Source organism: Hordeum vulgare, chromosome 4H (genome assembly GCF_904849725.1).
Source record: "Hordeum vulgare subsp. vulgare chromosome 4H, MorexV3_pseudomolecules_assembly, whole genome shotgun sequence".
Classification (NCBI taxonomy): Eukaryota; Viridiplantae; Streptophyta; class Magnoliopsida; order Poales; family Poaceae; genus Hordeum; species Hordeum vulgare.
Genome location: NC_058521.1, coordinates 179326096 through 179398184, shown reverse-complemented (window position 1 = coordinate 179398184; position 72089 = coordinate 179326096).

Sequence of the window (72089 nt, the reverse complement as noted above, 5' to 3'; positions counted from 1 at the left end):
GATACAGATCAAAGATAGTTCATTCGAACCGCAGGGAAAGACACCTAGCCATTTAGCCTCCGGGGGCTCGAGAGCACTGTGCTAGTTCATCCACCACCTCCAGGAGAGGCAATCCACCAAAAGCAGGAGTGGGGTTTTACGCTTCACAGCGGCCCGAATCTGGGTAAACTATTGTGTTCTGTGTTCCTCTCACCAGCGAGTGAGTCCTTCATAGTTTCCATCGAGTAGAGGGCTAGGTAAGGTCGAGCAGGGAGAGATCTTCGTACACGCCCCAGTGTTCGAATCCTTAGGGTTCCGCGGAGCCCAAAATCTGACATTTGGCGCACCAGGTAGGGGACGTGTGAAGGTTGTTTCCTAACTTCCTCCTTCCCATGTCGCTACACCGATAGCCAACAACCAACGAGCTTCTCCGAGCCTCGTCGAGCTGGTCTCCGACCGCCACGTTATAGTGGCTGGAAGATCACATGCTGGCATCGTGGGACCAGGTGGCTTGTACCAGGTCGACAACATCGTCTCCACCGTGGCGGCCACCTGTGCCACCCAGGCGCCTGGTGGCTGGGCGGCGGCCCAGGCATCCGCAGTGCGCCGCATCAACTTGGGAGACCTTAGCGCACAGGACGCATTGCGGACGGCAAGAGAGATGCTCCGCCAACGACCAACACCAGGGGGCTTCGACGCGTGGCGGACCACATCATGGAGCTGATCGCGATCGCCCAGAAGACCATCCAACCCGGTGCATCCTCAAGACCACAGGCATCGGGCGCCGGGGGCTTGCACCACGTGCCGGTCCCCGAGCCTCCAAGCTTCGGGGCCCTGCCCGCTCTGGGCGGGGCCGAGAGTGACGTGATTCACGCTGCCCTCCATCTTCTCTAGACCCCAGCGGCCGGGCCCAAGGCCCACCACGCCGACAACCACCAAGGAGGCGAGGAGAACGGCGGGACGACCGACGCATATGCTGGCGCGCATCACCGAGACCAGGTCGGCCCTCGACAACCCGGGGCGGCTAGACAGGACCACTCCCTCCGGCGCAGCTAGCATAGGGCGGAGGCGGGACTAGCCGACAGTGGCAACAGGAATAAGAGACTTCGTGCGGTGGCCTTTCGCAGCAAGAATTTCAAGCAATACGGTCGGGGAGACCCCCCTCCACCACGAAGGGGACCGCCAACGTCGCATTGATGACCGGCCGTGGGGCATGGTCAAGCGCCTACATGGAGCCGTACGTGCTGGAGTATCCGGCACCACCTGACCCTCCCGACAAGGAAGAGCTTCAGGCATCTCCCCGGGGCGCCTATCCTCCTCAGGAGTGAGGAGCTTTTGGGGGCTCCTCCTTGAGCCGGGCCCAAGAGCCGCGGATAGGGAGGCGCCCTCAAGCTGCGGGGCGCGGCACCAGCCGCCTTCCCGCGGAAGGACTACGTAAGGCCAAACCCATGGGCCTCAAGAGGATGAGTCGAATGCCGCGACGAGACGCAAGCAGCACGGATCACCCGCAACGACCACGATGCAGGCGTGGGTGTCGATGGACAGGCCTCACAAGGCGCTCCTCAAGCGCAAGGGGCTATTCAAGGTAATTTTTTGGATTTACTGCCTTAAGAAGTGTCTACTGACCAAAGCGACATAAACTTCTTGGGGCATACTTCTGCATGTCGTGTCTTTTAAAATTTCAATTGCATCCACATGGCAACCTGACACGCTGCCTTGCTTGTGTCCTTCAGCGATCCACCTTCCTCGCTCGGGGGCTCCGACCGCTACACATTGCCCCAACGCGGGAATTGGGAGACCCCTGGCTCCTCAGGACCATAATCAATAGGATAAAATCAGAGTCGCTTGAGCGTCAAGGGAGCTCCAGAGCATTGTGCTCCAGGAGCCTTACCGGTCACAAGGCCACATACCGCCCTTGATATCATCCTCGGTATCGAGTCGTTATTAGGGGCGGCAGGGCCTCACCCCATAGCTGAGATCGTTCATTCGGTCGCAAGCAGCAGCGGTCGGGAAATGTGAGGGACCGTGTCCTGGAGACACAGAGCCGCTTGAACGTCAAAAGGGGGCTCCTGAGCATCGCGCCTCAGGAGCCTTACGGGTCACAAGGCCACCTGCCGCCCTCGGTAGCTTCCTCGGTTTCCAGTCATTGTCGGGGTGTAGCAGTGCCTGACCCCCTAGATACATCCATTCACTCGGTCCCATGCAACAACGGTCGCGAAATGTGTGGGACTGGATACTGGCGACATAGAGCCGCTCGAATGTTAAAGGAGTCTCTTGAGCATCGCGCCTCAGGAGCCTGACTGGTCACAAAGCCACTTAACCACCCTGGTGCCGTCTCGATCGGTATCGGGGGATGTCTGGGCCTTGCCTCGTGACACGCCTCACGATGGTCGGGAAATGTGCGGGACTAGGACCTGTCAACGTAGAGTCATAAAAAGCCCTTAATTGGCCTGTCGGGAAGGAGCACGCAAGACCTGCATCAACCCGTCGCACCTTTGCATCGTCCTTCAATCCTTCCGGAACCTACTTCATCCCATGATACTCTTGCACAATAACAAGCCGAGGCTGTATACGCCCAAGGCCCCCTGAGGACGCGGAAGGGGTCCACCCCACACCTAGTGGAAGACCTATCCGCTTCGTTGGGTACAACACAGTCCACCAATGACTCCAGAAGCTCAGGCCCCAATGCATCGAGGGTAGGGACACTCGCGAGGCCAAAGCATCCTCGCGACCACTTTTGACAGGGGAAACATGTTCCCTTGCCCCTCACTAAAACTGGCCGTTGTGGGATCCCTTCCCGCCGAAGCTATGAGGGAAGAGGACCCGGGCCTCCGCTATAAATAGAGAGAGAAGGATACTTGAGAGGGGAGGTTCATTTGGACCAAATCCAGATCAAAGAGAGTTCATTACAACCGTAGGGCAAGACACCTAGCCACTTGGCCTCCAGGGGGCTCGAGAGCACTGTGCTAGTTCATCCATCACCTCCACGAGATGCAATCCACCAAAAGCAGTAGTAGGGTTTTACTCTTCGTAGCAGCCCGAACCTAGGTAAACTGATGTGTTCTGTGTTCCCCTCACCATCGAGTAAGTCCTTCGCCCTTTCCATCGAGTAGCTGGCCAGGTAAGGTCAAGCAGGGAGAGACCTTCCTACACTCCCCAGTGTATGAATACTTAGGGTTTTTGTGGAGCCCGAAATCCGACAGTCTCGATGGTATGCCTCGTAGAGTCACTCTCCTGGTGGGCCTGGCCCAAATCGGTGAGGAGGTTGTGCAGGAAGAGTGAGGCAGGAGGGAGCCCACCGGGTGTGCATGTGGCTCGAGCCGGCCTAGGCCGCGATGCAACGAGGTGTGATACGTCTCCAACGTATCTATAATTTGTTATGGTTCCATGCTATTATCCTGTCAACTTTGGATGTTTTGTATGCATGAATATGCTATTTTATATCTTTTTTGGGACTAACCTATTAACTCAGTGCCAAGTGCATGTCTCTGTTTTTTACCGTGTTTTTGACCTTTTTCAGAGAAGAATATTAAACGGAGTCCGAACAGAATAAAACCTGTGGGGTGATTTTTTCCATAACAGAAGATACGCAGGGGACATGAGAACCAAGGCAAAGGACCTCCGGGGAGGTCACAAGCCCCCTAGCCGCGGCCTAGGGGCGCCTAGCAGGCTTGTGGGCCCCCTTGGCTCCTTTTCCCTACCTCTTCCGCCTATAAATTCTCTAAAAATACAAAACCACCAGAGAGAGCCACGAAAATACTTTTCCGCCACCACAAGCTTCTGTCTCCGCAAGATCCATTCTGGTGCCCTGCCAGAGGGGGATTCACACACGGAGGGCTTCTTCATCAACACCATTGCTTCTCCAATGATGCGTGAGTAGTTCACCACAGACCTTCGGGTCCATAGCTAGTAGCTAGATGGCTTCTTCTCTCTCTTGGATCTTCAATACAAAGTTCTCCATGATCTTCATGGAGATCTATCCGATGTAATCTTATTTTGCGGTGTGTTTGTCGAGATCCAATTAATTGTGGATTTATGATCAGATTATCTACGAATATTATTTGAGTCTCCTCTGATCTCTTGTATGCATGATTTCGTATCCTTGTAATTCTCTTTGAGTTGTGGGTTTCGTTTTGCCAACTTGATCTATAATTCTTGCAATGGGAGAAGTGCTTGGTTTTGGGTTCATACCGTGCGGTGTCCTCACCTAATGACAGAAGGGGTAGCGAGGCACGCATCGTGTTGCTGCCATCAAGGGTAAAAAGATGGGGGTTATATCATATTGCATGAATTTATCCCTCTACATCATGTCAACTTGCTTAAGGCGTTACTTTGTTTGTTATGAACTCAATACACTAGATGCATGCTGGATAGTGGTCAATGTGTGGAGTAATAGTAGTAGATGCAGAAAGTATCGGTCCACTGGTCTCGGACGTGATGCCTATATATATGATCATTGCCTTAGATATCATCATGACTTTGCACGATTCTATCAATTGCTCGACAGTAATTCGTTCACCAACCGTAATACTTGCTATCATGAGAGAAGCCTCTAGTGAACACTATGGCCCCCGGGTCTACTTCACATCATATTTTCAGATCTACACAATCTCTTTGTTGCACTTTTCACATTCAGATCTCACCTTGCAAATAACCGTGAAGGGATTGATAACCCCTTTATAGCGTTTGGTGCAAGTTTGTTTGTTTTTGCGCAGGTACATTGGTGCCTCATCTTGATACTCCTACTGGATTGATACCTTGGTTCTGAAACTGAGGGAAATACTTACTTCTATTGTGCTGCATCACCCTTTCCTCTTCAAGGGAAAAGCCAACACAAGATCAAGAGGTAGCAAGGTGCGCGAGGCCACATGCTCAATGGGAATCGTCCTCCCGAACGGGTACAAGGTGGACGTAGTGGCGTGGCTAACAGCGAGCAAGCAGGGAGCTGTAGCGAGTTGACAACGGTGGGCGGATGGATCCGGCAAGGATATGGCGGATTCGGGCGATGGCGAAGGCACGATAGTGAGCGGATGTGGGGGAGCTCACAGGGAAGCGGTGGAGGCGATCTGCTTGGACAAATAAAAAGTGTGGTGTAGGGGACAGAGAAAGGAAGAGAGGCGGGAAGTGTGGGGGTTGACCTTGTCCGGTTGGGTGCCACAACGAACTGGGCTCCGTTGGCGACCCTGAGAGGTGGCACGGCGGGGCTCCACAAGGCTCGAGAAGAGCGGTTCCCAGGCGACACGAGGCTTTGGATGCAAGCGGAAGGATACTGGTTGGCACGACGAGCGGCAACGGTGGAATCAGGTGTGGCGGGCAAGATCTAGGCTCGAGGTCCCGTGCGGTGGAGGGAGGTGGCTGCGATGACACTTTGTGTGGAAGGGATGGATCGACGCAGAATTCAAGGCGAGGATATAGGTATCCAAATGGGGAAGGGTAGATAGTCCATTTATAGCAAGAGAGGATTGGTTAGGGTGGGTTCTACACTGTTTCAAGTAGTTCGATCACAAACGGACGGCTCTGGTTGCGGGGCTTGGGTAGGTGGGCTAGGTGGTTTTTGTAGGGGTGTTTAGTCTGAGATGAGAAGATGGTTTGACATCCCGGCACAAGTTTTGGAAAGCGAAAAAGTCAGATAATTGACCGGTGGTAGTGCCTCTATAGTTTATCCATTGGGGTAACAAACAAACTTCGAGTGTGACGAAATTTGGTTGGAAATCTACCAATAATAAACCAAGGCTGCACGCCAACTTTCAAACCATTCTGAGAACATTTTATTCCCACTTATAAAAATGATATTTGAATGGTGCTGCAGGCTTGCAAGTGTGTTTGGTCTCAAAACAGCCAATGATAAGAACAAGACGGTGGTAACTACGAATGGATGCAAGTTTTTAAAAATGATGGTGATGGAGTGTCGATGCAAAGTGAATGATGTGAATTACGTGATGATGAATGCGAGAAACAAATAAAATACACGACGAAACTCGAAATAACTTGAAGGCATCTGGAGCAGCGGTTTCGGGTTGTTATAATCCCCAAGCTTAGACGTTTGGGTATTCGTTAAATTTTACCTTGGGGTACCTTCGGCATCCCCAAGCTTAGGGTGTTTCCGCTTCTTATTCCTTCATCCATTGTTGTCTCTCCCAAAACTTGTAAACTTCAGCACACGAAACTCAATAGAAAACTTATGAGATCCATTAGTATAATCGGTAAATTAAACTTTAGGTACTGTTGTAAATTGATTAATATTTCATTGTTCCATAAGGTACTATACTCAAACTTATGCAAGACTTTTACCCACCGATATAATACAGCACCATCAAAACAGGCAAATTCTGCAAGAAAATAAAGAATTTGTCTAAAACAGAACTGTCTACAATGATCATAACTAAAATCATACTTGTGTAACTCCTAAAATTCAAAAAAAATTAGAACAAATTTAGATATTTCTATACCAATACTATATAAAAAGTTAAGATCAAAAAGACGTTCCACTAAAATTATAGAAATTCTGCACTGGAGTAAAACGTTCTCTTTTTACACATTATCAATTCTAGTATTGTCCGATTTGGGGCTGCGAAAAACCCTAATGATTCGAACTCAGGGGCATGTATGAAGATATCTCACTGATTCGCCTCACTAGCTCGTTACTCACTTCGGATTGGTAGAAACTCACTCGATGGCGAGGGAAACACAGAACACGACAGTTTACCCAGGTTCGACTTGCTGCGAAGCGTAAAATCCTACTCCTCCTTAGATGGATTGCCTCTCTTGGAGGTTGGTAGATGAACTAGTACAGTGCTTGGGCGCCTCCGGAGGCTGGATGACCTTGCAGAGTGCTAGTGGGCGAATAGGTGGTTCGGGAATCGGATCCCCCTCTAGGAAGCAACCTATCCTCTATTTATAGTGGCGGCCTCGGTCCTCTTGCCTTATCATTTCGGCGGGAAGGGCTCCCAAAGTGGCTAATTTTGAAGGGGAACAAGGGAACATGCTCCCCTGCCCGAAGGTGGTCTTCGCCTGCAAAGCGGCTGTCCGCGCTACACGGACGGGCCCAGGGATGACGTCTGTCCGGCTGGCGGGGGCGACGGCCTTGTTGCACCAAAAGGGAAACCTTTGCAAGATGCCTTCGTGGCCCCGGTACGTCCTTGCCCCCTTTGCACTAAAGGGGAAACTGCACCACCCTGTTGTCTGCTGCTCTCGTCTCCTTCCCTTGCGTCACCCTTGACTCCTGAGGCCGGGCCTCACCTCGGAATATCCGCCGCCCTAAAGGGGTCCTGAGGAAGCCCCGTGCGGGTCTTTATGTTGTTCCTCCTCGTGAGCTTGACCCCTCACGAGGGCCTTGCCTTGAGTGACGCTGAGCCCGTTGGTTCGCTTGATGAAGTGGACCAGCCCTGGGCCACATGGAGGCAAGTTTGGGTACCTCCGTTCCCAGAAGGCCGACAGTAGCCCTCGGACCCACGGCGCGCACGGGTTGGCTTCTAGGCGAAGCCTTGGGGCGACCTAAGACGCCGCGGGCCCTAAATGCGTGTGGGCCTGACCGGCGTGCGTCACACGGCCGGCGTTGAGTCTTCCTTTCCTTCAGTCTTTGCCCGAGTTATTAGGAACCTTGCTTGTTTCGTTGGTGCATTATTGCTTTCCTTCTCCCATGCTCGCTCTTCCTCCTTGGTCTCCAACTCCAACCGGCATCCCCAGATCTAGCGTCGCGCCACTCCTTCGCCTGTCCACCGTTGGCGCCCAACGACAAGCAGAAGCCAGAGCCGCAAGGTCCAGCCCCGGCTTCTCCGCTGTTGTAGTGCATCCTTTCCAAGGAGGTGGATCTCACTCTCGCGCTTCCCTGGACTGCGGCCGACTCCAACGAGTTCAGGTGGACGCCGATCTTGCCTAGCACCATAACGGAGCAGCCCGCGTCGAAGGCGGTGTACCCCTTCTTCCTCTAGAGCGTCTTTGATGGACTGGTGCCACCTTTCTCCTCGTTCTGCACTACCATCTTGAACCACTACGGGATCCAGGCTCTTAATCTCCAGCCCAACACTGTATTTCTCATGTCCGTCTTCGCTTTTTACTGTGAGGATTTCATAGAGTGCAGCCTTCGATGGCCCTCTTCCGCCACTTCTTCAGCCCGCGTCTGCATGATGGTGCCCATTTGTCGGTGTGTGTCTCCTTCGTGGCAGTCTAGAGCGACAACTTACTCCTAAAGGCCGGGAAGACGGTGGAAAACTTCAGGCAATGCTGGGTTCTTATGGGCCTCAAGGATGTTAACCCCCAGCTGGAGGAGCCGAAGGGATTGCCAGGGAAGACCTCCGCGTGGAGCTCGGCGAAGCTTTCCGACCCCCGGGCTACGCCCGTCCTGGAGCGCTTCTCCCGCGACATCAGCACCAAGAGGCTGACTAGAGGGATGATACTGAAGGAGTTCTTGGTGCAGCACCTGGCACCCCTTCAGGCCCAGTCCAGGCCCATGTGGGGCTACCGCGCTGGTGATGACGAGCTCATGCTCTGGTCCCAAGACCTCCCTAATGATGAGCTGAGCAGGGTCGTGGCGATCTTCCTAGGCGGCGACCCTGGTGAATTGCCTGAGGCTCTGGGTTCGTTGTATCGTCTTGACGAGCGGGCCGACGTGATTGTCAGGCTGCCTGTCTTTGATGAGCGTGGGCTCCTCCCAGCCGCGGTCTCTGGTCCGATAGAGGTGTCATCCGGCGATACCTCTGGTGGGGGGACTCAGAGAAGACCGTCGAGGGCAGCCTGACGAGCGTGCCCCTCCCGTCGCACGCTGTCCTCCTGCACGAGCTCGCAAATGATGATGCCGCCGGTGGGGTCTCCGCGGGGGTTCCCTCGCGCCCGATCCCGACCTCCCGGGGATCCGCGTTGACCCTGCATGCTATGTGGTCTGCGTGCGTGCTCGCCCCCCATAAGTGCGCGGCTGGGTCATCCTTGGTGCATCCCACCTTCGCCGGTGGAAATGCTGAGGCGTCGGGCTCGCCCCCCTCCGTGATGGGTGCTGTTGCTCCGGCGCGGGGGCGGGGAAGAGGAAAAGGTGGATCGACCCTGTCACATCCTGTTTTTGCTATCACCTGTGAGTGCTGTAAAATTCTGAGGTTGTTAAAACTTTTTCAAAAGTAATGTTGTGATTGCCATGATTGACATTGCATGCTTGTATGTTTGATCATGTGAGGGTTAAAACCCTAAAAATCCTTTTTGGTATTTTTCTGATTTTCAGAAACCCTTGATAACCAAAGTAAACCACCTTGAGTTGCACTGCATGTCCTTGATGACCAGCAGTGCTTCCACTCATATTTGGTAATCTAATTCTTACCTATCTTTATATTTCAAAACCACAAAAATAATTATTTTTGTGACTATTTTCCCAATTAAATAACACGTCCAATTCTAAGGTCAGAATTGGTATGCCAACATGGAAAAATACTTTTCTGCTTTGGAAAAATCTAATTATATTTAGAGATCATCAGAAGGACATATATTTCCATGCATAGGATTTTAAACCCCGTTTTATATTATATTCATTGATTAAAACTATAAAAGCTATTTCTGTCTGTTTTGGCATTTTGAAATATTTCCAAAGGAAATAGTCTCAATAAATTCCTAGAAAATTCTAGTGATGCCCCTAAGCCTTGCTTGGTGTCCACATTAAGTTTCACCTTGATCAAAGGTGGGTAAGGACCCCAAATAACCCTAAAACCCTATCTGTCCAGAATCAAGTTAGAGCAACTCTACATAGCAAAGTTTTCCCTATGAAGCTAAAACTTTGTAGGAGTGCCTAATACCTCAAATGAGGGTTCTGCACCAAAAATGGGATTTGTGGGACTTAGTTTGCCCACACTACCTTTCGAAGGAACAGATCTGGTCATATTGGAGTGATTTCAAGTTTACAAAGCTAAACATGTCCAATGGAGCTCAAATTTGGTGGAACTCCATGGTTTATCCCCAAAACCAAACCTGTTAAGTCTCAACACGAGTGGTGGGGTGCAACCCCGTGTGACCACTGCTGAACAGCTTCTGACAGAGAGGAAGAGCCACCGTAGCCACAGTTAAACCAAACCCCTTTGCTTCAAACTCTTAGATCAAGTAGCCAGCACCAGTAGCTAACCCCAGTCAACTGGCCCCTCACTGGTTCAAAGTGGAAAGGTCAAAACCCCCAATTTAGGCATCAGTTCATGATTAACAGCACCAGTATTTTTTGCCTCCTTTGACCAGCCGAAGCTCCCACTAGAACCAAACGGCTAGAGACCCCCAACAAGTGCCAAGACATGCTAGACACGTCCAAAGTGCCTTAGAGCGCACCAACATGCCGTGGCATGCCAAAACTGCGCTCTGAGCGCGCTGCAGGGAGTCTCCGAGCTGGGGGCGACACCCTCGGCTAGTTCCAGCCTCCCCCGAGATGTCCAACCCCTTCCCCGACAATCCCTCTGCGTCGGGCAAGCCTCAGGGCCCCTCCTCTCTCACGCAAGAGCTCGCACGACGCGTGCCCGCGCGCTCCAGATTCGGCCAAGCTTGCACGGCCAGGAATGCAGCTCTCCTATCCCTCTCTCTCTGCAGCAGACGATTCGGGCAGTCCAATACCACATCCTGAGACCGTGGTTGCAACCCCAACGTCTCTCTGCACCCCCATGCGTGCCACAGTGAGTCACCGGCGCACCCGAGTCTGCTCATCGTTGCGGGCTTATAAATATCCCCCCTCGGTCCAGCACCCCTCAGATAGCTTCGCCGCGTCCACTAGCACCTCCCTAGCCATCCCAGCAACCCAGCAGAGCCCCGATGCTTGAGATCGACCGAGGCCCCTCCGCCTTGGAGCTTCGGTCGATCTCTGGTTACACGACGGCTCCTGCGCCACTTGACCCACCAAACTGACCCCCTTGATCCCAGGAAGCTTTCCCCCAACTCGCCCGAGCTTTCTCGTGTCTCTAGCAACCTCCTCGACCACTTCTGGAAACCCCTCCACCACGGCCTCCTCGTCGCCGGCGAACCCCTGCCTCCCCGTCGTTGTTTTCACCACCAGCAGGTAGGCGATGGTTAGGCGAACCCATTCCCGTGCTCATTGGAGCTTGAGCGTGTCGGCAGCCATGTCGGCGTCCTCCTCCTCCTCTCTGGCTGGAGGTAGGAGACGACCTCGACAGGTGTGCCCCACCTGTCGGCGGCCCAGCCTCCTCCCCCGCGCTGGCCTCGGCCACTGGCCCCAGGGCCCCGCGCGTCAGGTTCAAACATGATGGCGTGCGCGCGCCTGGGCAGGCCCTCGGCTGGCCATGGGCCAGCCCAGCTCTAGGACGAGCCAGGCGAGGAGCTGTCCCGTGTTTTCTTTTATTTTTAAAACCAGGACTTCTAAGATTTTTATAAAAACATTTAACCAGTGTAAAAATGTAATTCTTCCACTACTATTTTTCTAAAAATGTGTAGTATTTAATGATATGCTTAGATGGATTTTTGCAGCAACTAATCTATTTTGCAATAATAAAAAGGACTAAAATGGAATAGTTTTGCTTCTATTTGGTTGATTTTAAAATTATTCCTTCAAGGAAAATCAAGGCAATCATTTTTAAAATGATATCTTAGATTTATCAGTAATAGGGAACATTTTTAAAATGACCTTTTGGACTGTTTTTGTGTGAGCTATTTCTTAATATTGCTTTATCGACGATAGAAAACCCGTGTGATGAGGGAATCGGAGCTGAAGACCTCGAAGATCCTGGATACTTAGCTGACCAAGGCAAGTAGCCCTTTGACCATGACCGAGCATATGATTACTTTGCATGTTATATAGCAAGTATTTGTGTTGCATATGATCATAAGTGCCGGTACTCCTTGATGGGATGTTACCGAACGCTCCCCCGGAGCACATGCTTTGAGCGTGTCTACCCCTTAGGGTCATGCTAATACCATGTTGACAAGTAAAGATAGTAGCAGTATCATCATGAGCATGATGTTATCATAAAACAAGAGATTATGAAAACCCCGTCGGGTGCCACTAATGCCCGAGGGTGATGATGAGTTGGTGGTCATTTTTGGTGAAGTGATGCACCCGGTATTTGTGTGAGTAATGTTTCGGAAATGGGATTAGATTTATGATGTGTCGACCGTCCCAACTTTACCAGTATGACCACGTTAGCCCTTATGGGACGGGGCTATGTTAATTACTCTGGTTGGTGCTACTAAGGAGCCACATTACTAGGGGCAGGAGTGATTGTAGTCACTCTCGTGATGGGGTCATGCCGGGTAGGACGACTATGCTATTTTTATGAGTTCCAGTCACACCGTTGGTCCCCGCATGGTCGGTACGGTCCAGAGTAGGTGCTCATAAGACGTACGACATGTGGGTTGGGTACCAATCGAGTGGACCTCTTTGTCTAGTATCGTAAGGGGAAAGGCATTGATCGGGTACTTACCTCGGTTATGTGATATACCGCGAGTCGTGGATGACACGGAAGTTTCCCGGATCTCGTGGGTCCAGCGTACTACCTCTGCAGAGTGTAAACTATTCGAATAGCCGTGTCCACGGTCAAGGATAGTTGGGTAATCCCGCTTAAACTATGTCCTGATATTTCCGCATAAACCAAGCGTGCGTGAGTTGTGTGTGTGGTGTTGAGAAAGATGTTGCTAAGATAGCAATGATATGGCCAAGTTCGGTGACTTGGCATATAGGGTGAACCTGGACGGTTCAGCCCTTAGCAGATATATATTGGTATTTGTAACCTGTTCTTCAAGAGTAATTCTTTATCTTGATGCATATTCATGAATATTCCACCTAGATGAGTTATACTAGAAAATGCATGATATTGTTATCCTTCACTTTCATTGTTCATATCATGGGCTATTTGTGAGTACATTCAACGTACTCATTAGCTTGCCACTGGTTATGTTATTGACCAGACATGGAAGGACCGGAGTTTGGAGATGAGGACATCTTCGGCGATGCCCCTGCAAACTAGGACACTTCCGAGTCAGAATGCCTATTGGTGTAGGCTTGATGGCATGGGCACCCGCTTAGCCCTGTGTTTCCGCTATTAGTATATTTGTGTGATTTGGCCTTAGGACTGTCTTGTGAACTTGACCCTTCGGTCACGTGTTGTAATAATCGATACTTGGATGTAAGACTCTTTATTCAGTATCTGTGGTCGGTGAGCATTGATCTCTGGGATCACTGAGCACGGCGATTCTCGCCTAGTAAGTCGGGGTCCCCACAGACCCCGAGGAATAAGTCACTTATCTTTGGGCGCTATGTCCATTCAAAGGCTGTACTTGGCTTATTTCCTGTTTCGTGTGATGCCGAGGGACGTCGTCTCACCGAAGGCGAGTATGAAGAACTCAGGTGTCAAGCCGAAGGCGGCTCCCAATGCACCACCAGTAATCTACAACATGTCGTCGCCTGCTGATGCAGAGGAGGAGGCTCGCAAGGCAACCTCCCAGGCCCTGAGCATTGGGCCCCCCGAGCCCCCGAGGCTCCCTGAGGCGGCCGTGGTGACGCCGTTGCCTGAGGGTCGGGCTCTGGAGGCCCTGGGCCTGCTAATGCACGAACGCCCGCATTATCCATGCAGCCTTCGTAGCCCCCTATTCTTCATGACGCTACCTCCCTGACGTCACCGTCCGCAATGATATTGGAGGCTCTCCAGGGGGAGGTCGGGAGGACGTCAGTATTTGCCCAGGGTGTCCTGAACACGGCCTTCACTACCTTGGTTAAGGTTGCAGCCGAGATGTGGAAGGCCAAGAGGGAAGCCAAGTTCGCCCGCACTACGCGTGATGAGGCGTTGGAGGGAGCCAAGGCGATGGCCGAACGCTACGAAGAGGTGGAGGCCCTCCTGCAGGCCCTTCGAGGGGACCATGCCAAGCTAGCCGAGCAGCGCCGCTTGCAGGAGGAGGAGCTTAAGGCCCGTGAAGCCAAGCTCGCCGCCCAGGAGGAAGAGCTGTCCCAGGAGGTGAGTTGCTTGGAAGAGAGAGAGAAGGAGGCCACCTTGAGGAAGGCCCTCCTTGATGTCTAGGAGAAAGCCCTCGCCGCGGATGAGGATAAGAAGGCCGCGGAACTGGCGTACTTCCATGACGTTTAGCTCAGGCTTCGCATGGTACTCCGCTCCGTCTGCCGGGACAGGGTCGACGAGTCTCTGGCCACCCCAGGACAAGCTCGTCATGGCGCTAGAGGTCGCCGCCATGCAGGTGGACAAGAACTTGGACAGCGAGTGTCGCGGCCTTTTCTTTGCGACTGCGACTCGTGTCTTGAGCCACCTTCATCTGCGCGAGCCAGGATTTGATCTCGGCTCCATGATCTTGCCGGTCCCCGCCGAGGCCCGCGACCGCGCCGCGGAGGCAGTGAAGGGCTCCGTGGAGCCTTTGGTGAGGAGGTTCGCCTACGTCTCAGCTCCTTCGTCTCGAGGTGCCGCTGATGCCGACGATGGGGAAGACGATACTTCTGACGTCGACGACCAGCCCCCTGCGGAGGGGTCGACCGTTGGCAGGTCCTCCTAATTTCTTGTCCCTGTCTTTTCCCTGCAATGCACATAGTGCCTCGTGGAGCCGTTAAACTTATTTGCGTTTTCATGAACTTGTCAAGGCTTGTAATAACTGAATGCTTGAATGTTTTCTTCGCCTCGTTCCTGTCATGTTTGCCGTGTTACTCTGCATTGGCAGGGCCCGCCCCACGCGTACCTCCGTGCGATTGGACCGACCGGAAACCAAGGACTGCCCAAAGGGGGAAGGGGCTGCGAGCGCAGTTAGGCCCCTGAGTCACGATGCTCAGGAGACCCCATTGATGGGAGAGCTTCCGTTATGAGGAGAACGCGACGAGGATTGTAATACTTTAGAACACTTTCAGCACTCCGTATCGGCAGGGCCCGCCCTGCGCGTACCTCCCCGCGATTGAACCGACTAGAAACCAAGGATGGCCCAAAGGGGGAAGGGGCTACGAGCACAGTTTGCCCCCTCAGTAGCGATGCAAAGGGGTCCCCCTTGACATTCGAGCGATTCCAATGTCCCTCCTAAGTGATCTGAGGTGGCTTGTTGAGCGCACTAGACTCCGCGTTAGCACGGCCCGCCCCGCGCATACATCCCCATGATTGAACCGACGGGAAACAAAGGACGACCCAAAGGGCGAAGGGGCTACGGGCGCAGTTAGGCCCCTGATTCGTGATGCTTAGGGGTCCCTCTGACGTACGAGCGGCTCCGTACCTTCGACTGTTGCCCCATGCACTGGGCGTGGGCGTAGTCGCGTGTGGACTGTGTTGATCTTCGTGCGTGTTGCGGGTGTAGCCATTGACGGGTTGTGTTGGTGCCAGCTGCGGGCACACTCATTGGTAGACTGCGTTGGTTCCAGCTGAGGGCATACTCATTGGCGGACTATGTTGGCGCCAGCTGAGGGCATAGTCATTGGCATACTGTGTTGATTGCCTCCATCTGTACCCAGCACAGAGCAAAGGTCTTCCACTAGGCATGTGGTGGACCCCTCCGCGTCCTCGGGGGGCCCTGGGTGTATACTGCCTCGACTCGTTATTACATGAGAGTGTCACGGTGGGGGTGTATATGGGAGGTCGCGAGAACGCTTTGGCCTCCCGAGTGTCCCTACTCCCTAGTCGTTGGTGGACTGAGCTTCTCCCCAGCGCGGAGCATAGGGCTGCCACTAGGCGTGGGATGGACCCCTCCGCTTCCTCAGGGGGCATTGGGCGTATACAGCCTCGGCTCGTTATTACTTGAGAGTGTCATGGTGGGGGTGTACCTCGGAGGTCGCGAGGATGCTTTTGCCTCGCGAGTGTCCCTACCCCCGAGTCATTGGTGGACTAAGCTTCTTTTGGGTCATTGGTGAACCCTGCTGATTTGTTTTCTCTAGGAGTGAGATTGGGTGTTTGATGTCTCAGGCGGCCTGCAAGGATAAGCTTCGACCGGAGCCCCCATGCGGGGGTCGACCGCCCAAAGACGTAAGCAAGGTAGAAGGTTAGGGTTCAAAGCGGGTTATGTAGAAACAACTGAAAGGCGCTTAAATGAAAGTTGCGGTTGGGAGTGCCCTGAGCTCCTAGAGACCGCATGGCCTTGTGGGCGTCCTCGGACGCGGTGAGCCAACAAGTTACCTTGTAGCAGCCAACAAAAAGTCACCTGGCGTCCATGCCGCTGAAGTGCTGAAAGCGTCGTCGTTGCCCGATCTCCTGTCTCCGCGGTCGCGACCCTCATGGGTCCGCCGTCTCCTCAGGCTCGGGGCCTTCGCTCGGCCCAAGCACCTCCTCCTCCTCCCCGACACGCCCCAGCCGGCCGGGCATGAGCATGGCCCGCTGGAGCTGCTAATAGGTGGCAGCCGCATTTTCCAGCCCGAAGGGCATGTGTGCACCGGCGCGCGGGTACACCCACCGGTGCTCAGTCGGCGCGGGCCAGAAAGGTCCTTGGGCTGCGGCTCTTTCGATTGCGAGCGCGTTGATGGAGATGCGAGATCGGTCAACCGTACAATCGACGCCGATTGCGATTGGTGGGGAAGGGCAGCCCCCGCCTCGCACGGCTTGGGCTTCTCGAAGTTCTTGGATTGCTCTGATGACGGACTCGCGAGAGGTGAGCTGGCGCGCGCTGGTGCTTGCCCTCGAGTTGTGCTCGAGCACCTCCCTTGCCTCACTGGCTTCCCGGGTATCTTCCTGGTGGGAGCCCCCCGGCCCGACCAAAGGGGGGTGCCGAGCACGCCTTCCTATGCAATGGGGGGCAGGGCCTCGTCCCTTGGCACGGAGCCCGTAGCCCCCGAGTGCTACGTGGGGAAGAGTTCCTTCTTCTTGCGCGGGTCCTCATGAGGCAGTTCATCTTCTTCGTCATCCGAGCGCTCTGCTGCCACTATGTAGTAAGCGCGCTCGAGTGCACATACGACATCCTTCTCGTCGCAGGCAATGGTTATGACGCCGCCGCTCCTCGACATCTTGAGGATGTTATATCCATGGTGGGTCACTACCATGAACTTCGCGAGAGCCGGGTATCCAAGGACCGCGTTGTAGGGCAGGTGGATGTGCACGACGTCGAATATGTTGACCTCAGTATTGTAGTTCTGGCGCTCGCCGAAGGTGACTGGCGGTGCACCTTCCCGATAGGCATGGTGGACCTCTCCATGACTCCTGAGAAGGGCTTGGTCGACAGGAGCTGTGCGGATGGTAGCTGGAGTGTCTCGCAGGTCTCGACCGAGAGGACGTTGAGCCTAGCTCCACTGTCGATAAGGGTTTTGGTGACGAGGACGTTTCAGATGGTCGGGGTGCACATCTTGGGGAGCTTGCCAGCCATGAATGAGCACATGAGCTAATCGCTGGAATCGAAGGCGATGGTGGTCTGGGACTAGTTGAGGCGGCGCATCGCTTCAGGCTTCGGGAGAGTGGCATTCAGCTCCCATGCGAAGTTTTTGATAGCACGGTTGGAGGCTGGGGTCTGGGCGCCGCCCAAGATGGAGGCCACCGCCCTGATCTCCTGGAAGCCCCGAGCCCCATCGTCCTGCATGTCTTCATCCCTTCTCCTGCGTGGCGGAGGCGGAGGAGGCAACCCAGCCTCATGAGGGCATACCTCACGAGGTTGGCCGCGTCGTTGCCCCTCCTGAGGGTCGTCGCGCCAGCGGTCCTCCTGAGCCTGGCCGCACCACGGGTCCTCCTGAGGTTGGCCATACCAACGGTCACCATAAGGCTGCTCGCGCCACCCCGGACGCAGCTCTCAGTCATCCCAGTGGCCTCCGCCGCGGGCGGGGCATCTGTCTCCCCGCCCAGGGCCCTTGCTGAAATGCTCTACATGGGTCAGCCAGAGCTCTTGGCACTGAGAGGTGTCATGGCCGCTGGTGCCACAAAAGATGCACATTAGCCCCCATATTGACGGGCGCTCTCCTCCTCGACCGTACTTTGTCTCAGGCTCGGCTGCGATCACCGAAGCGGCTTTGCGCTTCACCTCCTTGGCCCTGGCCTTCATCTCCTCTAGTTTCGTTGCCTGAGGCTCGAGGAGGGACATGCGATTTTCCGCCGCCCTGGCGCACTTGTTTGCCAGGTTGAACATCTCCAGTGCGGTGCTTATTTCGTCACTCATGGCAAGCTCCTCCTTTATCTTGAGGTCGGTGACTCCGTCAGAGAAGGCCGTGATGACGGCCTCGTCCGACACCTTAGGTATCTTGAGGCGCATGACCATGAAGCGCTGTACGAACTTGTGCAGGGTCTCCCCCTCTTGCTCCTTGATGCGCCGCAGGTCGTTCATGGTGGGGGCACGGTCACGTGTGACCTGCAAATTGGCGATGAAGCGCTCACGCAGGCTGTCCCACGAGGTGATGGACGCCTTCGGGAGGTTGAGGAGCCAAGAGAGCGTGCCACACTTGAGATACATGGGGAACCAACACGCCATGACCTTGTCGCCTCCTCCTGCCGCCATGATGCTCAGCGTGTAAAGCTGCAGGAACTCTGCCGGGTCCAGGGTGCCGTCGTAATGCGGGGATAGCTCGGGTTTGAACTTGCAGGGCCACGCAGTTGGGTAGAGTTCAGGGGCGACGGGGAGGCACCCCACTGGCCCGTCGGGTGCGACGCGCGCTCGGGCGGCCGGATCTTGTTGCTCCATCGGGTCTGCTTCGAGCAGGGCGTGCTCACGACATGGGGGTTGCAACGCTGGGGGCGCGCGCGCCAGCGTGGGGCCGAGGGACCACCTGACAGTTGGCCAGGGGGATGCGCTTCCTGTCTGGGCTCAAGGCGCACGTCTCACCGCGGTGGTGGGGGCGGCGCATCTTGTTCCTCGTCGTTTTGTTGGGATGGTTGGGGTCGAAACGAATATGAGAGTGCCATGGAGTTGCCGGCAGCAGCGACGAGCTCCTCAATATGCTAGAGCCAGTTGTGAAGGCGGTCAGGAGCGGGCTGGTAGCGGAGCAGATCGGTGGCCATGGCGAGCGCGCGCCGGCCGTGTGGCATCTCCGGTCGGGCATATGAGGTCGCCTCGGAGCCCCGGACGAGCGACGGAGTGGCAGTGCGGCCGTCGCGGTGCTCAGTGATCGGCTAGGAGGAGCCCTATTGTTCTTTTGCATCGAGGCCCTTGGCGGCATTCATCACGGGCTATGGCGACCGTCGTGCATCGACCGGGCCTGCGGGCGCCGTCTGAGCGACACGGGCGGCACGACATTCGGGGCGAGCCCAGCGAGCGTTAGCCATCGGAGCAATGAAGCTTGGTGGAGACGGAACCTAGAGAAGACCTTGACACGCCCCCTACATGGCATGCCAGATGTCGGATTTCGGGCTCCTCAAGACCCTAAAGATTCGAACTCAACGGCATGTACGAAGATCTCTCACTGATTCTCCTCACCTAGCTCGCTACTCGCTTCGGATGGCTAGAAACTCACTCGATGGCGAGGGAAACACAGAACACAACAGTTTACCCAGGTTCGGCCGTTGCGAAGCGTAAAACCCTACTCCTACTTAGATGGATTTCCTCTCGTGGAGTTTGGTGGATGAACTAGTACAATGCTTGGGCGCCTTCGGAGGCTGGATGACCTTGCGGAGTGCTAGTGGGCGAATAGGTGGTTCAGGAATCGGATCCCCCTCTACGAAGCAACCTATCCTTTATTATAGTGGCGGCCCCGGTCCTCTTCCCTTACCGTTTCGGCGGGAAGGGATCCCACAGTGGCGAATTTCGAAGGGGAACAGGGGAAGATTCTCCCCTGCCCAAAGGTGGTCTTCGTGTGCGAATTGCCTGCCCGCTCTACAGGGACGGACCCGGGGATGACGTCTGTCCGGCTGGCGGGCGGCGACGGCCTTGTTGCACGAGAAGGGAAACCTTTGGAAGATGCCTTCATGGCCCGATACATCCTTGCACCCTTTGCACTAAAGGGGAAACTGCACCACCCTGTTGTCTGCTGCTCGCCTGTCCTTCCCTTGCGTCACCGGTGACTCCTGAGGCCGGGCCTCGCCTCAGAATATCCGATGCCCCAGAGGGGGTCCTAAGGCGGCCCCTTGCGGGTCTTGATGTTGTTCCTCCTCGTTAGGCTTGACCCCTCACGAGGGCCTCGCCTTGAGTGACGCCGAGCCCGTTCGTTCGCTGATGAAGTGGGCCGGCCCTAGGGCACATGCAGGCAGGTCTGGGAACCCGCATTCCCGGAACGCCGATAACTATATTCGAAATCGTCCTAAAGGCTTTACTTAGCACAAATACTAATTAAAATATAAAAACACAATCATTAAAATAGAAATAATCGTTTCAAAATACCAAAAAAGATAGTAAAACAAGAAATTTAAGATAAATATTGGGTTGCTTCCCAAGTAGCGCTATTGTTTTATGTCCTAAGCTAGCTAAAATGCATAGTATCAAGTGTTGTCATCCTTCATGTTCAGTCCATAAGTGGTCTAATTATATCTCTAGGGAAGTATTTCATATCTTTATTTAATGAGAATTGCAATCTTGTATTTCTTTCCTTCATATAAATAATAGCACCTATAGTTCATAAGAAAGGTCTACCAAGTACTATAGGAGAAGACAGATCGCATTCAATATCAAGCATAGTAAAATCCATGGGCACATAATTTCTATTAGAAAGAATAAGAACATAATTTATTCTACCCAATGGTTTCTTAGTAGTGGAGTCCGCTAAATGCAAGTTAAGGGGAGATTCACTTTATATCAGTGAGGCCTAGCATATCACATAGAGATATTGGTATACTAGAAATGCTAGAACAAACATCACACAAATCATTACATTCATAATTTTAAGCTTAATTTTAATAGTAGGTTACCATTCATCATGGAACTTTATAGGTATTGAAACCTCTAACTCAAGTTTCTTCACATTAGCTTTTGTCACAGCTTCTACAATATGTTTAGTAAAAGCTTTACTTTGTTCATAGGCATTAGGTGACCTAATCATGTATAATAACAAGGAAATACATTCAACTAAAGAAATGCATTAGTAATGAAATTATTTGTAATCCAATATAGCGGGTGCATCACTATGTAAAGTGTTGACCTCTCCAAACCCACTTTTTCATTTTTATCAATAAGATTTCCACTCTCCGAACAAGTGGAACGCCTTCTAGCTAAAGTTGACTTATCTCTAGTCCCTTGTTCATTAAGTTTCAGATTAGTAAACAAAATTCAATAGTATAAACACCAATGTTTTTAATATCTTCATCATGATTATGAATATGGTGTGATACTGGCTTAGTGGCTATCCTATTCACTAGTATGGTTTGCTTGTCAGAAATCGGTCCTATCAAGTCTTTGGGTTGAGGGAATTGCAATTGGCGATTGGTTGCTTCTTGGTTGAGTTCATCAAGTTGTTTACTAATGGCGTGTAGCAAAGTGGAGTGTTCCTTAATCTCCTCAGCATAAAATTTGTTATGCTCAAATTGGGTAGTCGTGAAGTTTTTCATAGAGCTTTCAGTTTCAGTCATCCTTTCATTATAAGAAATATTATAGAATCTATCTTGAGACATAGAGACACATGAGCAAGGGTAAATATTTTCTTTGTTTTGATAATTTTGAGCAAGCAATTAAAAAAGCAAATAAAAAGTAGAACAAGTGAATGACAATTTGTGTGGAGCAAGATGATGAGAATTTCATGATGTCTCCCGCGGAATTGCTCCACAACTTCTTCCTCCTACTTCTAAACTGAGATGGAATTTTCCCCGAAGAAGAGGGGTGAAGCAGTATAGTGGAGAGAAGTATTTCTCTCAGTAAGAACAAGTTATCGAACCAATAGGAGAATCATGCAAACTGCCACCGTCATCACCTATGCACACACAAAACCAAACACTTGCACCAAACACGGGCAAGAGGGTTGTCAAGCCCCTTGAACTCGTTCCTTCCAAGGATTAATTATGATAGATAGAGATAATATAAAATAAAAAATTAAATAAAATGTAAACACAGTGTTAACAAGGTATTTTTGCTGTTTAGCAATATGTTTAAATAGGACTGGGTGCATAATTTTAACTAGTGGCTTCTCTCTCGAACATAGAACACGGTGGCTAAACAAACTAATATTGGGCAACTGCTAGAATAGAGCATAGTTATGACATGTTATTCAGGGCAATGATTATGTGTATATGGGCATAACGTCCATAAACAAGTAGACCGAAATGATCATGCAACTACTACTAGTACTCCACCTTGAGTGTGCTTCTATGCTTGCCTCTCTAGGTATTAAGTTAATGAAAAATAGACTAACTCTTGGAGCAAGATGACGTGATGTACACAAAGTAAGGCAAGCAATATGTTTAGAACCCATCGTTTTACCACTTTGTCATTGGGATATATAGCACCACAAGATTTAACCCACCATGACGCACCACTCCCATTGAAGATAAATCAGTCTAGTTGGCCGAACCAAACATGTAGATCAGAGAGAAATACAAAAATATGATAATCATGCAGAATAGAATTCAGAGGAGACTCAATTGCTTCCAATGAACAATCTAATCATAAACCCACAATTCATTGGATCCAAACAAACACACTACAAAAGAGGATTACATTCGATCACTACGGGCATCACGAAAAATATTGTATTGAAGATCAAAGAGAGAGAACAAGCAAACTAGGTACCACCTATGGACCCGTAGGTATGTGGTGGACTACTTACAAATCATCACGGAGGCTGCAAGGGTGATGTCCATGGCCTTCGTGATAAATTCCCTCTTCGGTAGGGCACCATAAAAGGTCTCTAGACGAGATCACGACAAAAAACTAAGTTGTGGCAGCCGAAAAAACGTTGCTGGTTGCTCTCCCGGGTTTTTTGGAAATTTCAGAATAGGCGTGCAATTAGGTCAGGATGCATTGCAAGGGACCCACAAGCTTAGGAGGCTCGCCCTACCACATAGGGCGTGCCCTATGAGCTTGTTGTTCCCCGTGTAGTGAATGTCCTCCTCCCGAAGCTTCTTTTTCCCAAAATCCTCTAGAAAAAAATCACCAAAAAGTTTCATTGTGTTTGGACTCCGTTTAGTATTGATTTTCTACAAAAGTCAAAAACACGCAAAAAATAGGAACTCGCACTGGGCACTGGGTTAATAAGTTAGTCCCAATATATATGAAAATTAGCAAATAATTGCATATAAAATATCCAAGATTGGTAATATAATAGAATGGAACAATCAAAAATTATTGATACGTTGGAGACGTATCAATGCTCTATATCTAGTGACAGAAGGGGACAAAACATGTATTTGTATTGTTGCTACTAAGGATAAAACGACGGGGTATGAATATATTTCTTCTCTTACTTTGTGTACATCATGTCATCTTGCTCCAAGCATTCCTCTATTTGTCATGAAATTAATACCTAGACAGGCAACCATAGAAGCGCTCTCGCAGTGGAGTAATAGTAATAGATGGAGGATCATTTCGGTCTACTTGTTTATGGACATGATGCCTATATACACATAAGCATTGCCATAAATAACATGTCCTAACAATGCGCTATTCTATCAATTAACCAAAAGTAAAGAATTTACCCACCATGTGGGTCGGTGTAATAAAATATGGGGGCTTTAGTACCATACTTGTACACAGCAGCCACGGCCCCCGGCGAGGAAAGACCCTGCTGATCAGCACTAGCCTTCGTAGTACAATGAGAAAAGACCAAAAACTAGGCCCCGGCAAGCCACATTGCAAGGAGGAGGAAAGCCAGGTAGCAACCGTGCCTGGCAAAACCCCTTTAGATCTTTGCCGCTCCACCTGATCAGGTTGATTGTCAGCATCAGCAAGGTGTCTAGAAGGAAGGCGGTTAGGTGGGCGTAATCAAAGGCATGATTTAGATTTACGGACACCCGTCCCGCGGCGTTTCAACCAAATAGAAGGTAGCTAGGTCAATACATATGAGGAGAGGCAGTTCTTTCCGAGGAGCATCGCTAGCGCGCCACCTCACGACACATTAAATGAGTTTGTCTCTGTCCATCAGAGTTAGGTATTTCCCCCTGTTGCTTTTGTCAGCAGTTTTGGCAATTAGCCAGTGTACTATTTTCCATTGAAAAGACCAATTTAGCCATTGCGGTAACCCCTTAAACTATAAAAGGAGGACCATGGCTACCTTTAGAAAGGTTAAAACCCCGTTCATTACACACGCGTAGCTTCTTCCCACGAGCATCCTTGCTGGGCGAACGCGTTTGTATTGACATCATCCAGATAATCCACCAAAACACATGAAGTAGGGTTTTACGCTCCGAGCGGTCCGGACCTACCTAAACCACCTGTGTATGCTGATATTGGTGATGCTCTTTGTGCATCCCTAATCTCCGCAAAACTGTAGCAAAGGGTCCTCACTGGTCCCATAGATTGTCGGTTAAGCAACCCGAACATTTTTAGTGCGCCAGGTAGGGGGATTTGGTGCGTGAATCTTCTCCAACATCTTCATCAAGATCCCATGGCCCCGAAGAAGGCTAGGGGAGCATCAGCAGCTGTTACATCTTCGTAGGGGTTGCCCACACGCGACATAGTTGGGGACGGGCATCACACTCTTGTAGCTAAAGAGCACATTTATAAAACTATGAGAACCTCCGCGAACCATGACCCGGACTCAGTCATGGCGACGTCCTAGAACGCACCTACGAGGTCTAGAGGAGGAACTGCGTTTGAGGCGGACGACAAGGATAACGCCACGACCAACACCATGGAACGTATGGCGGTGCCTCCACCATGAAATTTGCAATACCACCGGAACCAGTGCCCTGGGGGAGGCAACCCCGACCTACGTGCGGGCAACACCCCTGCACACCAACCTCAGGGTGCGTAGAGCTAGCATCACCAACAACCTCCTGGTGAGAATTGGTAGTGGACTAAGATGCTCGGATTTGCTTCTTCTGGCATTGCGAGGAGTCGGAGCACCACCCATGCTTCGCATCTCTCCATGCCCAAAACCACGGGAAGCCTAGGCGCAGGAGCTGCTGCTGAACTTCTCGCCCATGCCAGAAAATATACAAAGTGGAGGCCAACCATCAAGAGTATGCTCAGTTCAGCAAATCGCGACTGTCCAGATGAGACGGAAACCTCACACACGCGTTAGGTGGCCCTGACGAGGCCTGCCACCGACTATGGCACTAGCGGAGCAAGTACGGTGCAGTCGCCCTCACAACATCAATCAGCCGCAGGACCGATGCATAGGACGAGCTGTCCCACACCTCGATAGACCCATGGCTGAAGAAGGATTAACGCCAGGTCTTGGAGGACAGGCACAAGGAGGACACACATACCACCATCAAGAGGTGACGAGAGACACATCACCAATTGAACGGTCGTGCAGATCTAGTCGTGGACGAGCGAGCGCCGGGAGCACCCGACGGCCATCCTTTCTAGGTTGGGTGTCTGCCGTTCACTCGCGTACAATGGAAAGTCCACTGGCCTTCTAGCAGAGCCTTCACGTCGGAGCTGCTGGACAAGTACGATGGCGAGATCTGACTATCACAGTTCCTTGGCATCTACGCCGTTGATGTGCGGGCTAGTGGGCAACGCAACGAAACGGTTCTCGCCAACTACTTCTCGTTGGCGCTCAAGCCTAATGTAAGGAGTTAGCTGATGAACTTGCCGAAGGGATCTATTTCCTCCTCGGCAGATATAGGTAATCAATTCGTTGGTGCCTACCACGAGGGTCACAAACCCCTGGGGCAGCCCAGTGATTTGCATGTGATTCCTTAGAGAGAGGGCGACACCCTCCGCAAGTACACCTAGAGATTCAGCCGTGTACACCACAATATCCCGGACATCCATCCTACCGCGGTGATTTCTTCGTTTCCATATAAACGTACACAATCTCTGAATGAGCGAGGTGATGAGTATCAATAACATATGAGACGTCGCCGAGCTCTAAGCTCTCATCGACACGTGTGCGCGGGCTGAAGAAGTAAGAAGCCTTCTTGGGGAGGATGCACGCGTGGAAGTCGATTCAGACGACATCAACAACGCATCTGCCCCCAAGGGAAAGGGTCAGAAGTGCAACGAGAAGCTCAAGGGCAATGCAATTAATGTTGTTGAAGGGACCAACTAATCCACTACCGGCAAGAAGGCAAAGTCCATGGAGCCCAGCAAGGACGTTTCCGCCTGACCTAGAGACGACGAGGTCACGACAAGGAATAAAACAGTCACACCTACTACAAGATTCACCTCACCAAGGGTAACGACATTACTGAGTGCCGCCAAGTGGACCAGCTTGCTGACAAATGGAAGCAGGAATACGAGAGGTGCGACAAGGAGAAAGGCCAGAATGGTGCGAGTGGATCCGGCAAGAGGAGCCATGGCAACCACCATCGTAAGGCCAAGCAGTAGAATGAGAAACCTACTCGAGGATGAGACAAGAAGTCTGACAACGAAGAAGGTGATGAAGATCAGTACAAAGAAGGATCTAAAGACCAAGAATTCCAAAAGTCTTTGGATGCTATGTGCATTGACGGAGGCGCATCTTTGCCCTCCTCCCACAGGCTACCGAAATAGTGGGCTCGTGAGGTCCATGCGGCAGAGCCAATAAAATTTGTGTCTCAAAAAGCCCTAAACCACCACTATATATAGGAGGAAGGGGGAGGGGCTAGCCTCGAGGGACAAGGCCCTCAAGGGTGTGTCGACGCTAGGAGGAGGAGGACTCCTCCTCCAATTCGGTTTGGGAAGGAGGAGTCCTCCCCTTCGTTCCCACCTCCCTCTTTCCCTTTTCTTTTTCTTTTGTTTTTGGTATTTTCATATGTGGCGCCATGGGCTCCTTGGGGTGACTCCACCAGCCCACTAAGGACTTGTGGCGCCACTCTAGGGCCTGGGGCTCACTTTCGGGTGGGTGGGCCCCTCCCGGTGAACTCCCGGAACCCATTCGTCACTCCTAGTACACTGCCGGAATTGCCCAAAACTTTTCGGTGACCAAATGAAACCATCCTATATATCAATCTTCGTTTCTGGACGATTCCGGAAACTCTCATGACGTTCGTGATCTCATCCCAGACTCCGAAAAACATTCGGTAACCACACATATAACTCAACTATACTAAAACATCATTGAACCTTAAGTGTGCAGACCCTGCGGGTTCGAGAACTATGTAGTCATGCCACGAGGCACTCCTCGGTCAATATCCAATAGCGGGACCTCAATGCCCATATTGGATCCTACATATTCTCCGAAGAACTTATCAATTGAACCTCAGTGTCAAGGATTCATATAATCCCGTATGTCATTCCCTTTGTCCCTCGGTATATTACGTGCCTGAGATTCGATCGTCGGTATCCGCATACCTATTTCAATCTCGTTACTGGCAAGTATCTTTACTCGTTACGTATTACAAGATCTTTACTCGTTACGTATGAAGACACCTTGACTATCCTTGATCTTGTCTATCTCGTTACTGGCAAGTATCTTTACTCGTTACGTATGAAGACACCGAACACGGCAGTTTACCCAGGTTCGTGCCACTCGGAAGCATAATACCCTACTCCTGCTTTGGTGGATTGCCTCTCGTGGAGGTTGGTGGATGAACTGGTACAGTGTTCAAGGGCCTCGGGAGGCTGGATGGCCTTTGTGTGGTGTCGGTGGGCGAATGTATGGATCCCCCTCCTCTATAAAGTAACCTATCCTCAATATATAGTGGTGGCCCGGGTTCTCTTCCCTTATCCTTCCGGCGGGAAGGGATCCCACAATAGCCAATTTTGAAGGGGAACAGGGGAACATGCTCTCCCTACCCAAAGTGGAATTTGCCTGCAAAGTGACTGTCAGCGCAGCAGGGTCGGGTCCAGTGATTACGTCCCTCCAGCTGGTGGGCGACGACGGCTTGGTTACACCAGAAGGGAAATCTTTGGAAGATGCCTTAGGAACCCCGATACGTCCTTGCCCCCTTTGCACTAAAGGGGAAACTGGTCCGCCCTGCTGCCTGCTGCTCGCCCATCCTTCCTACACATCATCATTGACTCCTGAGGCTGGCCCTTGCATCGGAATATCCGCCGCTCCGAGGGGTCCTGATCAGGCCCTCTACGAGTCCTGATTCTGCTCCTCCCTGCGAGGCTCGGGCCCTCGCGACGGCCTTGCCGTGAGTGGTGCCGTTCCTGGTTTGTTTTTGGTCGATGAAGTGGGCTAGCCCTGGGCCACAAGGAGGAAGGTCTGGGTACCCCTATTCCCAGAAAGCCGACTGTAGCCCCCAGGACCAAGGTGCGCCTGGGCTGGCTTCTCGGCGAAGCCTTGAGGGCGGCCTGAAGCGTCGCGGGACATTAACGCATGTGGGCCAGGCGTCACGCGGCTGATGTCGGCTTCCCATTGACTTTTGTCTTCGCTCGAGTTATTACGGACTTGACTCGTTGCGTTGGTGCATTATTGCGTTCCCTTCTCCCACACTCGCTCTTGCTACTCGGTCTCCAACTCCAACCAGCGTCTCCCAGATCCAGTAGCGCGCCGCTCCCTTCCCAGTTTAGCGATGGCGCCTGTCGGCAAGCAAAAGCCAGAGGCGCAAGGTCCTGTCCCGACTCCTCCGCTCCTAGAATGCGTCCTCTCCAAGGACGTGGATCTCGCCCCGTGCTTCCATGGACTGTGGCCGAGTCCAATGAGCACGAGCGGACCCTGATTTGGCCCTACGCCATAGAGAAGCAGTCCGCGACGAAGGTGGTATACCCCTTCTTCCTACATAGCGTCTTCACCACGTAGGTGCCGCCTTTCTCCTCATTCTTCACCGCCATCCTGACTTATTACGGGATCTAGGCCCTTCACCTCCAGCCCAACTCCATTTTGCCACTGTCCGTCTTTGCTTTCTATTGCGAGGCCTTCGTGGGCGTGCAACATTCAGTAGCCCTCTTCCGTCATTTCTTCATCCTGCGCCTACACAACATAGCCCATTTGTCGGCGTGGGTCTCCTTCGTAGCGGCCCAGAGCGGCAATTTGCTCCTGAAGGCCGGGAGGAAGGTGGAAAACTTCAGGCACCGTTGTGTTCCCATGAGCCTTAGGTACGCCAACCCTCGGCGGGAGGAGACGAAGGGGCTTCTAGAGAAGACTTCTGTGTGGATCTCGGAGAAGCTCTTCGACCCTCGGGCCATGCCCGTACTAGAGCCCTTCTCCTGCAACATCAACGCCAGGAGGCTGACTGCAACATCAACACCAGGAGGCCATGCCCGTCCTGGAGCCCTTCTCTTGTGGGATTACTGGGCTGGTGACGACAAGCTCAGGCTCTGGTCCCAGGACCTTCCCAGTGAGTAGATGAACAAGTTCGTGGCGATCTTGCTAGGTGGTGACCCTGGTGACCTGCCCGAGGTTCTGGATCCACCGTACCATCTCGACGATCGGGCCGATCTGATCGCTGTGCTGCGTATCTTCGATGAGCGGGGGCTCTTCCCGACCAACGGTGCTGCCCCGATGGAGGTATCGTCGGATGACGCCTCAGGCGGGGAGGACTCGGAGAAGACCATCGAAAACTGCCCCGTGAACGCGCCTCCCCCGTTCTAGGCCATCCTTCTGCACTAGCTCGAACATAATGATGCCACCGGCAAGGTCTGCGTGGTGATCTCCTCGCGCCCGACCAGGACCTGCACGGGACCCGCCTCGGCTCCGCGCGCCACGTGGTCCGCGTGCGTGCTCGCTCCTCAAAGGCATGGGGCTGAACCACACTCGGCGCGTCCTGCCTCCGCCAGGCTCGCCCCCCTCCGTGGGGGCCCTGCCGCCCCTGGAATCGCCAGGGCGAAGTGGAGGAAGAGATGGCGCGATGTCGAAGAGTAAGTGGCTCATCTTGGCATGCTCATCGTCCATGCATGGCTGATTCTATTTTTGCCTGATGTCTAGGGACGTTGCTTCACCTGGGGCAAAGAAGAAGAAGGCGGGCGTCAAGCCGAAGGCGACTCCTGACGCACCATCTGCTCTCCCCAACGCTTCGCGGCATGCCTATGAAGAAGGAGAGGCTCGTGGGGCGACTTCTCTGGCCTTGGCCGCTGAACCACCCGACTCCCGAACCGTCCTGAGGCGGTCACGGCGGCGCTGTTGCCCGAGGGGCAGGCTCTTGAGGCCCCTCGGTCTACCGATGCGCCGATGCTCGCAATCTTCGAGCAGCCTCCGGAGCCCCCTATCCTTCGCGACGATGCCTCCCTGACGGCACCGCCCGCAGAAATACTAGGGGCTCCTCAAGAAGAGATCCTGAAGACTTCGATATTCGTCCAGGGCATCCTAAACAATGCATTCACCGCCCTAAGCAAGGTCGCGGTCAAGATGGCGAAAGGCGAGAAGGAGGCCAAGGCCACACGCGTTGCACGCGAGGTGGTGCTAGAGGAAGACACGACAGCTGCCAAACGCTGCAAAGAGGCGGAGGTGCGCTTGAAGGCCTTCCAACCAGAACAAGCCAAGCTAAGGGAGCAACTTTGCCTACGGGAGGAGGAACTCACGGCCCGCAAGGCCAAGCTCGTCGCTCGGGAAGAAGAGCTGTCCTCGGAGGAAGATCGCCTGGGCGCGAAGCAGGCACGCTTGGACGAGCAGGAGAAGGAGATTGCGTCGAGGAAGACCCTTCTTGATGGTAAGGGGGAAGTCCTCGCCGCGGCCGAGAAGTAGAAGGCCGTGGAGCTGGTCGGCTTCCTGGATGTTGAGCTCAGGCTTCGCATGGTGCTCCGCACCCTCTGCCGGGATGGGTTCGACGAGCCTCTGGCCACCCCCGAGAGCGGGTTTCACATGCTTGCGGTGGAGCTCACCATGGCATTGGAGGACGCCGTCGTCTAGATGGACAAGATCTTGGACAGCGAGTGCCGCGACCTCTTCTTTGAGGCTGCGACACGCGTCTTCAGTCACCTCCATCTTCGTGAGTCGGGATTTGACTTCGGCTCCGTGATACCGCCAGTCCCGTGGAGGCGATGGTGAAGAAGGCCCGTGGAGGCGTTGGTGAAGAGGTTCGCCTGTGTCGCAGCTCCTTAATCTCCGAATGCCTATGAAGTAGACGATGGAGAAGATGATGCTTCTGACGCCGACGACAAGCACCCTGAAGATGGGGCGACCACCGGCGGCAGCTCCTCCTGATTTCTTCTCCCTGTTTTTTCCTACAATGCACATCATGCCTCATGGAGGCATCAAACTTATTTGCGTTTGCAAGAACTTGTTGAGGCTTCTAATAACTGGTTGACTGCTTGAATGGTTTCTTCGCCTCGTTTCTTTCATATTTTATGTGATACTCTATGTCGGCAAGGCCCACCCCGCACGTACCTCCGTCGCGAGTGAACCAACCGGAAAGAAGGACGACCTAAAGGGGGGAGGGGCTACGAACGTAGTTAGGCCCCTAAGTCGCGATGCTCAAGGGTCCCCCTTGACGTGCGAGCAGCCCTCATAAGGGGAACGCGACGATATTTTCAAACTTCAGAACATCTTCAGCACTCTGCATCGGCAGGGCAAGCCCCACGCGTACTTCCGCCGCGATTGGACCGATCAGAAACCAAGAGGGCCGAAAGGGGGAAGGGGCTATGGGCGCAGTTCAGGCCCCTGAGTCGCGATGCTCGGGAGTCCCCCTTGACGTACGAGCGACTCCAAAGTCCCTCCTAAGAAAATGAAAATTTGGGATTCCCGAACTCCTTCAGCACTCCGCGTCAGCAGGGCCCGCGCTGCGCGTACCTCTGCCGCGATTGAACCGCCGGTAACCAGGACGGTCCAAAGGGGGAAGGGGCTACGAGCATAGTTCGGGCTCCTGAGTCGCGATGCTCAGGAGCCCCCCTTGATGTACGAGTGACTCCACATTCTCCCTAAGAGATTTTATGTGGTTTGTTGAGCGCACTAGGCTCTGCGTCGGTAGGGCCCGCCCCGCGTGTACCTCCACCGCCGTTGAACCGACCGGAAACCAGGACAGCCCAAAAGGGAAGGGCTACGGGCGTAGTTAGGCTCCTGAGTCGCAATGCTCAGGGGTCTCCCATGACGTACGAGCGGCTTCGTACCTCCAATTGTGTGTCCCCCTCACTGGGCGTGGGCATAGTCGCAGGTGGACTGGGTTGGCTTCCTGGCCAGTTGTCGGCATAGTCATTTGTGGAATGTGCTGATTTGCTTGCCAGCTGTGGGCATAGTCATCGGCGGACTGTGTTGATTTCCTGGCCAGCTACGGGCGTAGTCATTGGCGGATTGAGTTGATTGCCTTCATCTTCTTGCCAGCGCCGAGCGTAGGGCTACCACTAGGCGTGGGATGTACCCCTCCGCGTCCTCGGGGGGCCCTAGGCATATACAACCTCGGCTAGTTATTATGCGAGAGTGTCATGGTCGGGGTCTATCTGGGAGGTCGCAAGGACGCTCTGGCCTCTCGAGTGTCCCTACCCTCGAGGTATTATGGCCTGATTCCTCTGAGTCTTCTCCCCAGCGCGGAGCATAGGGCTTCCACTAGACGTGGGATGGACCCCTCCACATCCTCCGGGGGGGGGGGCCTGGGTGTATACAGCCTTGGCTCATTATTACGTGAGAGTGTCACGGTGGGGGTATATGTAGGAGGTCGCGAGGATTCTTTGGCCTCGCGAGTGTCCCTACCCCCGAGGCATCCGGACCCGATTCCTTTAGGTCATTGGTAAATCATGCAGACTTCATCTTCGGGAGTGATATAGGGTGTCTGCTGCCTCAGGAGACCTGCAAGAATAAGCTTCGACCGGAGCCCCCAAGCGGTGGTCGACCGCCCAAAGACGCAAGCAAGGTAGAATCTTAGGGTTCGAAGTGGGGGCGACAGAAACAACTTAAATGAAAGTGGTGGCCGGGGAGTGCCCTGAAGTCCTGGAGGCCATGCGGCCCTGTGGCGCCCTCGGACGGAGTGATCCAAAAAGTTACCTCGCAGTAGCCAACCAAAAGTCACCTGGCGGCAATGCCACTGAAGTGCCGAAGGCGCCGCCTTCGCCCGATCTCCTGCTTCCACGATCGCGACCCTTACGGGTCTGCCGTCCCCAGAGGCTCGGGACCTTCGCTTGGCCCGAGCACCTCCTCCCCTTCCTCACCATGCGCAGCAGGCAAGGCATGAGCATGGCCTGCTAGAGCCTCCGGTAGGTAGCGGTCGCAGTCCCCAGCCAAAAGGGCATGAGGGTGCCGGAGCGTGGGCACGCCCAACGATGGTCAGCTCGCGCGGGCCTGAAGGGGCCTTGAGCCGCAGCTCTGTCGATTGCGAGAGTGTTGATGTAGATGCGGGGCTGATCGCCCGTGCCGACGACGGTGACTGCGATTGGTAATGTAGGGCAGTCCCCGCCTCGCACAACCTGGGCTTCCTGAAGTTCTTGCATTGCTCTGATGATGGACTCACACGCGCTGGAATGCGCCCTCAGGTTGTGCTCGAGCACCACCCTTGCCTCACTTGTCAGGCTGGTGACCTCCTCGGCAGGAGCCCCCAGCCCTGACCCAAGTGGCACGCCAAGCGCGCCTTCCTATGCGACGGGAGGCATGATTCTGTCCCCGGGAACGGTGCCCGAAGCCCCGGGGTGCTCTGTGGGGAGGAGCTGCATCTTCTTCTTGCAAGGGTCGTCGCGAGGTAGCTCGTCTTCTTCGTCGTCTTAGTGTTCCGCCGCCACTACGTGGTAAGCGTGCTCGAGTGTGCAGACGGCATCCTTCTCGTTGCAGGCGATGGTGATGACGCCCCCGCTCCCTGGCATCTTGAGAACGTTGTTCCAATGGTGGGTCACTGCCATGAACTTGGCGAGAGTCGGGTACCCAAGGATCATTTTGTACGGCATGTGGATGTGCGCGACGTCGAATACGATGATCTTAGGGTGGTAGTTCTTGCGCTTGCCGAAGGTGACTCGCAGATGCACCTGCCCGATGGGCACGGTGGACCCCTCCGTAACACCTGAGAAGGGCTTGGTCGGCATGAGCTGTTCGTACGGCAGCTGGAGTTTCTCAAAGGTCTCGACCGAGAGGACGTTGAGCCCCGCTCCTACGTCAATAAGGGTGTAGGTGATGAGGATGTTGTTGATGGTTGGGGTGCACATCATGGGGAGTTTGCCGGCCATGAACAAGCACCTGAGCTGATCACTTGGGTCGAAGGTGATGGTGTTTTGGGACCAGTTGAGGGGCCGTATTGCTTCTGGCTTCGGGAGAGTGCATTCACCTCCCGTGAAAACAGCTTGAAGGCATGGTTGGAGGCCGGGGTCTAGGCGCCGCCCAGGATGGGGGCCACCACCCTATCCCCATCGTCTTGCGTGGCTTCATCCCTCCTTCTCGGTTGCAGAGGTAGCGGAGGCAGACCGGCCTCACGAGGGCGAGCATCACGAGGCTGACCGCGTTGTTGCCCGTCCCGAGGGTTGTCGCTCCAGCGGTCGTCCCAGGCCAGGTGGCGCCAGCGGTCCTCCTGAGGCTAGCCGCACCGGCGGTCTTCATGAGGCTATTCACGCCACCCCTATCGCGGCTCCCGATTGTCCGAGCGGCCTCAACTACGACCACCGCCATGCACGGGGCCTCTGTCTCCTCGTCCAGGGCGCGTGCTGAAGTGCTCGGCGTGGACGAGTCAGAGCTCTTGGCACTCGGAGGTATCATGGCCACTGGTGCCATGGAAAACGCAAATTGGCCAACCTCCTGACGGACGCTCTCCTCCTCGGTCGTACTTCGTCTCAGGCTCGGCTGAGAGCACCGCATGAGCCTTGCGCTTCGCCTCCTTGGCCTTGGCCTTCTTCTCTTCTGGTTCCGTCATCTGAGGCGTGAGGAGTGACAGGCGACCTTCTTCAGCCCTCGTGCACTTGTTTGCCAGTTTGAACATCTCCAGTGGAGTGCTCATTTCATCACCTAGGGTGATATCAACCTTAATCTTGAGGTCGGTGACTCCGTCGGAGAAAGCCGAGATGACAGCCTCGTCCGACGCCTTGGGGATCTTGAGGTGGATGACCGTGAAGCGCTGTATGAACTTGTGCAGGGTCTCTCCCTCCTACTTCTTGATGTGCCGCAAGTCGTTCACAGTGGGAGCACGGTCACGGGTGCCCTGGAAGTTGACGATGAAGCGTTCGCGCATACCATCCCAGTAGATGATGGACGCCTTTAGGAGGTTGAGGAGCCAAGATAGCGCGTTGCGCTTTAGCGCCATGGGGAAACAACACACCATGATCTTGTTGCCTCCTCCTGGCGCCTTGATGCTCAGCGTGTAGAGTTGAGGGAACTCGGCCGAGTCCAGGGTGTCGTCAGAGCGCGCGGGTAGGTCAGGGTTGAAATTGCACGGCCACACAGTTGGGTAGAGCTTAGGGAGATGGCGGGGCACCACACCGGCCCGACGGGTGCAGCGGGCGCGGGGGCGTCCTGGTCCTGCTGCTCCACTGGGTCTGCTCCGGGCGGGTCACGCTCGCGGCACGGTACTTGTAGCGCCGGGAGCGCGCGCGCATCGGCGCCTGACCGAGGAACCACCTGAGAACTTGCTTCATCTCCCGGCCCCGCCCTGGGTTCACGAGGCCCATCATGGGGACTCGCTTCCTGCCTGGGCTCGGGGTTCGCGCCATGCCGTCGAGGTGGGGGTGGGCGTATTGCTCCTCGTCGTTCGCCAGGGACGGTTGGGGTCGAAGGAAGTAGGAGAACACAGCGGAGTCACCGAAGCGGTGACGAGCTCCTCGATGCACTGGAGCCAATCGTCGTGGCGGTCAAGGGTTGGCCGATAACGGAGCAGCTCGGTGGCCATGGCAAGCGCGTGCCGGCCATGCGGCATCTCCGGCTAGGCGCGTGAGGCCGACCCGGCATCCTGGACGAGCAATGGAGTGGCGACCCGGCCGTCGGCCTGCTCGGTTGCTGGCTGGGAGGAACCTTGCTGGTCTTGAGCGTCGAGGCCCGTGGCGGCGTTCACCGCCAATGATGGTGACCGGCGCACCGGTGGAGCCTGTGGGAACTGTCTGAGCAATGCGGATTGCGCGGCGCTCGGCGCGACCCCGACAAGCGTCAGCCATCGGAGCGGCGAAGATTGGAGAAAGCGTAGATTGGACGAAACCTTGACACGCCCCTACCTGGCGGGCCAAATGTCCGATTTTCGGCTCCACAAAACCCTAAACATTCGAACTCAGGGGCGTGTACAAACATCTCTCGTGGGCTCGCCTTACCAAACTCACTACTCGTCGGGGATGGCGAAGAACTCACTCGATGGTGAGAAAGACACAGAACACGACAGTTTACCCAGGTTCGGGCCGCTCGGAAGCGTAATACCCTGATCCTCCTTTGGTAGATTGCCTCTCGTGGAGGTTGGTGGATGAACTAGTACAATGTTCGAGGGCCTCCGGAGGCTGGATGGCCTTTCTGTGGTGACGGTGGGTCAATTTATGGACCCCCCTCCTCTATGAAGTAACATATCCTCTATATATAGTGGTGGCACGGGTCATCTTCCCTTATCATTTCGGCGGGAAGTGATCCCATAATGGACAATTTTTAAGGGGAACAGGGGAACATACTCCCCCTGCCCAAAGGTAGTCTTTGCCTGCAAAGTGACTGTCAGCGGAGCAGGGTCGGGTCCAGGGATGACGTCTATCCTGCTGGCGGGCGGTGACGGCTTCGTTACACCAGAAGGGAAACCTTTGGAAGATGCCTTGGGAACCCCGGTACATCCTTGCCCCCTTTGCACTAAGGGGGAAACTGCTCCATGCTGCAGCCTGCTGCTCACCCGTCCTTCCTACACGTCATCCTTGATTCCTGAGGTTGGGCCTTGCCTCGGAATATCCACCGCTCCGGAGGGGTCCTAATGAGGTCCTCTGCGGTTCTTGATGCTGCTCCTCCCCGCGAGGCTCGGCCCCTCGCGAGGGCCTTGCCCTGAGTGGTGTCATGCCTCGTCGGTTTTGGTCGATGAAGTGGGCCAGCCCTGGGCCATAGGCAGGTAGGTCTGGGTACCCCCATTCCCAGAATGCCGACACTACATGGATGAAATTGTGGTCAAGACCCAGGACGAAGCCATGCTAGTTCAAGATCTTGAATAAGCCTTTGCTAATCTGCGCAAGATCAACTTGAAGCTCAACCCCGAAAAATGTGTGTTTCGAGTGCCATCTGGCAAGGTCCTCGGTTTTTTTGTGTCTCAGGGCGGGATAGGAGCAAACCCTGCCAAGATTTAAGCCATTGAGCAGTTGGAAGCTCTAAAGCTTGTTAAGGATGTACGCTGACTGGCGGGCTGCATCTCCGACTTTAGCAGGTTCATATCCATGTCTGTGGAACACGCCCTGCCGTTTTACTTAAGAACTTGAAAAAGGCAGGTCCTATGACATGGACTTGTAAGGCGGGGTCTGCGTTGCAAGGCTTGAAGAAGCACGTGTCGTCTCTGCCAATCCTAGTTGCACCCAAACACAAGGAACTGTTGCTGCTATATCTGGCTGCAACAAACCAAGGGGTTAGCACTGCGCTAGTGGCGGAGAGGGAAGATGGGGAAGACATGGCAACATCCCCTAAGTTGGTGAACGGAAAGAGATGGCCACCCCCGGCGAGCCAAGAAGTGAAAGGCAAGGATGCGGTGAGGAGGCAGAGCGGAAAATTGTGCAAAAGAAGAAGATGGTGCACCAAAGAGTGTACTTTGTCAATCCTCTTCTACACGGGGCTAGATGAAGGTATTCTGGGATACAGAAACTACTCTTCGGCCTCCGCATGTCCCCCCGAAAGCTGCACCACTACTTCCAACCGCACCACATCACCATCGTCACCCGCTTCCTACTGTAGCACATGCTTAGAAACCCGGAGGCAAGAGACATCATTGTCGAGTGGACCCTAGAGCTAGCGAGTTTCGATCTGAGTTTTGAGAGTACAACAACCACTCACAAGAGATCCTTGGCAGAATTCATTGCTGAATGGATGCCAATGCCATATGAAGAAATCCCAGAACCGACTCTTCATGGCAAGGAGGAGCCTTAGGAGTGGGTCATGTACTTTGAAGGGGCTTTCCCGTTGCAAGGCGTCGGTGGTGGTGTGTTGCTTGTCGCACCCACTGGAAAGCACCTCAAGTACATGATCCAAATGCAATTTCCACGGGAAATATCGACGAACAATATAGCAGAGTATGAAGGTCTGCGTACCGGACTACGGATAGCGGTCGACCATGGTATGAAGAGGATGATAGTCCTAGGGTATTCTCAAATGGTTGTGTGTAAAGTGAATAAATATTACCAGACTCCTTTGATTGAAGTGTGCATTGATGAAGTGAAGAAGTTGGAGGAACGTTTTGATGGTCTACAAATGGAGCATGTCCCACGTGGAGAGAATGACATTGCTGACGACATGTCAAAATGGGCAGCTCATAAGTTGCCTGTTGTCCCAGGCACTGTTGTACTCTGACTTACTCAGCCATTTGTTGTAGTATCAGATCGGCAAGCCAAGAAAAGGAAAGTTAACTTAGGGGACTATTTTCCGGTAGAGCCACCAGTGGCCGCCAAGAAGGTTGTCGGGGGCGACAGAACACCTGCCATTGAGCAACTGCCTTCGGCAGGCCCAACTGCCCTTGTCGTACTAGAAGAAGACCAAACGGGTTCAAATTGAGGTGGATATGCCGGGAGGAAGGACAACAACTATTGGTAGAGATACATGGAGGGACATGTGGCTCCCACATTGGGTCACAGGCCCTTCTCGGAAAGGCGTTGAGGCAAGGTTTCTATTAGCCGACCGCCCTCCAAGACACCTTGGCGGTGGTGACAACATGTGAAGTATGCCAATACCACGCCAAGAAAACACATCAGCTCGCAAATGCGAAGCATGCCAATAACCAACAGGTTCATCACCGACAACGGCACACAACTCACCCAAAATACCTTCATGCAACATTGCCGAAAAGTCGGCGCCAAGCTCTGTTTTGCGTCGATTTCTCACTCAAGGAGTAATGGCCAAGTAGAGAGGGGGAATGCTCAAGTATTGTGGGGCCTCAAGATGAGGACTTTCGACAAGCTGCACAAGCACGGAAGGCACTCGGTTGACGAGCTCATGGAAGTTCTTTGGTCAATGAGAACGACATCAAATCGAGCTACCGGCGAGACACCCTTCTCCCTCGTCTACGGGGCACAAGCTATGCTCCCCACAAAACTCACATACGGTTCACCTACAGTGCTGTCCTTTGATGACGACCAGCAAGAGCAGATACGGCAAGACAATGCCACGCTCCTCGAGGATGATCATCTACAGGTTGCACTACATGCCACTAGATACCAACAGGCCTTGCACCGCTATCATAGCCACAAAATGCGTTCCGGGAGCATTGAGGAAGGCGACCTTGTTCTTCGACGGATTGAGTCCGCGAAGGTATCCAACAAGTTGACGCCGAAGTGGGAAGGACCTTACAGGATGGGACGAGTCGCCAGGCCTCGTGTTGTCCATTTGGAAACTGAATATGGCACCCCCGATGCTGAACTCGTGGAATATCGAGCATCTTTGCAAGATCTACCTGTGAGGCGCGGTTGTGGGCCCTTCCGCCAACTACTTTTGAACAAGTCTTGTGTCAAATCATGTAATCATTTGTGCAACGCCAGGTGATGACCCTGTGCGTAGTAAATAAAGCTAAGTATTCCCCAACATGTTATCAAAATACATATTTATGTCATGTATTTGTGCATGAACTATTGTGCTCTATCATTACCTATCCAAGGTGTATACGGGAACGGCAGGGATTCCTGACTCATATATTTTTTCTTCTTTATTTTTCTCAAAAGTACACCTATGGACACCACAACAACCACCTCGTGGCAGTGAAACGACGAAAGAAATATCTAAGTTAAAGATGTTCTCAAAAATTTCCCGCGACCCGGTTGACCCTCGTGTAAAAAGACCCGCACGTGGAGGGTCTTCGCCAGAATTGTTCCATGCTTAAGTGTTTTGAGCCTGCTCAACATGTAAAGCAGTCGCGACAAGGGTGACAAAGAGCTCTTGCTGATGGCAGCACCAATGCTATGATACTAAGGACTCGATTCCGCCCACGGTGAATACGCGCCTCGGCGAGCGACGCATAGGAACCTTGTCGGAATTGTTGCATGGTGCTTGGGTGTCTTCGCTAAACACATCGAGTAGTCACGCCAACAACGGCGGGACTAACCTACCGGCGACACATCAGCAAGCATTCCCAAAAACTGTAAGAAATGATTGCACACAAGTGCGGGTTTGCGATAGGAAAAGAGAGAAGATAAAGAAGGAGCAAGTTTTCGTTGAAACACGATGAAAATTTATAATGCCTAACAGGGTAAAAGCCCAGTGTTTTCTTAGCATATTTTCTTCGTGGTGTTACATTAGGCACAATCTAAAAGGAAAGGAACATTTACCACTATGATACAGTTATTGATCCGAAAACGAAATCCCACGGATGGAGCTTCGTTCCCGTGTCAACTACCACATCTCCGGGATCCTGGATTCGGCACCAAGTGTAACACCCCAAAAATTTTACCATATTTTGTTAAAAAATTATGTTGCCGGTAATATTAATTTTAATTTTCTAGATCTTCTATATGTTTCAGAACCAGCCTTTCCTTTATATCTTAAAATGTTTCCCGTCCAATAGAAACTTTTGGAAAAATGTTGTTTGACTTGGATGTTTCCTTTCCATTTTAATAATTGAGTGAGAAATTTTTTTATAGTTAAACCTGCCTCACATAATTCTTTTAAATATATTTCTTATTCTTTAAAGGCCTACATTGCACTACAACCTCTTTAAATATATTTTTTAAAAGTTCTACCAAAATTTGGAGATGTCGTGTGATGCCTAAGGAAAACTTTTATACAAAAAACCACCTTGGTCTTTTGAAATATTTGAGCAAATAATCCTCATTTCCATTCTGGTCCAGTTTGGCATTATGAACTACAACCCTATTTTATTTTTGCCTTATTACCATGATATTTTTCCTGGTTGCAGTAGATCCTACCAAACCCTTAAGCCGAAGAGATTAGAGCCATTGGAGTATTTCTAGCCCATGAGGTACTGCCCTATAGTTTCCATCCAAAAAAGTTTTTCTCCAATACTCGCACTAATAACCTTCTTTTTTTCCCAAACTAACTTGACCATCATTCATATAATCTAAAGAGACTTTGCTTTGTACAATTTGGTGGCCAACAAAGATTTCTAGATGGCCCTCGCATTTTGTCAAACACGTGAAATGCAAGGCCAGCATTGACATGGTATTAAGATTATATTATGGACATGCTCATGTATCCAAACGAGTATGTCTAGCAACCCTCCCTTCCCTCTAACCTAGACGCGTGAAGTTTCAAAGGCATTGGAGCCCCTTGGAGTGCTCTAGCATTTCTACAAGCACCCTGGGTGCCTCTCTGGAGCGTGCCCAAAGCCCGCGTATTGCACGTGCCGCGCCTGAGCCACGGCGTCCACCTACCCCATGCCCCGACCCTTCCCAACTTGTAGAGCCGCGTCGTGCCCCTTCCCACTCTCTAAGCGTCGCCGTCAGAGCTCCCTGGTGATACCTAGAGCCACCGTTGTAACCTTTTGGCTGCACGTTGGTGGCCATGTCTGCCCTCATGCTATAGCAGAGGGTCCCAAGCTTCTGCAGCTCGCTAGCTCGGCCCTAGATCAGTGCCTCCTTCATCCACAAGCCTGTGCAACAGTCACGAGCCTTGACACGTCACCTCTCTGCCTACGTCAGTAGCATTGACGATCTTATCTTTGGGCCGACGTGGAACCGCCATTGCTCGGCTATAAAATGGGACCCATAGCTTGTGCAGCTCATCGGGAGACCTCTTTCCCACTCGCAAGCCCCCTCGAGCAACCAAGCAACCGAGAGAGCCCATCTCCCTTACCGACGACCGAGAGAACCACCGTTTTCTCTTTGTTAACCCCGACCAGCCAGAGCATCCCCCACCTCCTTGGAGCCGCCATTAGTCTCCTGATGCACCATAGAACCCATAACCACCCCAATTTAGCTCGAGACCCATGGTATGCAGAAGCCTCCTTCCCACTGGAGATCCCCTCCTGATGCACCATCTCCTCCCGAGCACTTATATGGCCAGAGCAGCTCGAATGGTGCCATGTGTCGACGGTAATTGCCACCGGAGTACTCCCCTACCCTGCCCAGGCACGCGAGAGGTTGAGGACGAACCCCAGAGGTGGCTCCCACCTGCCGCGCGAGCCAGCCTCCTCCACTGTTGGCGCACCGCGTCGGGTGCATTTCTCTTTCAAGGTCGCGTAATCTTTGGAGTCCGGTTTCGTCGTTTGGAAAGCTCTTTAATCTCAGATACATTTTCTCCTTTGTGGAAACGCATTCTTAGCAAAGCATTTTATTTTCTCTGGTTTATTGAAAAACACAGGTTTGACACTGCTTTGGCTGCCTCTATATTTTTAACCACAACTCCAAATGAGTTGATTCTTTTCCCCATCTTCTTCAAATTTACTGTAGTTTATTTTAGTATTTATTTGAAAAATTTCCAAACAACTTTTCAGTACTGTTTTGGAACTATGTTTTAATTTGAATATTCTGAAAAAATAGGAAATGGAGGGAAGATTAAAACTTTCAATTTTTTGGAGTGCACCCTACCCTTATACATACTCAAGGAAAGCACCTTGAATATTGATATGATTTGGTTGAGTGATTGTCTGTGGTGATGCATGATTTGCATGGTCATGGTGATGAAGTTAGCATAACTATATGATGATATTTCATGCTTATTGTTTGTGCTGTCAACTTCATTTTTGTTAAACATAAAGTGAATGTGATAGTACTCACCTCTTCATGCCACCCATGCCGAGGCTAACCGGATGAAATCGGAGGAAGGTTATGGCTCGGCTAGACACGACCATGGGACGATTGTCCCATTGTGACGGGATTGATCCATGGAGGCATCGTGGGGCATCATAGGAGTGACTCTATGAGATATTTGTGAAGAAAAATCAGTTGTGCGAACCATGCAGGGAATACACATAAGCCTCCCGAGTCGACCGTAGATCGAGTCTTGTTATAGTAACCTCCCATACTTGTTTTGTACTACCACTTGACCCTGTCACAGGCAGGGTATGGTTTAGTAAGTCGTGAACCCCTTTCTTGGCACAAACTGTATAGAGAGGCCACAGTGAAAGATACCAGTGGCCCCTGGTAGGCATGTCACTTGGTCTGGGGGCACGGGCATGCTGGTTGGACCGAGCGCTAGCGCCTGTATTTTGCACGCGTTATAAATATTTCGACCCCATGCTAATAGAGATTGGAGTCTCCCCACTTAGAGTTTTACTTAACGAGTGATGTGGGTGATTCCGGGCATCGGGAAGTTAAACTGATGTGTGCAGGTTAGGTGTGTCTTCAACTAATAAACCGTAATTATAATTAGTTGACATCTCTGGTTGACTAAAGAAATTTGTTACTCGTGGGTAAGGAGTACACCCTATACAATGCTTATATCTATTCGGATAGCCGTGTCCTTGGTTAAGGACTACTGTCTGGGATAGGTCAAGTGTCGGTCTGTGTGTCGATCCTCAGATAAAATTAATTTAACTATGAGGATAATCATAAATCATGATGGATGAATCTTGAACATCCCTGGAATAGTCCTACCTCCTGGATATTCATTGTTATGATTATCTTATAAGCCCTTTATGCAGTGTCGCTCAAATGCCCGGCTGTGGCATGTATGTTATTATTTCATATAAGCCCTTTATGTGGTCTTGCTCAGAAGCACGACTGTGGCATGCATGTTATTATTTCATATAAGCCCATTACGTGATGTTGCTCAGATGTCTGACTGAGGCATGTTTTATATCTCTATTCTTTCGAGGCATCGCTTCACACACCTGATCAGACTATTTTATGGTCTTCTAATTTTTGGGAGGACTACCACCCGATGTTCCATTTTATTTTCGTTCATTGATTGATTTACTCAATATGGATAAACTATATGTTTCCTTGCATTTATGAAGTTATCTTATGACTGGTTGAATTTCGTTGAATAATTTTGAGTGCATATTAATCACCTTTTATTTAATGTTGTTTTCCTGATGTTTGCAAGTACATTCAAACTACTCACAGGCTTGTCCCTTGCTATTGTCTTGGCCAAATTGCTTATTTGGAGAGGAGCATTATGACGATGGCCTTGGAACCAAGGCACCGTAGATAGCCACCGTGCAAGATAGTAATTATCCAGGTTAGTTGTTCATGTAGGAAATGGAGTCCCATAGACACTGGAGATCCGCAAACTGCTTCCGCTACCAACCCCTAGAGACCTTTGTTGTACTCCATAGACCACCATGGTCTTCTAGTACAAAATTTTGTATTTTTCTTGGATATTTGTATCAAGGAAGTGTGCACTAGCTAACAGTATTCCTGGGGCTGGTATGCACAACTGTCATTTGATGGGAAACTAATATCCCATAAATTTCGGCCCTGACACCAAGCACGCCTAGTCGGAGTCCTCTTCCTTGATGTCGAAGACGCTGTCATCGTCACTGCTGTCTCTAGAGGAATTGTAGTCGCTGTCGTTTGAGATCTCCATGCAGCACTCCAGGAGAACACTGGACGGCCCGACGAACTACACAGTGAGAGTGGCGATGCCGTCGAACTGGCACTAGAGGAGGTGTCGGGGGCCGGGGCCTCGGGACTGGGCGAACGACTTCCACCCCCGCGTCAAGAACATGTCAGTCCCATGGGTGAGGTAGACGACAACCCAGACCGACCCGCTGCAGCAGCAACCCCACCTCGCCTATAGCATGCTCGCATGCGGCACGCATCATAAAGGGAATAGTCGTGGACGAGATAATTCACTAGAGGAGGCCGTGCCTACTCATTCGACAAGCCCTCTCCTTCCCAATAATGCCCTCCAAGCGTCACCACGTTCCACCACTCCCACGAATGAAGTAACTGCGCGTCATGGGAAAACAGTAAGAATCATCATTACCACAGGGAATTGCGGCCGCATGTGCATGTGCACTATTTTTGGGCCTAAACTACCAAACATCACGGATGCATGTGTAGCATAGGTCTAAGGGATACTTTCGTTGTACTAAAATATGGGCGCTTTAGTACCAAGACTTGTACACAGGAAGCCGCGTCCCCACGCATGGCAATACCCTGCCGATCAACACGAGCTTTTGTACTACAACAAGCGAAGTCCAGAAACAAGGCCACGACAAGCCACCTTGTTGGGAGGAGGAAAGCTTGGCAGCAATCGCACCAGGTATCGTGGTTTTATCATGAAAAATGTCCTAGTATGAGGACTTAGACATCAGGCCATCACAACTAGGTGATTAACTTGTCTGGGTTGATCGGAATCGAGAGACATGGTTTACCCAGGTTCAACCCCTCATGATCAAGCTAAAACCCTACTCCTTCTTTTTTCTTATTTATTGGGGATCAATTACAAGGGAGCGGATTCGGTTGACCTAGCTATTGATCGATTGTAACTTAAGTCTATTGGCCTCAGGGACTCACCTTCATATATAGGTCGAGGCCTTGGGCTTACAAGGGTTCGAGTCGTGTTACGATTTGTTGACCTAGTATGCCTTTAACTTTCCTTGCTTCCTGAGTAAGGAAACTTTGGGTGACCTTCCAACTCTTGTTCCTTGAGTCTCCGTCTTTGGATAATGTGCCACCAAGCGGTTTACTCGGTAAGGCACCTTGCCGGTCTTAGCCCACCTTGCATTTTGTTTAAGATCTGCCATCGGGATGACCCGGCCCAACAGGGCGGGTTATATTCCCAACATTAGCCCCCAAATTAATTTGAAATTATGCATGTCAATCTCCATCACTTTAACTTGACTGCTTCTTTCCTGATTGCATGTGCATCTTCTCCGGGTTTTGAAATGCTGGTTTTTGATGCTTCCAGACGTATACTTTTCTTTGTTTTATTGTGACATCACTCCTTGGACATCCAGGAAATTAATGATGACATCACAACAGCTATTTGTAGATATTCATTCCACCCGAGAATCGAGGCGCCGCTGGCTCTAGAATTTACTGTACATCCTCAATTCTCGCGCCTACCTTTTACCCTTTGGACTTTAGTTATAAATACCCTTGGGGGCCTCTCATTTACTTTTACCTTGCCCCCTCACTTCTTATTGCTCCTCGAGATCGAGCCTAGGTGCGCCACCACTGTTGCTCGTCCATCGCTGGCCGACCCCTTTCACAACTGCGGCAGCACCCCTTCTTTACGAGGTCCCGACCAAATGTCTCCACCGCTCCCTGCAACCATCAAGTAAATAATATTCCTTCTCCTAGATCCATATTTTTTCACTGTAGTTCGTCGGAGTTTGCCGGAGTTCACCGCCCTCTCATCTTCTTTGCTAGTTCATCCATAACTTTGATGACTTTTCTCATAGGAATAGAGCGGCATAAATAGAGGCACCATTTATGCATAGCACACTTACATCTTCCATAGGAATCCGCGAGCTTAGGTCGTTGCTGCTTCAACACCTTGCCGCTAGGTTTAGCAATTATTTTTCCTTTTCGAACCATTTGTAGATCCATAATTGTAACTACTTTGGTAGAAACTAGTTAGTTCCATACATAGCAAATACGAGAGATCTCCGATTATCATAAGACGCCCTTATGATTACTGGCTCATCTTTATGAATAGAAGTCGCCATGTCTAGAGAATGCTTTACTTAGGTGTCGGCTTATCATGAGACGACTCACTTGCGGTAAATAATTAAACTTTCATCCCTTTGTCCACAGCTGCCAGTATATTGTTGTCTGATCACATGGCTTATTCAAACAAATTGCCATTTAATAAATAACCTGCCATATACACTTCTGCAACTATTTTTACTTTTATTCAGGAGACTCATAATATGCAACTGGGCGCCTTCCCAAGTTTCTCAGCTTATTGTCGGGACCCCGATCCTAAGCCATAGGAATCCAGCCTGTAACACATCGCATCTCTTTGCGGTCTCACGCATGGTTATCCCCACGGCTGCAGCCTTACCTTAGTCGGGACCATTTGCGCCTTTTGACTCGCGTATGCAATTGTGTCGCTAGCAATCCAATGTCAAAGAACCCGGATCGACATGTCTAGTCGTAAACTGAAGTGGCATTTCCATACAGGGACACGCATACATGACCCAGCAAAGCATGTGTCGGTCATCACCGTATGTAGACGAGTCGTAGCAAGCTTCAAGGGCTCCATTACAACGCGTGACATTTCCCAAAGGGATAGGCACAGCAGCTAAGAGGACACATGCCGGTCAACCAATGTGTCCGGAGCAGTAGCGAACTACCATGGCTCGATGGAATCACAAAGGGGCATTTCCCGGTAAGGAGTGCTACTAAGGCATACGACTAGGTATTCGAACCCCATACATATCAAGTACAACACACGTACGCATGGCATACCGATATGTATAGATACATCGATGGCATCACAACATAACCATAAACATACAAACTTTATTTAGAAGGCTCGGAAGAGCCTCGCACATAATATTACAAGGTAGGGGTCTCATGACCCATTATCACAAGTCATACACACAAGTCTTACAAGCCAGCGGAATATTTAAAACATGGCCTGACTATCTACAGACCCATCCTAGGGCCAGATCGTAGCTGGGATACCAGCTACTCATCATCGTCAATGTCTAGGGAGAACCCTCCATTAGGGTCATTAACAACCTCTGCAAAAATTATTAAGCAAATGTGAGTACAAAAGTACTCAGCAAGACTTTAGGAAATCTATCTACTCATGCAATGTATCATCAAGGAGTTGTGGGGTTTCACGCGGAAAGCCAGCATTTGACTCTTTTCTAAACAACTTGCATTATCAAAATAGTTTTGACAACTTTGATTTCTTGCACACGAGTCCACTAACGCCACAACAATACTCCATTGTGGAATAATTCCGTCTCCCTACGGAAATGACGTCCACGACCCTCACAATTATCTTGCCAATTTCATGAGTAGGCATTATAGTTATCTATGAACAACATATGTTTCCAAGTAGTCCATATCCACGAACGCGGCTATTCGAATAGATCATAATCTTGCAGGGGTGTACTTCTTGACACACGCTCTCTCCACTACTAACATGACTATAAACACCAGAAAATACTTGCAACTCCTGGACCGAGTACTAAGCGATTAATAAGTCTAGCGGGGTCATATTTCACGACCCAACATGTGGTAGTATATCGTCTTGGATTACATACACGGAACTCAGTTCGTAAGGACGGTTCCAATGAAACAACCCGCCATGTACTCCTACATAGCCTTTCACCGGTACCTTTACCAAATCAGGTTCAACACACGGCCTTTACCAACTGAACACATTCTCACGATCCTGTTCATCACCCAGATGACAGACCATACATAACTCTAAGCATAGCATGCATAGCAGGATAAGGCACCTCTTGGCTCAAGCATCTACTAGGTATGCTAGGTTGCGAGGTTCAGCTATTTACTGTGACAAAGACATGTCATGCAAAGGAAGTGGGTTCAACTAACGTGATAAAAGCAGTGAAAGCATTTTGACCTAATGCAATAATTAAGAGCAGGAGCGAGAAAATGGGATTTATCGGGATGATCAAAATGGTTGATTGCCTTGTTGCTCATCATAGGGGTGATATCCATCATTCGGATAGTCAGACGTATCCGGAGGGGCGGAGCCTACTAGAATAACAACAATCAATCAATATCAAACATATGCAACAAAATGATGCATGAAATGCAATGTAGCAAGCTTTGCGATGACTAGCAGAACCCTTTGGGTGATCTTGATTTGAAATCATAATTCAATTATCATTTGAATTATAAATTTATCAAATTCTTTTTATTGATTTCACCTGATGTTGTTTCATCACTTTGGTTTTCATGCATGAAGATGGTATTCTAAGGTGTTGATTGTTCTTGATCAATGTTTGGTCATAACTATTGAAGTGGACTTCAAATAGGTATCAAATTCCAACTCCAACCCATTTATTTAATTTGTCCTATTCACCATTTTACCTATTTGGTAATGTTGACTTATTCAAACATTCATGAAAATGCCATAATCAGATTCTTTGGATTTTTCTGATCATTTTTCATATATAATTTATTTTCATTGGACTTACAGATTGTTTTCTACGATTTTTAGAAGTTTTAGGCATTTTCTGGAGTTTATTTATAAAAGGAAATCCCATTATTGCGTCAACTATACATCAGCAGGTCAGCTGACCTGGTCAGGTCAAACCTGACATGTGGGGGCCCCTGGTCAGTGTTATAGTGGCTAATCCCGCGCTGACCAGCCCCTAAGTGGGTTTGACCCACTCCTAGGGCCCACTGTCAGCGGTTGTTAGCGTTAATTAACAGGGGATTAGGGTGGCCACGTCATTCCCCGCCGGAGGCTGACTGGCGGCGAGCAAACCCGCGGCGGTTCCTTGCCGGAGTTGGTCCCAAACTCGCTGTGGTGCTCGGATTAGAGTGCCGAAAGCACTGGGATGAATCCCAGGCTCGGCCTCATCCAACTAGGGCAGGAAGAGAGGCTGAGGGTGGCCGCTGGGCACCGACGATGAACTGTGGTGGCTGCCGGAGCTCGGTTTCGATGGCCACGGTGCTAGAGTGCAGGAGAGAGAGAGAAAAGAGAGGGGAAACACTCGTGAGCTCACGGTGGTGATGATGCGGGGCTCAGACTGCTCCGGGAGGTGGCGTAGCCGGCGATCCAACGACGACTTGCCGGCAGCCGGAGGTTGAAGACGACGGCGATTGATGCGTTGCAGAGCCCCGGGGGTCGATTCCTTTGGCGTATACGACGATCTCAACGAGGCGGAGGTGATGGAACACCCGGGGAGGTTTTCCTGTGGCTAGAGAGCTCGGTTGCCTCGAGCTCAAGCTCCTCCAATGGCGGCAGAAAGAGGAGAGGAAGAAAACGAAGGGGCAGGAGAGATGGAGAGAGGGAGAGGATAAGGGAGTGTGTGGGGGTTTCGTTCCCGCTTTCGTGGTGTCCTGGGTGCGTCGGAGGGTGACACGGCGAAGCAGGAGGTGGAGGAGGCCGCCGCTCGGTCTCTCCTCTGCGAGTAGGCAGAGGTAGAAGACGACCCTGCCCTTGGTGGGCTGGGCCTGGAGGTTGGCGTAGAATAGGTTTTCTTTTATTTCTAATTTCTGTTTCTGTTTTAATCTGCTGGCATTTGTTGCTATTTGTTTTGGCTCCAAAAGTAAATCAAAAGTAGTTTCAAATATCCTGGGGTGTTAGTTGGAATATTTCGAACTACTCATAAAGATTTCGGCATTTTTGAAAACTTGAATATTTTTGAAACCAAAAATAAAGTTAAAATCAGTGACTTCCTGTTTTTAAATAAAATGCCAAAAGTAATAAAAAATAGGTTTCACCCCTGTTAACTTATTTTTAACATATATCAGGAAAGGTGAACTTTTCTTAAGGCCGTTTTGGGTTCATTGATTTGACATCAATTTTGAAATGCTTTTGAATGAGGGGTTGCTAGGTATTTGCTTTGGTTTTCTTTACTTTGCTTTGGATTTCTTTTCCTTTCTTGTATGCAATGAAAGAAAACATGAGCACATCTTACTAAACCTAATAGGGATTAGGGATGTGACACTTATACTCCAAGACTCTGAAGACCAAAGTTTTTTACCGTCAACCTGGCCAAGGAGAAGTAGTAGTGTTCATAGATCACCTTCTCCGGGGCTTTTCTCCTTCGTGTCAAAGTTCTTGTGCGATGTTTAGAACTTTTTCAATCATCATCCTCAAGATCTGGCTCCCAATTGCATATCCAACCTATGTCAGTTCCAAGTGTTCTGTGAGGTGTATCTGTAGATGGATCCCAATGTCCCTCATTTTAGGGAATTCTTCTATCTCAACCGCGACAGATAGTGTGTTGATGGCCCAAGTCTGGAACTTGGACGGTTCTCAACTCAAAGACGAAGAGACTATACTCTTCGTGTAGTTCTTTTGCCAAGCCACCCCTAAGGATGGGTTAAACTTGGTTCTATTGTTGGAACATGCTCCCTGCTCATGAAAATCTTGTGTCGGGTTACAGACCTCACCATCTTCCCATGAACTTTAAAATTCCTGATTGGGCTCCACAAGAAGAACGTTCCCAACTCTCCTCCATATACCCAAAGTTAAGAGCCTTGCTAGCCAATGGTTTGACCGGGGTTGATCTAACCATGTGTTGGGTAGCCTAGAGGATGTTACCATTGATTCACCATGGTGATTTAATGTATAATTGTCTTAGTGATGTGTAAGATCCACAAAGATATAGCAATGAGGATTTGGAAGATGATGCAATAAACCGAACAGTAAAGAAACTGCTCGGAGAAAACAAGAAATTTGCAATCGAATTGGACTGAATCACTTCTGCACCATTAACTCGTCTTCTTCAGTAAGCATCTGTGATAGCTGTTTATCCGACTTACATAATTCTTTAGGCTTCCAGGATTTTAATATTTTATTGATAACCTTACATGCAGAATCTCCATTCTGGAGTAGAAAAATGAAAACTCAGGAAAATAAATCTAAACTCGCATCCAATAAAAGGAACAATAAGACGGTTGCAGAAGAACCATCGGCAAGGGGCGAGTCACCAACAACCGATGCATCATCAGAGGTAAAACTTGACTCCCTTGGTCATGCTTTTCTTGCACTTGTTGACGCATTTGACTCCCAAGGTGATGCTGCAACAAGCCGGTCCAAAGATGTTGAGGTAATTTCCATCTCCTCCAGCTTAGAATCCTTATCTCCAAGGAAAACAACGTGGGTCATTCGGAAAGTAAAATTTTCTCACCCGGATGCATATTCGGAAAGAGAGCCAGCAGAGGCCGGCTAGAAAGTAAGATTGAAAGCGATCAAACCGACCCGAGCCAGCAACCTTCTTTGTAGTCGAACTTTTCATGTAGCCTGTCTTCCCTACCACGGTCTCGTTAGTCGGACATCCGGGAGCCGGAATGTAGCTTGTGTGAGGCGGTAAGTGTTCGACATGGCATACACTATAGGTTCACCTACAACTAAGGAAGTTGTTCGGGCTGGCTAGTGAGCCCCCGAGGCCGTGGAGCCGGATCGGGGAACTCACAAACGAGTGAATAACTCTCGCCATGAATCTGAAAGAGGGTGCCCCAAGCACCAGCTTGAAACACCCATTGCATTCATTAAAAGTCCCGAAAAGGGAAGAAGATACATACGTACATGCTTTTTTCTCTTCCTTTCTAGCATAAGAACGGGCGAAGCAATGCCCGTTCCATGGAAGCTCTATTTACTGGCCGGAGTCATCTCTCTTACGCTTCCTTGGCTTCTGGGCATCTATCATATAGTATGCATTGTTATGCAACGCCCTGTTGATGATGAAAGTTCCCTCCCATGGGGAGGAGAGCTTTTGCTGGCGGTTGTTCGCTCGATTCTTCTGAGCACTAAGTCCCCCTCTCTGAAAGAGAGGGGCCGGATCTTCTTGTTGTGGTAGTACTTAGCTTCTGTTGATATATAACCGTCCGGCTCAAGGCCAGCTCCCGTGCCTCTTCGAGTAGATCGACGATGTCTTCTCTTGCCTCCTTCGCTTCCGTCTCCTAGTACAGGGTTACCTGAGGAGAGTCAAACTTAACATCCATGGGGATGATTGCCTCGGACCCATATACCAGGAAGAATGGTGTGAAGGCGGTTGACCAGTTCAGCATGGTGCGGAGGCTCCACAACACAGCCGGCAGCTCTTCGATCTAGCAGCCGGCTGACCTGACAAGTGGCGGCACCAGTCTTGGCTTGATGCCATCCATGATCAGGCCATTTTCCCTTTCCACCTGACCGTTGGATTGTGGGTGCGCCACCGAGCCAAGTCGAGCCAGATGCCCTCTTTAGCACAGAAGAGCGCCAATGCACCCTTGGCAAAATTGGTGCCGTTGTCGGTGATGATGTTGTGGGGGACACCGTAGCGGACAACAATGTCCTTGATGAACCTGACGACCGTGGGACCGTCAAGCTTCTTGATGGGCCTGGCCTCAATCCACTTGGTGAATTTATCAACAACGACCAGGAGATGCGTCATGCCGCCTCGAGCAGTCCTGAATGGCCCCATGATATCCAACCCCCAGACGGCAAACGGCCATGACAGGGGATTGGTTTTGAGGGCTGAAACCGGCATGTGGCTCCGGGTGCTGAAACACTGGTAGCCTTCGCACTTGTTGACCATGTCTACGGCCTCCTCAAGGGTCGTGGGCCAGTAAAATCCATGGCGGAACGCCTTGACCACGAGGGTTCTAGAGGAGGCATGATGCCCACACTCACCCTGATGTATATCTTTGAGGATTTCCTACCCCCTTTCGGCTCGACGCAGCGTTGGAACCCGATAGTTACGCTACACCGAACCAGCTCGTGGTTGATGATGACGTATGCCGATGATCGGCACTAGATCTGCCTTGCCTCCGCCTGGTCTTGGCAAATCTCACCATGCAGAAGGAAGGCCAGGATGGGTTGTTGCCCACGAGGGGGCCGACACAGGAGCCGGCTCCGTCTCGACCTGAAGATCAGGAGCTTCTGCAGCCCCTGCGCTTTTTGATGTGGTCGCAGGCTCGAGACCTTCTGTCTTTGGTGCTGTCGTGGAAGCTGGCACCCGTCTACCTCCATGACAGCCACCCACTGGGTGTCCAGCCGACATGATTCGAGGCTTAGCGTGGCCAATGTTGTTGTCATAGCCGGCAAGCAGTTCTAGCCGCAACTCCGTTGTAACTAGCACAACAGTTGTAGCCGGAAGAGCTTGTGTAGCCGACAGAGTTGTTGTAGCCGACGGAGGTGGCGTACCCGATGATGTTTGCATGGATGGATCTACCGGCACAAATATCGATGCCGACCCCGGAGACGGCTTGACGGATGTCTTGTGTAGTTTCTCGAGGGAGATGCCGGCTCGGATTGCTTGCCTTGTGGAGCCAATTTTCGCCAAGGTGTCGGCCGCCTGGTTGTCCGCCCTGGGGACATGATGGAACTCGCAGCCCTCGAAAGGGCCACTGATATGCTGAATGAGGAAGACATAGCTCGTCATGTTGGCGTCCCATTCACCAAAGACCTGCTGCACCACAAGGTCCGAGTCGCTGAAGCAAAGGATCCGCCGGATGTCAATCTCTCTGGCAAGCCGGAGGCCATGAGCGAGCGCTTCGTACTCGGCGACGTTGTTGGAGGCGGCGAAGTGTATCTAGAGAGCATACTTGAGTTGGTCTCCTTTAGGAGATGTCAAAACAATGCCGGCTCCCAGACCGGTTCGCATCTTCGAGCCGTCGAAGTGCATCCACCAATGACTGGAGTCTGGAGGCGGTGGCTGAAATTGGGTTTCAGCCCAATCGACGAGGAAGTGGACCACTTGGCAATCCATGGCCGGATGCCACCTGAGATACGATGGTGGTTCGCGGCTCGTAGCGGATGTCGTTGCCGGCCATGGAGATGGACCACTTGGCAATCCGGCCTGTGGCATCATGGTTGCCCATGATTTCTGAGAGTGGAGCAGTGCTCACCACAGTGATGACATGCTCTTGGAAGTATTGCATCAACTTCTTGCCCTCCTCCTTGCGCTCCACTACTAGAACCACACTGACCACGTGGGTGGTTGCCGTGATGTAGATGAGGATGGGCTCTCTTTCAGCCAGCGCCATCAAGATTGGTAGGGTTGAGATGACGCGCTTGAGGTCGCGGAAGGCTTCGTCCGCCTGGTCGTTCCCCTCGAACTTGGTCGTCTTCTTCATCAGTTGGTATAGTGGAAGCGCCTTCTTGCCCAATCAGCTGACGAACCGGCTAAGGGACGCCAGACAGCCAACGAACTTCTGGACGTCAAGTATTCGAGCCGGCTTCACCATCCGCTTGATGGTTCCAATCTTCTCAAGGTTTGCTTCGATGCCACGAGCGGACACAAAGAGACCCAAGAGTTTGCCGCCTGGAACTCCAAAGATGCTCTTCTTCGGGTTGAGCCGGATCTTGTATTCGTGCAGATTAACGAATGTCTCTCGCAAGTCTTCAAGGAGACTAAAATGCTGCTTGGTCTTGATGACGATGTCATCCACATAGACGTGGATGTTCCTACCGGTCTGCGGCAGGAGGTATTATTGCATGCAGCGCTGAAAAGTTGCACCAGGGTTCTTCAGACCGAACGTCGTGGTGGTGTAACAGTAGGCCCCGAAGGGCATGATGAAGGAGGACTTCAGCCAGTTGGCCGGATGCAGCTTGATCTGGTGATAGCCCGAATAGGCGTCTAGAAAGGACAACAATTCGCAGCCCGCTGTGGAGTCGATCACTTTATCTATCCGGGGCAAAGCGAAAGGGTCTTTCAGACACGCCTTATTCAAGCTTGTGTAATCGCTACACATTCTCCATGTCTTGTTCTTCTTCAACATCAGGACTGGATTGGCCAACCAGTCCGGGTGGAAAACCTCCATTATGAAGCCAAGTGCAGGTAGCAGGTTGATTTCTTCTTCTATTGTGCGCTTCTTCCCCTCAGCGAAGCGGCACACGGGTTGTTTCACCGGCTTGGCATCCTACCGCACATGAATCTTGTGCTCGGTGTACTTCCTCGGAACTCCTGGCATGTCCTTTGGAGACCATGCAAAGATGTCCTGATTCTCACGGAGGAAGTCGACGAGCTCGTCTTCCTATTTGGCGCCGAGAATAGCACCAATGGTGACGCATTGCTTGGGGTTCGCAGGGTCGAGTGGCACCCGCTCGGTCTCCTTGGCCGGCTCGAATGAGCCTTCACCGGTGAGTGGGATGGTGGAGTAGGGATGGCCGGCTGGTCGGTAGCCTGAGCCACGAGTCGGTCGATCTACGTCTTCTCCTCAGCGATCACTAGGGCGTCGGCCATACGGCTGCTGTCGTGTGCACACTCGAGCGACTTCTTGTAGTCGCCAGTGATGGTGATGATGCTTTGGTACCCGACATCTTCATCTTGAGGTAGGCATAGTGGGGGATGGCCATGAACTTGTCCAAAGCCGGCCTGCCTAGCTGCGCGTGGTAGGGGATGTTGAGATCCACCACCTCGAACCAAATTGGTTCACGGCGGAAATGCGCCTTGTCGCCAAAGAGGACATCCAGCTGGATTTTGTCTATCGGCGAGAAGGACCATCTTGGCACGATGCCAGAGAACACACTGTTGGTCGGCTGGAGATCCTTCTCCTTCAACCCAAGCTTGAGCAAGGTGTCACGGATAGGATGTTTATGCTGTCGCCGCCGTCGACCAACACCCGGGAGAACCGGCAGGTGAGCCTCTTGGAGGCGAAGGTGGGGTCGGGAACGAGCGCATATGAGCCAAGGTTTGGCATCACTTTAGGATGGTCAGCTCAGCTCCATGTAATTATCTTTTCAGACCAATGCATGAACTGAGGAACCGAGGGGACCGTGGAGTTCACCTCGCGCCATCGTTGTTGCTCGCTGTGCTTGTCACCGCCTTTGCTGGTGAAGACAACGTAAGCCCTGTCTTGCATGGGGTACTCATTATGGAGACGGCCGTCATTAGGAGGCGGCGGTGGTGGAGCCGGAGCCGGCCCTGGAACCGGAGCACGAGGCGCAACAGCAGCTGCCGGGGGAGCCGGCAGACCTTCACCTCGCGACAATCGTTGTGCGAAGCTGCACTACCGGAGTGTATGGGTGGCCTTCTTCACCCAGTGTGCATCTTGCATGGTGCATCGAGCATTTGCTCAAAGGTGAGCTTGGGCTGCCAGGTGTTCTTGCCGGTCCGCTGCAGCTGAGAGCCGGCTTGAGTAGCCGGTGCATCTTCATCCAAGTTTGCCACCTGCTTGCTTGTAGAGCGCGAATCAAGTTGATCCGCCTTGTGCTTGTTTTTCTGGCCGCCTCGGTTATCTCCAGCTGGCTTGGGAGTAGACGGCATGGGGACAATCTTGTCTGAGGCGTGACCTTGACCAGCATGGCAGAGTCGGCTGTGGCGTATTTGTCCGCCTTGGCCATGAGCACCGCCAAAGAGATGGGCTCGGAGCACATGAGCTTGTGCTTGAGTAGGGTGCCGTCTCAGCAGCGGTCAATGAAGTATTGTATGGCTTGTACCTCATGCACTCTATCGCAGGAGTTCCGCAGCTCTGTCCAACGTGGGACGTAGTCGCGAAGGGGTTCTTCGGGCTTCTGGACGCACATGGCTAGCTCGCGAGGCCGACCAGGGCGTTTGTAGGTACCGGTGAAGTTGCAGACGAATGCCTCCTCGAAGTCAACCCAAGAGTTGATGCTCTTGGCTGGCGGGCTATTGAGCCATGTCCTGGCCAATCCGGTCAGCATGAGAGGCACGTAGCGGACTGCTACGTGCTTGTTGCCCCGAGCAATGCCGACTGCAGTGGAGTAGTCGATCAGCCAGTCCTCTGGCTTGGCTGTGCCGCTGTACTTGGGGGTGTCCCGAGGGAGAGTGAAGCTTTTGGGGAACGGCTCCCCTCGGATCCGGGGGTTGAAGCACGCCGGACCAGCGGGACCCTCCTCCTCCAGGAGGGCTGACTACACGAGAAGGTTAATGTGCTTGCGAGCATCGTTGTCATTCTCAGGGACGCGAGGGCCAATCCAGGCTGAGATCAGAAGGGTGCCCCGGGACTCGGTCGCCTTGCCCTTCTCCCGCTGCCTCAGAGGGGGAACCTCTTGCACCGAATCATCGTCCTCACCGGCCTCCCTACGGTGCCGGCTGGAAACCTGCTCGCTCTAGCGCTGGGAACGCCGGTCTTGGCTGCCATTGCCCTTCTGACCATAAGTGTGATGCATGGAGGAGCCCTCGGCGTGATGACGGCCGCTGGGGTTGCGGTGAGCCTCCGGATGAGCTCCCGGATACATCGACTGCGCGATGCTGGGGTCGAAATGAGCCAGCTCCTTGCTAGCGATGTCAAGGAGATCCTTGACCCGCTTCTCTTGAAGGACGCGCTCCTCGCCCTCCAAACCCCGCATGTTGGCCACTGGAGTATCATAGATGGGCTGCGTGCCACCTAAGATTTCGGGGATGACCCGGGCGTGGCCGCGGACCTCGCCGCGCCGACTGTGGCCATATGCAGCCGGACTGAGGCCGTAAGAAGAGTTATACTAGCGCTGCACGGCCTCCATCCGACGCTTGGCAGCGGCGATGTCAATGGCCTCTTCCAGGATCTGCTCGCGGACCTCCTCAAGTGAAGCCCTAGTATCAGCTGGGTTTGTCGTGGTAGCGATGGGCATCTTCAGGCCGGCAAGGGCGGCGTGAAGCTGGTCTGCACAGCCTGCAGCAGGTTCTGCTTCCTCCGCTGAAGCCTTGCCATGAGACTTACTAGTGCCGGCACCAATAAACATCACCTCCATGAGGTTGGAGATGACATCGACGTGGTGCGGGGAAAGACACCCCGCAGATGACAGTGGATCGTCGCAGACGAGCACCTCGCTAGGGTACTCATCAGGCGCACGCACATCCTCAAGGGAGAGCCTACTGAAGGTTGCGCATAGCGTGTTGATGTCGATACCCTCCCCAAGGTGGCGAGGCTATTCGTCGAACCGCAGGTCGCTGCAGAGAACGCCGAGGTTTGCAACAGCAGCGATGACGTCGCTGGACAGCGACTCGCTGGCAAACTATTCTTCAGAGTCCGTGAGACGGCCTGGAACTTCCGTCAAGATCGCATAAACCTCCGCAAGGGCAGGCTCCATGGGCATGCTGAACGATCCGGACGCGAGGCATCTAGCGGTGTTGGCGAAGGGTCCCGCCCGGAGCGTAACTCCCGCTGGTGCCACGGAAGGCCCCACGGCGGGCGCCAAATGTCGGTGTTTACTCACGACATCAGCCATGGGTAGGCTAAACATGAGTGGTGGGAATCGTAAGGACACTGGTAGGCTCCGGGAACGGGATTGGTACAAGCGAGAGAGACGCACGATGTATCCAGGTTCAGGGCTCTCCATAGAGATAAAACACCTAGTGCTACCGGAATGGTTGATGCACCAAAGGGATTACAGTGTGCTCCTTGAGTTGTTCGACGGAGGAGGAAGAAGTAGTTGTCGGCTCGCGTCTACCTCTCATGTATGGGTGTGTGTAGGAGCAGTTGGCCGACCCTCTGCATGGAGGGTGATCGGGGGGTTTTGTAGACGAACCCACCGACCTACAATATGGATAAAAGTACTAAAGAGGGGCCCGCGTGGAAGCCTCGACGGCTAGTGATACGTCTCCAACGTATCTATAGTTTTTGATGGTTTCATGCTATTATCTTGTCAGACTTTGGATGTTTTGCATGCCTTTTATATATTTTTTGGGACTAACTTATTAACTCAGTGCCAAGAGCCAGTTCCTGTTTTTCCCATGTTCTTGACCCCTTTCAGAGGAGACTTTGGAATGGAGTCCAAACGGAATAAAATCCCTGAAAATATTTTTCCCGTAACACAAGAAGATCGGGAGACTTGAGAGCCAAGGCAGGGGGTCCCGAGGGGCCTCACAAGCCCCCTAGCCGCGGCCAGGGGGGAGGCCGCAGCCCCCAGGCTTGTGGGCCCCCTGGACCTCCTCTGCCCTAGGTTTTGCGCCTATATATTCCCTAAAAATCCATAAAAAATCAGGAGATCATCGAAAGTACTTTTCCGCCGCCGCAAGCTTCTGTCTCCGCAAGATCCCATCTCGGGCACGTTCTGGTGCCCTGACGGAGGGGGATTCGGATACGGAGGGCTTCTTCATCAACACCATGACCTCTCCGATGATGTGTGAGTAGTTCACCATAGACCTACAGGTCCATAGCTAGTAACTAGATGGCTTCTTCTCTCTCTTGGATCTTCAATACAAAGTTCTCCATGATCTTCATGGTGATCTATCCGATGTAATCTTATTTTGCGGTGTGATTGTTGAGATCCGATGAATTGTGTATTTAGGATAAGATTATCTATGAATCTTATTTGAGTTTCTTCTGATCTCTCTTATGCATGATTTCATATCCTTGTAATTCTCTTCGAATTGTGGGTTTTGTTTGGCCAACTAGATCTATGATTCTTGCCATGGGAGAAGTGCTTGGTTTTGGGTTCATACCGTGCGGTGACCTCACCCAGTGACAGAAGGGGAAGCGAGGCACGCATCATGTTGTTGCCATCAAGGGTAAAAAGATGGGGTTTTCATCATTGGTTTGAGATTATCCCTGTACATCATGTCATCTTTCTTAAGGCGTTACTCTGTTCGTCATGAACTCAATACACTAGATGCATGCTGGATAGCAGTCGATGTGTGGAGTAATAGTAGTAGATGCAGAAAGTTTCGGTATACTTGTCTCGGGCGTGATGCCTATATGTATGATCATTGCCTTAGATATCGTCATGACTTTGCGCGGTTCTATCAATTTCTCGACAGTAATTTGTTCACCCACCGTGACATTTGCTATTTTGAGAGAAGCCTCTAGTGAACACTATGGCCCCCGGGTCTACTCCACACCATATTTTCAGCCTAACACTTTTTACTTCATTGCACTTTCCGCCTTCAGATCTCACTTTGCAAACAATCTTGATGGGATTTAGAACCCCTTCGAAACGTTGGTTGCAAGCTCGTTTGTGTTTGCACAGGTACTATGTACTTGACGAGATTCTCCTACTGGGTTGATATCTTGGTTCTCAAACTGAGGGAAATACTTACTGCTCCTGTGCTGCATCACCCTTTCCTCTTTAAGGGAAAAACCAACGCAAGCTCAATAGACGACAAAAGGATCTCTCACACCACTGTCGGGGAAGGACTTTTGTTGCCGTAGCAGCTAGCCAGGGGACCCACACTAGTTTGGTCTTGTTGCTGGTGGGGCCCGCCGGCTGCGAGGTCCCATTTGGCCTTGGGTCCCGCCGGCCAGCCAATGGAGCTCTCACGTAAGGCCGACGCAGGACACGTGTAGTACGTCCAGCGTCGTCTTGCGAGATTCATCATGAGTCGCTAGTACGGCCGTCTCCACTATTACCACGCCTAGCTTGGTAATGGAGTGGGTGCTGACGGGACGATACTGTGTTAGGTTAACGGATCGGAGTCGGCCTATGTCAGCGACATGGCCGTTGACACTATATCTGCCGGGCGCCCCAACCTTGTACCTGTGCTGACGCGTATTCACATTTATTCGTAGAGTCTAGTCACAACCTAGGGTTGGATGTGACTAGGGCTTCCCAGCCAGCTGGCGGCCTCGCTATCCGGCCTTGCAGATGTCGTCTTGCTCCTAGCCGACCGGCGCCTCCCAGCCGGCTAGAAGGAGTTGCCACCTCGCCCGTAGCCGACAGGAGCTTCCTAGCCGGCCAAAGGAAGTTGGCCTTCTCGAGGAAACTGATGACTCCATTTATTCTTGGATGCAAGGGAGTAGGATGGATGACCCTACCCTGGGATTATCCCCCCGTCAACTATTCTCCCACGAAAAGATTAATTTATCCATGGTGGTAACCCCTTAAACTATAAAAGGAGGACCATGGTTACCTTTCGAAAGGTCAAAAACCCCGTTGATTCCATGCGCGTAGCTTCTACCATCGAGCATCCTTGTCGGGCGAATGCGTCTGTATTGAGATCATCCACATAATCCACTAAAACACAGGACGTAGGGTTTTATGCTCCGAGCGGCCCAAACATGTCTAATCCACCCGTGTACACTATTGTCGTTGATGCTCTTTTTGCATGTGTAATCCCCGCAAAACCGTAGCAAAAGGACCTCTCTAGTCACAAAGATCGTCAATTAAGCACCCCGATAGTGTGCTCTATTCCAGAGAGAATCTTCTAGTTAAAACTATGGGACGAGGGTCTACTTAAATATATTGTTAAAAACAAAAATACCTTGCTGCACATTTATTACTATTTATGTACGTTTTCTATTTAGATTATCTATATCTTTCAGAACTAATCCTTGCAAGTAACGAGTTCAAGGGGCTTGACAACCCTCTTCCCGCATTGGGTGCAAGTGTTTGGTTTTGTATGTGTAGTCGTTGACGATGAAAGTTTGGGTGATTCTCCTACTCGTTCAAGAACCTTGGTTCTCTCTAGGGGAAATACTTACCGCTTCTATATTTGTTCACCCTTCCTCTTCGGGGAAAAACCCAAAACATCTCAGAAGTAGCAAGCTCCATGCAACAATGAGGCGCCAAGCACCTCCAGCCCTCACGGTTTCACACTCGCCATCTTCGTACGTCGCCGCCGCTCGTCGATGCACCCACTACCAAAGCTCCACCTCCTACATTTATCATGCAGCCCTATAAGCATTACATCCCACGAGGTACCTGGCACACTCCACCGCCAACTCTTTGAACCCTGCATGTCTGACTCTCTCAGCCGGCACACCACCTTCGATATAGCCATATTGGACTGGCCCCAAAACCATTCACCCATTTCGGGTTTTGGCATGACCTCAGATGGCAACGCGTGCGGGTCCACCTCGTCACTCCGTTGCTCCTGACATCCTCCCACGATGGTGCCTCCACCTCGTCTTGTGGACAAACCTGTCGTTCCATGGTAGCGTTTTATTAGAGAGGGGTGGTGGTGCACGAGGAGAGAATGCAAATGAGAATACAAGCAATATGACGTCGACGAGTAGCTTTTATAGGAGGATAGAATCTTAATCGACGCCGACAGGAAAACATGGGAGACTGTGATAGATGCCCCGTTCGCCAGGGTTCGATGGCATCAAATGCACATCATTGCCGAGTCAAAAACCATGTGTTACATAACATCAACATCGGTTCTGAATGCATGACCACATGGGATAAATAGCTTGAGAAATTGACCTTCCAAGCCTTTCAACACGAATCAGAGTGCGAATCATGCGGACCCAGTTGTCTACTGGGTAATGTAGCAGTAATTCAAAAAAATTCCTACGTCATCCCAAGATCTATCTAGGAGAAACCACCAACGAGAGAGATTGTAAAGCATCTTCATACCTTCGAAGATCGCTAAGTGGAAGCGTTACTATGAACGCGGTTGATGGAATCGTACTCGTAGCAATTTAGATCGCAGAAGATTCCGATATAAGCGCCGAACAACGACGCCTCCACATTCAACACACGTGCAGCCCGGTGACATCTCCTTCACCTTGATCCAGCAAGAAGAGACGAGAAGTTGAGGGAGAGATCCGGCAGCACGAGGGCGTGGTGACGGTAGATCTATGCAGTTCTCCGGCAGGGCTTCACCAAGCACTTCGGAGGAGGAGAAGAGGGAGAGGTAGGGCTGCGCCTTGGGTAGGTCTGAAAAGTCTGTGCAGCCCTCCCAAAACACTCTCTATATATAGGAGGGAGGAAGAATGGGCCGGCCACCATAGGGTTTCCCTAGGTGGTGTGGCAGCCAGCCCTAGAGGAGGAGGGGCGGAACCCTAGGGGGTGGCTTGCCACCCAGTGCAGCCACCACGCCCTAGGGTTTGCTGCCCTAGGCGCCTAGGGCCTTGGTGGGTGGCGCACCAACCCATCTAGGGGCTGGTTCCCATCCATTTTTGGCCCACGTGGGCCTTCGGGGCTGTTGACCCCTCCCGATGGACCCGTGGAACCCTTTTGGTGGTCCCGGTACGATATCGACAATCCCCGAAACATTTCCGGTGATCAAATCTCCACTTCCTATATATGAAACTTTACCTCCAGACCATTCCGGAACTCCTCGTAACGTCCGGGATCTCATCCGAGACTCTGAACAACCTTCGGTAACCACATGTACTATTCCCATAACAACTCTAGCGTCATCAAACCTTAAGTGTGTAGACCCTATGGGTTCGGGAAACATGCAGACATGACCGAGACATCTCTCCGACCAATAACCAACAACGGGGTCTGGATACCCATGTTGGCTCCCACATTTTCCACGATGATCTCATTGGATGAACCACAATGTCGGGGATTCAATCACTCCCGTATACAATTCCCTTTGTCTACCCTTATGACACTTGTCCGATATTCGATCATCGGTATCCCTATACCTTGTTCAATCTCGTTACCAGCAAGTCTCTTTACTCTTTCTGTAACACATCATCTCGTTTCTAACTCCTTAGTCACATTGAGCTCATTATGATGATGCATTACCGAGTGGGCCCAGAGATACCTCTCCGTCACACGGAGCGACAAATCCTAGTCTACATTCGTACCAAGCCAACAAACACTTTCGGAGATACCTGTAGTGCACCTTTATAATCACCCAATTACGTTGTGACTTTTGATACACCCAAAGCACTCCTGCAGTATCCGAGACTTGCACAATCTCCTGGTCTAAGGAAATGATACTTGACATTAGAAAAGCTTTAGGAGATGAACAATACGATCTAGTGCTATGCTTAGGATTGGGTATTGTCCATGACGTCAGCTGTGCTTCCCTGGCAATGGCTCCAGAAAAGGGCTAATCCTGCAATCTCTGGCGTTAGCTAGACGAATGCTTATGACAACGAACCTTCTCCTGCAACGGCACCAGAAGAATGCTGCTAGCACTCCCCGGCAATGAAACTGGAAGAATGTTGTTGATGGCCCACCAGCGCATGGGTTCGCAGCAGTTTTCGAGGGTAGAGTATGCGACCCAAATTTGTAGGTAAGCCAGTCAGGAGGTGAGATTATACTCTCAAGTATTAGTAGCTGAATTTGTCGGATTCAACCACACCAGAAAGATTAGTATCTACAAGCACAGTAGTAATAGCAAAGTAGTATGATAACAACGGTGTGAGAAACGATCTGTTGACGACAGATTATTCCTAACAATTGTATCAATGGCGCCTCTGTTGCCGTGTCGACGGAAGTTGTCAATTCCCGTCAACGGTCTGGCGAATCAACAGTGTAGCAGGTAGTAGCAGTGTAACGAGCAATTGCAGTGGCAAGGAACATCAGTAGTAACAGCAGTAGCAAGTAGCAACAGTAGCAAGCGACAGTAGTAGCAACAGTAGCAAGCGACATTAGTAGCAACAGTAGCAGCAGCAGCAGAGCAAAACAAGTAACAGCAGTAGCAACAGTAGTAGCAGCAGCAGAGCAAGACAAGTAACAAAAGTAGCAACAGTAGTAGCAGCAGCAGAGCAAGACAAGTAACAGCAGTAGCAACAGTAGTAGCAGCAGCAGAGCAAGACAAGTAACAGCAGTAGGACAAACTCGTAGGCAATGGGTCAGTGATTTCTTTGGATGATATTCATCATGCAACAGCTATAACATGGAGAGATATGTGGCTAGCTCCCGTTCGTCAATGTGATGTAGGCATGCATTCCGTGTGTCGTCATACGTGCTTAGGGAAAAGAACTTGCATGACATTTATTGTCCATCACTCCCGTGGCAGCGGGGTGCAAAAGGAAACTACGGGATATTAAGGTTCTCCTTTTAATAAAGAACCAGACCAACGCATTAGCACTTGGTGAACACATGAACTCCTCAAACCTTGGTCATCATCGGGAGTGGTTCCAGTTATTGTCACTCCGGGGTTGCCGGATCATAACACATAGTAGGTAACTACAACTTGCAAGATCGGATCTAAAACACACATATATTGGTGGAAACATAATAATTTCAGATCTAAAATCATGCCACTCGGGCCCAAGTGACAAGCATTAAGCATGGAAAAGTAGTAGCAACATCAAATCTCAGAACATAGTGGATACTAGGGATCAATCCCCATCAAAACTAACTCGATTACATGATAGATCTCATCCTACTCATAACCGCCCAGCGAGCCTACGAATAGATTACTCACGAACGATGAAGAGCTTCATGGAATTGGAGAGAGAAGAAGGTCGATGATGACGATGGCGATGATTTCCCCTCTCCGGAGCCCAAGACGGACTCCAAATCTGCCCTCCAGATGAAGAACGGGTGGTGGCGGCGCCTCCATATCGAAAACGCAATGAAAACTTCTCTTTTTATTTTTTTCTGGGACGAAAGACAACTTATAGAGCTGGAGTTGGGGGCGGCAGGTGCCTGTGGGCCCCATAAGCCTGTCCACCGCCACCAGGGGGTGGTGGCGGAGCAGGGGCTTGTGGTCCACTGGCCCACCCCCTGAGGTGGAACTTGGCGCAGATATTTTTGATATTTTCCAAAACTGCTCCCCGTAAATTTTCAGGACGTTTGAAGAACTTTGATTACTGCACAAAAATAACACCAAGGCAATTCTACTGAAAACAGCGTCAGTCCAGGTTAGTTCCATTCAAATCATGCAAATTATAGTCCAAAACAAGGGCAAAAGAGTTTGGAAAAGTAGATACGTTGGAGACGTATCAACTCCCCCAAGCTTAAAACCTTGCTTGTCCTCAAGCAACTCAGTTGACAAATTGAGAGAGAAAGAAAAAATTTGACAAACTCTGTTTGATCTTGTTGTTGCAACTATGTCTAACTCATAACCAGAATTTCAGCAAGATGACAAGTTAACCACAAAAGCAAATGACACAAAGGTATCACGGTAAACTAATATCAATGGCATAATCAGCTAACGAGCAAATAATAATGAGTTTCAAATACCAACACTTCAATCAAAACAAGCATGAAGCAATATGAATAGGTGGTATCTCGCTAGCTCTTTCTGAGCACTTTCAAAGATCAAGGGTTGACTAAACATTGTAATTCATAGCAACGAAGATCCAGTCATAGTCATACTCAATATCAATCAAAAGCAAAGCATAAAAATGAGAGAGGTGCTCTCTAATTGGTGCTTATAAAAGAGGAGGATGACTCAACAGGAAAATAAATAGACAGGCCCTTCACAGAGGGAAGCATTGATTTGCAGAGGTGCCACAGCTCAAGCTTTGAAAACAGAGATAATAATTTTGGGTGGCATTATTTCATTGTCAACGCAATGACCAAGAGTTCTCAATATCTTCCATGCTACTCATGCTATAGGAGGTTCCCAAACAAAAAAGTGAAGTTTTAACTCCCCCACCACCAATCAATCACACTCCACGGCTAGCCGAATCCTCGGGTACCGTCCATACTAACATCAATCCGGGGGGGGGGGGAGTCTTGTTTTACTTTTATGTTTTCGATTTAAGCATGGAACTGGGCATCCCAAATACCGGCCCCTTTCTCGTGAAGGACTGTGAATAAACACATGTCGAGGATAACACTCCTAGCATGGAAGATACCAATAGCCCTCTGTCACTACATGAGCGGTTCGGGCATGCAAAACAGATTTATTTCTTGAAGGTTAAGAGAATGGCACATGCAAATTTACTTGGAACGGTAGGTAGATACCGCAAACAGGTAGGTATGGTGGACTCTCATGGAAAAAAAATTGGGTTCATGGAAGTGGATGCACAAGCAGCATTCCCGCTTTAGTACAAGTGAAGGCTAGCAAAAGACTGGGAAGCGACCAAGTAGAGAGTGACAACAGTCATCAAGATGCAATGAGTTTGACTAACATTGAATGCAAGCATGAACAGGATATAAATCACCATGAATACGAACATCATAGAGGCTATGTTGATTTTGTTTCAACTACATGCATGAACATGCGCCAAGTCAAGCCACTTGAAACATTCAAAGGAGAATACCATCCTATCATACTACATCACAGTGGTCTCAAAATCTATGTTGGCAATCAAGACAAACCATTATAAGCTCTCAGCTAAGTAAGCATGGCATCAGAAACTATGATCTCTAAGTTTTCATTTCAAACATGGTTCTCTCACAACAAAGCTAAATTTGGGTCGAAAAGCTAGTCATATTTACAAAAACAAAATAGATAGAGTTCGTACCAGCTTGTCAGTCTCAGTCACTTCATCATATATCATCATTGTTGCCTTTCATTTGCACGATCAAATGATGTGAACAATAATAAGCACATTGGACTAAGCTGAATCTGCAGGCAAACAAAAGGAGAAGACAAAGTAATATGGCTCTTTGAAAGCTAAACAGGTAAGCATGTAAGAACCACTAAGCATTGTAACCAATATCTTCTACCTTGACACAAAGAAAAAGAAAACTATTTACACGGGAAAGCTCCCAACAAGGAAAAGAAGAAAGAAAAATCTTTTTGGGTTTTCTCAAAAGGACACAAAACAAGAAAACAAGAAAACAAAAAGAAACTAGCATGGATAATACAGTGGCAAAGTGTAAACACCGGCTAACAAAGTGAAAGCATAAGCATGAATGTAAGGTCGGTGAGAACACGTACTCCCCAAGCTTAGGCTTTTGGCCTAGCTTGGTCTACTCCCATGGTGGGAAATAACCAACTCGAGGATACTCCGGAGCAGACTGTGGATGCCACTGCTGTGTGAGCTCCTCTAGCTCCCACTGATAAACTGGTGTCTGGTACTCGACTGGCAGCTCGGGCATGGGCGCCTGTGCTTGGGCCAAGCCCCAATATGTGTAGATGTCCGCTGGCATAATAGTGTACCTGCCTGCATGAAGATCGAACAAAGAAGGAGCAGGCAAAGTAATAATCTCTCGAGTACCCTGACTAAACACTAGGTTATAAATCATCCGTCTACTAGCATCTCTATCCAGAAAATCATGGCGAACCATGCTGTCATAATAAAGATATCTCTCAGGGAGAAGCATCTCTCCTTCCTCTCCTAGTCTAATGGGTATCTCAAAGTGTCTAGCAAGACGGGTAGCATAGATACCTCCATAGACAACACCTTTAGAACGGATCAGGTTCAACCATTGAGCGACTATAGCGCCCAAACTATAAGTCTTATCATTATAAAGGCCTTCGCGCAGAACCGCAAGGTCTGGAGAACTAAGTGATCCAGCCTCCGCACTGCCAATCAAACATTTTCCCACAAATAGTGAGAAGTACCAAAGCACAGGAAAATGTATGCTAGCAATTCTAGCGCCAGAAACTCCTCTCTCCTCTCCAACATCAATAGAACGAATGAAATCCTCCAAGTCCCGTGGACGAGGGTCATGGATATCCCCAACTAAAGTAATTTGCATGCATTGCAAAAGTCCTACAGCGTCATGCATTGGGGAACATCGTATATCATGAACTCAACCATGGGAGGATTCTTCCTCGGATAAAAGTTGAAGATTTGAATGAAAATATTGGTGAGAAGGAGATATTGTGGACACTTATCTTCAACGAACGCAGTAAGACCTGCGTTCTCCACCAAGTAATAAAAGTCTTCATAAAGTCCGGCGGCGCGCAAAAATTCATGACTTGGCCACTCGCACGCTCGAACTTCTGTGACTCGAGAGACTACGTACTTGGGGTGGTTCTTTTCATCCTCCTTGTGGTTACGGCTTGAAGAGCCTCTCAAGAACCTCCTCATCTTTTCCCTTTTCTAGCTCTGAAAAATTCTGAAAAATTTTTAGAGACTTCGAAAGAAAAGTGAATAAGGATTAACCCAACTTGTAGCAACTACTCCTACTAGTGCCTAGAGACCGTATGACGCGCTAAAACTACTTGGGACCAGCTAAAATCAACTTTTCTAGCTCAAGAACAGGGTCACCAAGGAAGCAAGAATTCGCGAATGATAAAGCACATGAGCAAAAACTAATTGGACCAATAGAGTTGTCACTTACCAAGGAGTAATTTCCCCAAAACAGTTCGGAGAATGGTGCTTTGAGCAAGGAGATCGAAAATCACAGCAAAATGAGCAAGAACACGGGTTTGAGCTGCGAAACAATTTTTTCTGGAGGTGGAAGAAGAGGTTGAGAGCTGGAGTGAGTGGAGGGGGTGCCTATGGGCCCCACAAGCTTGCACCCCGCCACCAGGGGGTAGGTGGCGGTGGGGGGCTTGTGGCCCACTGGTCAAGTCCCCTGACCAGCTCTCAGGCCTAGAAATTTTTAAAAATTCCGGAAAAAAATACTAAATTTTCAGGACCATTGGAGAACATTTATTTTCGAGGTATTTTTCTCCGGGGCGCTAGAACAGAAAACAGGAAAAGTTAAACTAATTCTATCATTTAATGACTCTAACAGAGTTGTCATTTAATTCATTGAGCAGGTCATTCTAAGCTTTAAGTACTTGTGCTACCTGAGTAGTAATGTAAGTGCATCTAGTGCCCCTTAGTGATTTTGGTGGTTTGAAGACTTATAGGTTAAGTATCTAATGTGTTTGTGAGTGTACACATGATATATAAGTCACTCAGGAGTTTGAAATATTTGATGATTATCGACCCCTAAAAATGTATATCTTCGGTTGAAGAAATTGGTCTGAAGCTGAAGAATTGAATCGCGAAGAATCTGCGATGAAATTGATATTCCGCATGAAGATATTGAAATTGAGGAATTCGGTGTGTCCTGAAGAAAATCATTTTGAAGGCTTCGAAGCATGAAGATTTACTCTTTCTGTTTTATTTTCTTCACACTTGAGTAATAGGAACACCGTACTATTAAAGGGGGTCGAAGTTACACTTTGGAATGAATTTCCTCATGATGCTCAACCCAAGCCTAATCCTACCAAAAGCCTCAAGTGAGGAATACGAGTGACATGAGGACTCTCACAATTGAGGGTTCCGACCGTTTCGATAGCCACGCCACATCATTGGTCTTATCCACACCAACGGTCATATTATTTAAGGGCATTAGTGTCAAATCATGTCGGGATGCTCCCAGGCTATAAATAGCCGCCCCACAACCATTAGCTGGTTGGCTGCTCCGTTAGAAACTGACACTGGTCATAAGAGCAACCCAATTCCTCAGAGTCTTCGCGAGTAATTCATCAGCGAGGAAATACCCCAAACACCAAACCTCAAACCTAGAACCAAGTGATTGAGCATCACTTAAGAAGTTGTTCCTGTGTGGGACTGAAGCCTTTTACCTTTGAGGATTGTGCATCCTCCAGACGGTTAGGCGTCATGGTCTAGAGCAATCCAGCAGTCCATTGTGGATCGCCAGGTGACCAAGTTTGTAAGGGTTTGGAAGTCTGCCCTGAAGACTTACCACGAGTGATGGGCAAGGACTGTGTGTTCTTAGCCCAAGGAGAATACGGTAGGGACTGTGTGTCCCGGGACTGTGTGTCCTTTGGTTTCAATACCAAGCCGCTCCAAACCAGATGTACAACTGTCACTGTAGTTGGAACTGGGTCATCAACTACTGTCTTCGCTGTGAAACGGGTTCTAATTCCTCAACTCCTTACTTTCCTCAGATTATGTGTTGATGACTTTCACTGTTACTGTTTGAACAATTTGCTAAAGACTTTCTCTGAAAATCCTCAACCCCAAATTATTCACGCTAGTTAATCCTCATCTGTTTTCTGCTCACTGTGCAATCTGTTTTCACATTCCTCACACTGAAAAACTGCTGTTGTGAAACTTTGCACTTCTGATCCTTTACTGTTTCCACTGTAAGTTAGTCGTCAGTGACGAATTTCCTCAAAAGGAATTTCCTTAGTGATGAAATTCTAAAAATCTCCTATTCACCCCACTCTAGTCGATATAACGCACTTTCAGTTGGTATCAGAGCAAGGTACTCCCTTGTTCTGTGTGATTTTCGTTTAACCACCTGCGGTTTTAGTTATGTCGACTGCAGGCATGTTTAAGGTTACTGCAGCATGTCCTACTTTCGAAGGAAAGAACTTTCCCTTCTGGAAGAATAAGATGCAAATGCATCTACAAGCTATTGAAAATGATCTCTGGTATAGTGTGGAACATGGCGTCCCCATCATCTCTGCTAGTGTCTCTACTGCTGATGTGAAGAAATTCAAGCAACTTGATTCTCAAGCGAAGAATATCATCTGTCGCCATCTGAGCCCAGGCCAGTTTGGAAGAGTGAGTGCTTTGGGCTCTGCAACACTTATCTGGGAGAGACTGTGCAAAGTAAATGAAGGAGTATCAACCCAGCGTGACTCTCGTGTTGATATTCTTCGCAATCTCTTCAATCGCTTCAAGAGGCATGACAATGAAAGCTGCCAAGATACCTTTGATCGCCTCACTGACATATCAAATGAACTGCAAGCACTGGGAGCTCGAGACATTACTGATCACGAAGTTGTGAAGAAACTGCTAAGATCTTTGGATTCTTCATTTGATACTTTAGTACTGATGATTCAAGAAAGACCAGACTACAAGATGCTTGATCCAGCTGATATACTTGGAAGACTCAATACTCATGAATTCCAGCTAGAAGAAAAGAAAGATCTATATGGACCAAGCTATTCTATACCACGTGCACTGAAGGCTAGAGCAATTTCCTCATCTGAAGAAGAAGATTCGGATGATAGCATTAGTGACCCTGAAGAATTTGGACACGAGCTTGCAATGCTCGTGAGGGAATTCCAGAGGTTTACACGACGTGGCCAGATCGTAAATCCTCAAGAAGAGACAGGAGGAAATCAAAATCTTCATCTGAGGACTACAAGAAAAGAACCTACCAGAAATGCAAAAAATATGGTCATTACATTGTCGACTGTCCCTGTTGGGGAAAGGAATCTAAGAAGAAGAAATACAAGGACGACAGTTCTGATGACTCGAAGAAGAAGAAGAAATCTTCCAAATCCTCATCTTCAAAGCCCTCATCACACAAGAAGACTAGTTTCAGAAAGGCTCGGGCACTTATTGGCAAGGAAATGGATTCCGAGGCAGAATCAGAGGAATGTGATGAAGAAGAGGGTTCTGATGAAGACTCAGAATCCGGACACGCTAGTCTTGCACTTGCAACCACTTTCGTCAGCAAGTCAATCTTCAACCTTGAAGAAGATGATAACACCATCCAC